Source organism: Sturnira hondurensis, unplaced genomic scaffold (genome assembly GCF_014824575.4).
Source record: "Sturnira hondurensis isolate 20B ecotype Veracruz unplaced genomic scaffold, ASM1482457v3 Scaffold0011576, whole genome shotgun sequence".
NCBI lineage: Eukaryota > Metazoa > Chordata > Mammalia > Chiroptera > Phyllostomidae > Sturnira > Sturnira hondurensis.
Genome location: NW_028084207.1, coordinates 1,440,675 through 1,512,763, shown reverse-complemented (window position 1 = coordinate 1,512,763; position 72,089 = coordinate 1,440,675). Strand labels below are relative to the sequence as shown.

The following is a 72,089-nucleotide window of genomic DNA, read 5'->3' as shown; positions in this document are numbered from 1 at the left end:
CAAGTATGAGTACCTTATGACCTTGCGTAGAGTTGTAAGTGAAAGCACTGTTTGCCTCATGGGTCATGAAAGAAGACAGACAATCAATATGATTACCTTTATGGCTTTAAAAGTACTGGGAGAACAGAATATTCTACCCAATACAGACCATGTAACTTGCTTTTATCAGCCTGCTCCATACTTTACTAGTGAAGGACAGTATCCTCCTTACTATGGAATACCTGGACTACCACCACCTATTTTCTTTCGGCCATACTACCCAATGAACATTTATATGCCAAATAGTATGAAGTAAAAAATGTGCAACAGAAACTTCGCTTTAATTAAACACCTCTTAAAAAGCAGGTTTCCAAATTCCATAAAATGTAAAATCTATTTTCATTTTTGCATTGTTACCAAATATTTCCATCAATTCTAGTTTAAACATTAGAGTAAATAATTGTCTGTGAATGTACCACTTCAAGTGACTTTCAAATGTTTATTACCTGTGATGCTTTTAAGACACAATAGGCCACTTAAAATTATTTTAAAATCTTACTACTTGTGACTTTCAAATTTGCTGTGACAAATACATTACACAGGCCTACGTCTTTCATTAAAGCATAAAAGAACGGACTCATGGTTTAAAACTGAGAGAGAAAGACAAATGCCAGCATTTGGTCAATTCCTTTGTTACATTCATTTCATTTTGTTTCTATTAAATGTTACTGTCAGTGGATTTTCAATACTTAACAGAAATGACTAATTTCAAAAACAACAGATGTAGAAGACATTAAAATCCTGGACTTGCAAGCATTTATTTTGTTTATCAGTTGAATTGGGTTAGATACAAAATCTTACTATTGTTTGAAGGAATATTGAAAAAATGATACTGGAAAACACTGGGCATTAGTAATTTACCAACAATCAAGTTAATTTGTGGATTTGAAGAATAATATCATCTGGCTGCAGAACTACTAATGTGACTAGTTATAGAGTTTTCTTGATTTTCTGCCAAATATGGTCAAAAGAATGAAACTGACCAACTGTAATATGAAAGCTTATCATCTATTAAATAGAGACTTTAAATGGCAAATAGCCAAAACAGGCAGAGTTTTTTAGTTATGGCATTTATCATTTTTATTACCTACTTGGGAAGCATCTTAATATATCTGGAGACATTCAGTATTAATAAATGAAAATATTTTAAAATAACTAAAGGAAGCACGTTTTTTTTATTTTGGCCTCCCCAAAGATAAGTTTCTAATGTACCACTCAAGTGCCTTCTATGTGAATTTTCCCATAACACCAATTTACTCAACAATTGCATATATTCATCAAGTATGTGTTCTACACATTGTGTTCTACACATGTGTAGTTCTGCAAGTATTCATCTACACATTACAGTACATCAAACATACTACTATCAAATCTACCAGTGGGAGTAAAACAGTATTTTCTTAGTATAATGAATAAAATAATCCGTGACAACTATTATCTGGTATGATAGAATGGGAACTGTCCTGAATGGATATAGATAAGGCCATCAGAAAACTTCAGCATTTTTACTTGCTTCTAATTTTTTATAAGTATCCATGTCAGTTTTCACTAATAATTCCAAGTTTTTCCATCACAACATCATCCAGCAGGCATATTATGAGAATTTGTCACTTGTAGACTGTGCTTAATCTCTCTTCTCTGTATTAGAGTATTGGGCACAAGAAGTATACCAAATATAGCATTTTCAGATAACCAATGTTTCTCAGATGTTTTATACCAGAGCACCACTGCCTAGTATATATGTTATTTTATATAAAATCAGTCACACAATGCTGAGGCTTTAAAACATATGGATTCATCTCCTTGCTTGGGACAAGATTTAATGAATGCTTTTTAAGGAGAAAATTCAGTAATCTATTGACAGAATTTATAGATAAAAATGATTGATCTTTCTGCCCTAAGTATACTCTTTAGTGTTGAATTTGTGAGAGTACCTAAAACTTGTGCCTAAAACTGGAATATATGTTGTATTAACAGAACCAAAAAATATTCCAAAAGATTTAGGAAAACTATGTAGGAATAAAAGAAGTATGATAGTGATGAGTTATGGGTAAAGGCTCAGTATTTTCCAGGGTAGCATTTAATGCTGAATAAGCACAATTCTGAAACTTTTGGAAACATCTTATCTCCCACATGCACCCTTAGCTTCCTTTCATCCTATTGCTAATTTCAACTCCTTCTCTAGACAAATTTCCCGTGGTGTTCTCCTAAAGCTTTAAATTCTGCTGGGAGGATGGCCTTCTTCCTCCTAAATTTTTATGCGTGTGTTTCCATTATAGTAATTTTTTTAAAAAGCTTACAATTGGCATGTAAGATTTACTAAAGAGAGACTCCAAACCTGTTGAATGGAAGTGGTATCACTAGTGAGGAAGCTATAGCTTTATCTCTCATGGTTTTCTTGATGTAGATACTACCACTAAGTTATGCTGTCCTTTGCTCCCAACCAAGAAGGAGGACAACATAAAGAAAAACTTTTAGATATAGAATGTGTCTTCAATTCCAAATTGAAAAATAATGATTTCTAAAATATTTTTAAAAATAAAAAGTGGCATTAGATAGCCATTGACATTTTAAATTTCTGTTTTGTTTTTTATTATTTTTTTAAATTTTATTTATTTATCTTTAGAGGGGAAGGGAAGGAAAGAAGGAGAGAAATATCAATGTATGGTTGCCTCTAGTGGGTCCCCTGCTGGGAACTGGCCTGCAACCCAGGCATGTGCCCTGACTGGGAATTGAACCGCGATCCTTTGGTTCGCAGGCCTGCGCTCAATCCACTGAGCTACATCAGCCAAGGCTAAAATTTCTGTTTTAAAAAGGTTTTTATTTTTTACAAGTGTTCATTTCCCTCCAGTAAAATTAGTCAACCCAAACACATATAGTGGATATTTGAATAAAGAGTATCGAAAATGATGTTCTTTAAGCCTTTCACGTGACCTCCTTGAACAAAGGGATTGCTACATGCATAAATTATTTTATGTTTTGGGGAGTTTTGTTAGAATATTTAGAGACACAGTATTAAATGCCTTCAAAAAGCAATGGTTGCTTAGGCAGTGAACTCTAAACAATGACTGTCTTATTGGAAATTTACCAGATTTGTTATCAGGTAAAATGCTTTCAGGTAGTGTCAGCTAGTAAAGAATGAAAATTATAACAGTTTTAAGGTTTAAAATCAGCTTTTAAAAGCACCTTAAATACATTTTTAAAGTGAAAGGCATCATCATCTAGGTATATAGTATATATACTAAAACAGAAACCATGCCATAGAGGTCATCTGCTTTAGAAATGTAGAGGGCTATGATATGCTGTCAATAATTTTACGTGAAATTCAGTACCTGTTTACTAAGTCAAGGAGAGTACCTCTGGAGAACAGATATACACATTATAATCTTGAGTATACAGTGTAATCTTGACAGTGTACAGGAAGAGGGCAGGTAATTAATTTTCCTGAAAAGCAAGTTGTTTCTGGTTGTTTATTTTTATCCTCACCCAAGGACATTGCTTATTGATTATAAAGAGAGTAAAAAGGAAGCAGAGAAACATTGATGTGAGAGAGAAAAACGTCATTCATTTGGTTTCCTCTCACATGAACTCTGACTGGAATCAAACCTGAGACCTTTGGGTTTATGGGACAAAACTCCGAACAACAGAGCCACATGGGTCAGAGCTGAAGAGCAAGTTTTTAATTCCTCCTCTTCTACCTTCTCCTTGTTTACTAAAATGATACCTCTCTGTGCTCACAGTGATAAGATGCAAGAAAGAAATGAAGTCTAGGGGCAATTTAATATGGCTTATATTATACCAAAATATAAAATGGCACTTTTCCTAGTTTAGTTTCTCATGAAGGGAGAGTCTGGAAATATCAGACTTACTGACTCAAGATAGACTTATGATCATAGATGACCCTTTCTAGAGTAAAGCTTTGAAGTATGCATTTTGGAGACTTCAACTTTAAGACCACTGATTTTTCAAGGTTTCTCTGAACCAGGATATACTAACAACACTTCAGTTCAAAGGTCATGATTCTATAGATAAACATTAACTTTTCAGTTCTTTAAGAACCTTAAAATTCTGGGCAACTAAGTGTGAAATTAGTGTGTACATGACGTACTGTATCACTCAGAGTTCAGACTGGTATAATTATAAACATTTTTTAGTAAACAGTCAGAATCATTATTAAGCATTATATGCTTTTGTATAATTCTTGGAAATTTTTAAAAGTTAGATAAGAAGTTTAATTTAGTTTCTTTTCTTATTTTATTGACTTTTTATTGTTATTCAAATACAGTTGTCTCCATTTTCAACTAGTATATTTAAAAATTATAGGTTAGATCATTTAAACTTTTTTAAAAGCCACATACCAATTTAAATTTAATACATAAAATTATATGTCAAAGTATACAAACTTACAAAAAAATTTAATTCCTACAAAATATTACATTAAGTATAAATTATTAATAGATGGTTTACCTTCACAAATTATAATGCAGTAGCACATTTATTGAAAAAATTTAGTATATTTCATGTATTTCACTCAAAAATAACGTGTTGGAAATAACTGGTTAGATTATCTGAAATTTTCAGGTCTCAATCCATTCTGACTGCATGATACTGACCTATGACTATTTTTTCAATTTGTCTTTAAGTTCCCAATTTATGAAGGACTGATGCTAAAATACAAGGTAGGATAGCAAAATCTTAATTAATCTTTTTTATTGTTGTTCATTTATAGTTGTCCTTTAACTAAAGATATTCTGCTATTTTAAAACAAATCCCATATATCTGAAAAATACATCTACTTTATATCCAACCACTGTTATTAGATTTAATTGAAAAGTAAAGTTTCACTTTGACAGTTTGTGGCTTATGTTTCATCTTACATAGTCCCTGTTTAGATTGAGTGAAATCAGTAACTTCCTTCTAGTTTGAAAAGTGTTTTAGAAGTTCTTTCTTTAGCTCTGGCTGGACTGAGCAGCCTGCAAACCAAAGATTCACTGGTTTGATTCCTGCTTGGGGCACATGCCTGGGTTGCTGGGCCAGGTCCCCAGTAGGGGGCACATGAGAGGCAACCACACATTGATGTTTCTCTCTCTTTCTCCTTCCCCTCTCTCTAAATATAAATAAATATAATTTTTTAAAAAGAAAGTTCTTTTAAAAAAGAACTTTTTATTTTTTTATAAAAATTTTATAAAAGTTCTTCTGTATAAATGAAAGTTTCAGCTTACAAAGCAAAGAATTAAGGCAATTATTCAAATAATTCCAGCCAGAAACATGTCACTAAATAATAAACAAGGAAAAGTGGACTTAAGTTATATGCCAGACCAAAAATAACTGTTGAATATGAGAAAAGTCCTACAATACCATTTTACTAGATGTGGAACAAGTTGTCCAATAAAAATAGTTAGAAGATTTGAATTCAAACCTTAGCAAATATATTAAAACCACAAGTTTTTATCTTAAAGGTGTGTTTCAAGCTTTAATTCAAATCCAATTGTTTAGCATTAAAGAAAATATCAGTGAAAGGAATTATTGTCATTGAGTGGGCAATGGAAATATAAACATCTAAATGAAGTTGCCCAGTACCCAGAAAAATTCCTGATATGATTTACTGCACTAAGTCAGGTAGACAGATGTACATATTAACTTTAAACAATTCAGCATTTTAAGAAAGCTGTGAATATAAGTATAGCCTTATAAGTGTTTTAGGTGCCTTTTTAGCCTTCTAGTTTACATCACCAGTTTTAGTCTTTTACTACAAAAATTTTGAAGCATTCTCCAGAACTTACTGTGTTTCTGTAAATAAAAGCTTTAAGAGTATTAAAAATACTCCAATAAATGATGACTGAAATGTCCAAGTTGAGTGAATTTTGTATTTTAATGTTGACTATATATTAAATCATATAGTTAATTTTTAGATGTTATTGCTCATTATAATGTATGTACTGTTTTGGAAAATGTATGTTACTGTTGACAAAAACATTAATGTTATATGAACACTTCAAGATCTTTTTGGTACTATTTTTAAATGGATGAAAATTGTGCTCTTATTATTCATTGAATAGCTCTTATCTGTTAAATTTGCTTTGTCTCATGCTTTTGTGCACTATGTGGAAAAAGCATTATAGAGATGCTATTATTAAATAAGTTTTTTATATAAAATCAGTTTGTATTTTAAAATATTTTTACCTTATATTTTATTGAAAGTTGTCCTGATTTTTCTCCCTTTGTCCTCCCTCCACCCAGTACACTCCAGTCCCTCAGACAATCCCCCACCATAATTCACGCCCATGGGTCATACGTATAAGTTCTTTGGCTACTCCATTTCCTGTGCTGCACTTTACAACCCCAGGGCTATTCTGTAACTACCTATTTGTACTTCTTAATCTCCTCACCTCTGCACCCACTCCCCCACACTCCCCTCACATCTGGCAACCTTCAAAATGTTCTCTGTATCCATGGTTCTGTCTCTGTTCTTGTTTGCTTAGTTTGGTTTTTAGAATCAAATGTTGATAGATACGTATTTTGCCACTTTACTGTTCATATTTTTTATATTCTTTTTATTAAATCAGTCCTTTTCACATCTCATATAATACTAGTTTGATGATGATGAACTCCTTTACCTTTACCTTGTCAGGGAAGCACTTTATCTGCCCTTTGATTCTAAATGATAGCTTTGCAGGGTAGAGCAATTTTGGCTATAGGTCCCTGCTTTTCATCACTTTGAATATTTCTGCTTGCAAAGTTTCTTTTGAGAAATCAGCTGACAGTTTTATGGGGACTTCCCTGTAGGTAAGTAGCTTCTTTTCTTTTGCTGCCGTTAAGATTTTCTCTGTATCTTTAACCCTTGGCATTTTAATTATGATGTGTCTTGGAGTGGGCCTCAGTGCACCTATCATAATTGGGACATTCTGTGCTTCCTGGACTTGCATGTCTATTTCCTTCACCCAATCAGGGAAGTTTCCTTTCACTATTTTTTCAAACAGATTTCTAATTTCTTGCTCTTTCTCTTCTCCTTCTGGTACCCCTATGAGGCAAATATTAGACTTCTTAAACTTGTCCCAGAGGCTGTTTATACTATCCTCATTTTTTAAATTCTTTTTTCTTCTTCTTGTTTTGCATGATTGTTTTTTGCTTCCTAATGTCCCAAATTATTGATTCGATTCTCAGCTTCATCCATTCTACTGTTGTTTCCCTGCAAATTGTTCTTTATTTCAATTGGTGTATCCTTTGTTTCTGACTGGATCTTTTTATGCTGCTGAGGCCTTCACTAAGTTCCTCAAGCATCCTTATAACCAGTATTTTGAACTCTGCATCTGATAGATTGCTTATCTCCATTTTGTTTAGTTCTTTTTTTTTTTTACTTTTGATCTGTTCTTTCATTTGGGCCATGTTTCTTTGTCTCCTCATTTTGGCAGCCTCTCTGTGTTTGTTTCTATGTATTAGGGAGAGATGTTTTGATTCTATGTCTTGGTAGTGTGGCCTAATGTAGTAGGTGTCCTATAGGGTCCAGTGGCATAGCCTCTCCTATCACCCAAGCTGGGTACTCGATGTGTGCCCTTTGTGTGGAATGAGCTCACTCTACTCTTGTAGTTGAGCCTTAGTTGCTGTTGGCAGATCAACAGGAAGGATTTTACCCAGGCCAGTCAGCTGCAAGGGTTGGCTGTGACCACTGACCACCAACCTCTGCCCTCCACTGAGGATCAGCTATGCAGGGTGGTGGTGCTCTGATGTGGTCTGTAATGTAGCTGTCCACTGGGTGTGCAGGCCCTGGGGTCTCCCAGGTGGTGCAGGCCAAGGTCAGCCCCTACCTGTGTTCTGCCCAGGGCCTCCATGCCTGAGCTATAAAGCAATCTGAGATACCTGCTACTTGTGCTGGGCTTGGAGAATCCTGGATTCACACACACACAGCAAAGCCAAGGTTTGAAGCTAGGCTAACTACTGCTAGTGCCAGGCATGGGGCTCACTGCGGCCAGCTGTTGCTTGTCTGAGAGGATTTAGGAAGTTGTGCAGCGTGAGCCAAGACCAGACATTCATACAGAGGAACAGCTTGGGTGGGCTCATAAGTTGGCTGGGGCAGTCTCTGGGGATCTCCAAGGCTGGTCATACATTGTTAGCCAGGTTGATGCAGTCTCAAAAATGGTACCAGCTTGCCAGTTCTGTGGCTTGGTGGCTCTGTGGAGGGAGAGTTTAGAAAAGGGACAGTGACCTCTGCTCGCCCCAATGCCAGACACTTCAGTTTCTCCCTGTGCACCACTGGTGCCTGTCAAGATGCTACCCTGGTGCTGGAGCTCAGAAGGAGTGAGTCTGAGTAGGTGAGTCTGTGTGTGGGTTCTTTAAGAGGAACTGCTTGTGATGCCAAGTTTCTTCAACCAACTCAGTCCCTGCTGGCTTTGCAGCCAGAAGTTGTAGGGACTTATCTTCCTGGCATTGGAACCCTGGGCTGGGGGGCCTGGTGTGGAGATGGGACTCCTCACTCCCAAGATATCCCTCCCGAATTTTTATCCACCACATGTGGGTGTGGAACCAGCCAGTTCTGTGTCTGTACCCCTCCTACCAGTCTGGATGGCTGTGGTTTCTTTAATTCCATAGTTGTGAGACTTCCGTGATGGTTCTATATTTTAATTGTAATTTTGATGTGGTTGTGTGAGGAGGCAAACAATGTCTGCCTATGTTGCCATGTTCATTTTGGAAATAAAATCCCTCTGAAACATGCAGTGTTGTGCCAATTGCAAAATGGATAAGTGCCTATTATTTCAAATACCACCAAATGAATTGTTTGCAGTGTGTTGAAACAGCACTTAGAAAGGAACAGTACCCTGAAATTTGTACGGAATCCCCACTGATAATAAGAAGGGACTGACCTTCAGTATAATATAGCTTTATATAGTTGACTTTCACCATTAATAATAGATTAACCAATGGATAACCAAAATTGCATAGCATAATTATATAAAATTATTTGTATTCATTCATTTGTCTCACACTTCATTTGATTTTACATTAGTAAAATTTACTTATCTTCTCCCTCTCAAATAAATGGTATGTACAACACATGGGATAAGAACATAATTGGTTGTGAAACAAAATGCAGAGTATCACTCAAGTGAGTCAAAACAGTCAAAATGAGAGGACATTGTGTTGAATCCTCTCTCTCTCTCTCTCTCTCTCATGCACACACAGAGAGAACACACACACACATTACCATACATTTAGCACAGCCATTTAGCATTTCTACTTAAGTCGATGTATGCTGACCACATATCCAAACAAAGATTTTAAGTGATCATTTTCTGGAATGAAAAATAGGTTAGAATACAGCACTTATTAGAAGAATAAAGAACTATGGTAAAAGTGATCAGGGAGATAAAACAGCACTAGATATGGTTTGTTTTCTACAGCTTTAACAACACTTTAGCAACTCTATAAAGGATTAGGTATATTATTATGTGAAATCTAGAGCAGTATATCAGTAAATTATGTTAAAGATGGCATATTTTCTCTCTATAATATAAATTATCAGATTACTAAAGCTTAAATATATATAATTTACAGTAAATTGTACAATTTAAGTAAATATACAGTTACAGTAAATATATACAATTACAATTTAAAAAAACCATAGTGAGCCACCAACAAAATGAAGACAGTTTTTTAATCCTATAATATGCAAAGATAAATTGTGCTTTGTCTGGTACTTTAAATTTTACCAGAAAACATAGATACTATCTATTAATATAAAAATAACCAACTTTAAATTTTTTAACAAATGTAAGCCAAAATATTCTGTTTTTGTCCCACAATGTATTCCTTGTAATTTGCCAGTGAAATCATGTGTGATATTTAAAAAGGGATCCATTGTATTCATATAATATATTTTATCAAGCAATGTAACATTATTACTAGTACAAATGAGACACATTTAGTTTGGGATCCCTGACAATGATGCCATTCAGGCGCTTGTCCTTCTCCCACATTGTTTTCAATGTTAAAACAAAGTAGAGACACATCATTGCTCTATGTACTTTCATTCTTGTCCAAGTCAGGTCTGGTCTTTACTAGAAATATCTAAAATTATCTACTTGCATGATTTCTTCAAAGGTGTAATTTAATTTTCATTTAAAAATTTAAGAATATTTTACATGTTTAAAAATTACTGTGAAGACAAAAATATGATGAGTAGTATTCTATTTCCAATCACTGCTCACATTACATGTTGTCTGCCCCAGTTCTCTTTATATTCATCTCATATCCTGTGATGAATACTAATATTCATATTCTCCATTTCTAAAATCACAATTAGTTGCCATGGAAAGAATTATGTTAAAATTATAATTTCAATTGCATGGTCAAAAAACAAATTGGACGATGAAACGAAAACTCATAGACAGAGATAGCAGTATACTGTTTACCAGAGGAAAGCAGTGGGGGGCGGGAGGTGAGATAGAAAAGGTAAAGTGAGTTAACTATATGATGATGGAAGGAGATTTGGAAATCAACTACACTCCTCCATTCTACTAGCTGAGCTATCAAAGGGACTAAGGAAGGAAATCTGACTTTAAGTGGTGGGCACAACAGTACAATATACAGACTAACATAGAAATGCACACTTGAAACATATATAATTTTATTAAGCAATGTCATCCCCATAAATTTAATAAAGGTATCTTTAGCACACTGAAGAGTAAAGCTTCTAACAGAAAAAAAAAACAAATTGGGTCTTCTTCAGAACACACATATACCTGTTAAATGAACTCCACATTGCCTTCAGCTGCATTTTAGAGACTCCTTCCCCCCACCTGCACATGTACAATGACACACAAAGGTAGCAGGCACTTAATATACATGTCATGGAGGAAAATCACCTCTATGGTTTGAAAGGGAGACTGAAAAATAATACAAATGAGAATAGTAATAGGTCGTAGTTAAAATATTTATTCAAACCACACGATCGAGGTTTGATTCCCAGTCAGGGCACATGCCTGGGTTGCAGGCCAGGCCCCAGCAGGGGACTCACTAGAGGGAACTATACATTGATATTTCTCTCCTTCTCTCCTTCTCTAAAGATAAATAAATAAATAATAATAAAAATATTTATTCAAAACTGATCATTTTTTCGTAGGAACACAAGAGAGAGGAATAAAACAATGGCTGAACTCAGAGACATTACTGAGTAATATTAAAGAAAATTATTTTAAAAAGGCAAGTTCTCTAAGAAGAGTTCTATGGCAAGAAAATTATCGTATTCTTAGAAGTTTCTGATGCCTTCATAGATGCTAAAGGAAATTAAAAGTCACCTGAACAAGTATCCTCTGGATCTCTTCTTTTATTTTTATTTTTTTAAGATTTATTTATTTATCTTTTAGAGAGGAAGGAAAGGAGAGAAGGAGAGACATATCAATGTATGGTTGCCTCTCATGAGTCCCCTGCTGGGAACTGGCCTGCAACCCAGACATGTGCCCTGATTGGGAATCGAACTGCGATCGTGTGGTTCACAGGCCCACGCTCAGTCCACTGAGCTACACCAGCCAGGGCTGGATCTCTTCTTTTAAAACTCAAAGACCACTGTCTCTGGAGTGGTGACTTCCTTAATACATACCAATACCTAAATAAAATAACTTTAAACATCTGCATTGGGGAAGCCCTCAGGGAAACTGTTATGAATGGCTTTGGCATGGATTCAAAAGATTCAAGCCCATGCCTTTCACTGCATCCAGGCACTCCCCTCCTCACATCATTCAGATCAAACACGTGTATATCCCAATGTGATTTCCCTTCCATGGGCTGTACTCTAGGTCCTTCCACAAAAATATTAATGCTCTATGGTATTATTATCTCTTGCCAAGCAAATTAATTCCTTTAAATTTTCCTATATTGTGTGAAATGTCCAGGGTGAGGTTAGTAAAAGTGATGGAATAAGGAGTTCTAAAAATTCAATTATTGTATTTCTTTGGTTTCAGTTGTTACTCCGTGTCTTTAATTTCTGATTTTATTTAAATAGGCCCTCTCCTTTTTTTCCCCCTGATGAGACTGGTTGAGTGGAATACAACTGGGCCATGAAAAAGAAGAAAAATTGAGATCCAAATGGCTGCAGATAGCTGGCACCACCAAACAGTTGCTTCCAGACCCAGGCTGGGCTTGCAGTGAAAACACAGAGCTGAGAGTGAGTGGGAGTGTCTGTGAGTGAGGGTATACACAGATGAGAGCTCACAGAGTGCTAGGAGTGCACAAGAACAGGCCTGCCTGCAGGTTCCCTGAGGAGCCAGAGTCCCTGGCTCTCTACACAGACCACCACCACTGCCCAGCCCAGCACTGCTGGCTGCACAGAGTCCGGGCTGCTGTAGCTTGGCTCAAGACCCAAGAGCTACCAGGGCTGCGTAGGAGAAAAGGCAGGGGAGGTGAGGGCTCCAGAAACAGCACCACAGGGACAGGCAGGTCAGAGGCTGAGACCTCTGGAGGGAGCAGGGTCAGCACGCACGCTGTCACCGCCTTGTGTTACACTAGATGAGGGATTGTCCCAACACCATCCAGGAAAGATTCAGAGAGAAACTTGATGTAGAGCTGTAGGAGTGCCTGTAAGCAGGTGGCCAGCCCTGACGGTTAGAGACCCTGTGACTTTTGGGGACGGGGAGCACCTGGAGAACAGGACCCCCAGGGACCAGTGCTGCAGCATGGGGGACATAGAGACCCTCTTTCAAAAGGGGAGCTGAGAGGTACCGGGGCCTTGGCAGGCACCCAGGTGCGCAGGCCAGTGCGTGCAGGCGGGATGCAGCAGCATTGCTACCCACACAACTCAGAGGCAGAGAAAACACTGAACCGGAGGAGCCCACCCAGCACACCTCCCAAGCAGAGGGCACCTCAGAGTGGAGAATTCCGGCCGAACCTCCCGTGAGAGAGCAGCGGGCTCAGGTCTGGAAGGCAGGAGCTGAATGCCCGAGATTTGCTCCAGTCAGCCAGAGCCTTTCACAGACAGGTGAACCCAACACCCACTTGCTGCATTATAGGCTCCACAGAGTGGCCAGGTCAGGCTCAGGTGTCTCCTGCTGAGTACATTTCCTCAGGGAAAAGGAGAAAAAGGCCCTGAGCCAGACACTCTGTGCTACACAGCTCGTCCTTGGGCCCTGATGTACTAAACCCAGCAGAGCAGAGAAAATGGAGACAAGCACAACAAGACACTATCTTCTCTACTGTAAAGCAGATTAACATTCATTTCTTACCCCTCGAGTTTGGCATAATAAGCCACCAGGCTTTATGACATAGTTTATTTCAAATCTCATACGTTGTTCTACCCTTCTCTTATTCCATACTACCTCCTTCCCCCCTCCTCGTATATTTGTCCTAAGCTCTACTTTCTCTCCTGCTACAACTTGTTTCTATTCTGCACTATTACAGCCAGCCGCTGCCCCCTCCAGGCTCTCAAAACCATTTGTGATTGTCATGAGTCATCTCACACTCCTTCTCCCTTTCTTAAAATACCCTTATTCTCTCTCCACCTTTATCAATCTTTGCTCACTGGTTGTGGATAAGGTGGATATTGTTGCATTTCTTCAATATTTCTACATAGTCACTATTTTTGGATTTCAAATCTCAAATTTTACCATCCCCTTCTTCTACTGCATTTTGCCTCCCTCCTGCCCTTTCTTTCTTCTTTTCTGTTTAAAGTTTAATTTTTCCCAGACGTAGCCTTGTTTCCATTCCTGACTCTTAGTTTTCCTTCTCCCTCTGTCCTGTCAAAATAACTTCTCTTTGCTCTAGACATCTCACATGCTTCTCTTTCTTTTTTCCCCCTGTTATTCCCAACCCACCTCTGGAAATCTTAGCTCATTTGTTGTTGATATTGCTGTGGTGGAACTACGTACATTTTATGGATTATGCTACTACAGTTTTCCCAGTTTTTCCCCCTTTATCACCCATCCACCCACCCCCCCCCTTAGTTCATGTCCATGGATTGTACATATAAGTTCTTTGACTTCTCCATTTCCTCTACTATTCTTCACCTCTCCCCACTTATTTTATGCCTACCAATTATGCTTCTTATTCCCTGTACCTGCCCCCCCATTCTTCCCCCTGCCCACTGAAAATGCTCCANATGGATTGTACATATAAGTTCTTTGACTTCTCCATTTCCTCTACTATTCTTCACCTCTCTCCATTTATTTTATGCCTACCAATTATGCTTCTTATTCCCTGTACCTGCCCCCCCATTCTTCCCCCTGCCCACTGAAAATGCTCCATGTGATGTCCATTTCTGTGATTCTGTTTCTGTTGTAGTTGTTTGGCTCGTTTTTGTTTTTGTTTTTTAGGTTCAGTTGTTGATAGCTGTGAGTGGGTTGTCATTCTACTGTTCATAGATTTGATCTTCTTCTTTTTCTTAGATAAGTCCCTTTAACATTTCATATAGTAAGGGCTTGGTGATGATGAACTCCTTTAACTTGACCTTATTTAGGAGGCACTTTATCTGCCCTCCCATTCTAAATGACAGCTTTGCTGGATAGAGCAATCTTGGATGTAGGTCCTTACCTTTCACGACTTCAAATACTTCTTCCCAGTCCCTTCTTGCCTGCAAGGTTTCTTTGGACAAAACAGCTGGTAGTCTTAATGGGCACTCCTTTGTAGGTGACTGTCTCCTTATCTCTTGCTGCTTCTAGGATTCTCTCCTTATCTTTAATCATGGGTAACTTAATGAGGATGTGCCTTGGTGTGTTCCTTCTTGGGTCCAACTTCTTTGGGATTCTCTGGGTTTCCCAGACTTCCTGGAAGTCTATTTCCTTTGTTGGATTGGGGAACTTTTCCTTCATTATTTGTTCAAATAGGTTTTCAACTTCTTGCTCTTGTTCTTCTCCTTCTGGCACCCCGACCATTCGGATGTTGGAGCATTTCAGGTCATCCCAGAGTTTCCTAAGACTCTCCTCATTTTTCCGAATTCTTCTCTCTTCCTTCTGTTCCCCTTGGATATTTATTTCTTCCCTTTGTTCCAAATCATTGATTTGAGTTTCCTTCCCTTCTCTGTTGGTTCCCTGTATGTTTTTCTTTATTTCACCTTGGGTAGCCTTCATGTGTGCCTTCATTTTGCGACTGAGCACAGTCAATTTTGTGAGCATCCTGATTACCAGTGTTTTGAACTCTGCATCAGACAGGCTGTCTTTCTCTTTGTTGCTTAGCTCTTTTCTGGAGTCTTGATCTGTTCTTTCATTTGGGCCATATTTGTTTGTCTCTGTGCACCTGGTATAATGTAGAGGGGGCAAGGCGACCCTCTTTGCTGCATTATGGCATTGCCTGTGGGGAGGAGTCAGAGAGGGAACAATGTGGCTAGCTTGCTCTGCTCTAGCCTCACTTTCCAACCAACTCTCTCATGTGAGATTGGGAGATTTTCCCACCATGGCAGCCCACACAGTAGTTTACAGCTAACCTTGAGTCCTTAGTTTCCCAATCAGCTAGCTCTGCCTTGCCCATGGAGCCCACCACCTTGCCACAAGTCCTCTCAGCCAGCCCTGCCTCACCCATGTGGTCCACAGCCTTCCACAGCTCCACTCGGCTGCCTGTCTCTGCCCCTCCTATGTGTCTGGGTGAATGTTTCCTTAACTCCTTGGTTGTCAGAGTTCCATGCAGTTTGATTCCATGGCGCTTCTGGTTGTTTATTGTTTTTAGATTAGTTGTCATCCTTCTTTTGGTTGTGCAAGAAAGTGAAGTGCTTCTACCTATGCCACAGGTGGCAAACACAAGGCCTGTGGGGGCCGAATCCGGCCCTCCACCTTGTTTTATGCAGCCTGGCACCTTGTTTCTACCCAGCGGCAGCGCCGACCTCTTGCTTAACTGTTAAGGAGTGGTTACAATTATACCCTTCTAAAAGTGCATTTGGTCCTTCGAAGGCAACTGTGAGGCTGATGTGGCCCCAGTGAAAATGAATTTCACATCCCTGGCCTACGCCTTCGTCTTGGCTGGAACTCCCTAGATATATGCTTTTTACCATTTCAGTTTACACTAATATTATCCTTTCCTTCTCTTACTCCATTCCACCTTTCTTACTTCCTTTTTTAGTTATGATGTAAATTTTATCTCTTCTCTCTTTACCTTGTCTCTATTCTCTACTCTTGTTGTTGCTCTTCCCTCTACCCTTTCAAACTCACTTTTCTTACAGTTAGTCATTGTATGTTCATTTTTTCTTTCTTATAATAGTCTTAGTCACTCTGCACCTTTATTAATATTGGCTCCTTGGCTGTTGATAGTGTGATGGTGGGTGGGGGTTATTGTCGTGGGTGTGGGTTAGGTTATTGTCGTGGGTGTGGGTTAGGTTATTGTCGTGGGTGTGGGTTAGGTTATTGTCGTGGGTGTGGGTTAGCTTCCTGGGCTGTGTGGTTTTGTTCCAGCAGCACCTGCACAAGTGCATGTAAGACGGGGTGGGTGGAGAGACTCTCAGTCAGCAAGCTGGAGGGAAGGACCCACCAAAAACTAACCCAGCAACAGTCAACACCCCATTGCAACCACAAAGTCCACATAAATGGCACAAAGGGAAGCCCAAGAGCATCAGGCTCAGGAGATGAAGGAGACTGCACCACTGAGTCCTTCAGGTCTCCTACCACAGAAGGTCACACCATGAAGACAGGTAAATCTAACACACAGAAACAAACAAGAAGAGACTTCAAGAAAGATATAGAGAGTGACACACTTATACTAGGGGATTTTAACATCCCACTATCTGCAATGGACTGGTCTTCCAAACAAAACATCAACAAGGATATTGTGCCAGTGAATGACACCCTATGCCAAATGGACCTAACTGATCTATACAGAACTCTCTACCCCTAAGAAGCAAATTATACATTCTTTTCAAATGTGTATGGAACGTTCTCAGGGATAGACCACATGGTAGGTCACAAAATGAGCCTCAACATATCCAAGAAAACTGAAATCATATCAAGCGTTTTCTTGGATCACCCTGTCTTACAACTAGAAATCAACCTAAAGGAGAAAACTCAAAAATAGTCAAATTCATGAAGACTGAATAAAATTATATTAAAGAATGAATGGGCTAACAATGAGATCAAGGAAGAAATAAAAAAGTTTCTGGCAGAAAATGAAATTGAACACACAACAGCCCAAAACCCATGGAACACAGCAAAGGCAGCCCTGAGAGGGAAGTTCCGAGCATACAGGCCTACCTAAAAAGATAGAAATTTTCAAATAAACAACCTAACTCTACATCTACAAGAACTAGAGGCACAACAACAAACAAAGCCCATAGTGAGTAGAAGCAAGGAGATAATCAAGATCAGAGCAGAATTAAATGACATAGAGACTAAAAGAACAATTCAAAGGATCAATAAATCCAGGAGCTAATCTTTGAAAAGATAAACAAAATTGACAAGTCTTTACCCAGACTCATCAAGAATAAAAAACAGAGAGAGAGAGAGAACCCAAATAAATAAAATCAGAAATGAAAGAGGAGAAATTACAACTGATACCACAGAAATACAAAGGATTATAAGAAATTACTTCAAACAAGTATATGCCAAGAAATTTGACAACCTGGGCCAAAAGGACAAATATCTATAAACATATAGCCTTCCAGAACTGAATCAAGAGGAAGCAGAAAGCCTGGCTAGACCAAGAAGAGCTAGTGAAATAGATCAGTAATGAAAAAAACTCCTGACATACAAAAGCCTTGGTCCGGGTGGCTTCACAGGAGAATGTTACCAAACATTTAGGGAAAGGCTAACCCCCATCCTTCTTAGACCATTCCAAAAAAATCCAAGATGACGAAAGACTCCAAAAGTCTTATGAGGCCAGTATCATTCTAATTCCAAAGCCAGATAAAGACACAACAAAGAAAGAAAACTACAGGCCAAATATCACTGGTGAACATAGATGCTAAAATCCTCAGTGAAACATTGGCAAGCCACATCCAGCAACATATTGAAAAGATCACCCAGGGTGTGGGGAAAAGGGGACTCTAGTTCACTGTTGGTGGGATTGCAGACTGGTACAACCACTATGGAAAACAGTATGGAATTTTCTCAGAAAACTAAAAATGGACATGCCTTTTGACCCAGCAATTTCACTATTAGGAGCACATCCTAAGAACCCTGAAGCACAATCCAAAAGAACCTTTGCACCCCGATGTTCATAGCAGCACAATTTACAATAGCCAAGAGTTGGAAGCAACCTAGATGCCCATCGGTCAATGAATGGATCCAAAAACTATGGTACATTTACACAATGGAATTCTATGGTGCAGAAAGGAAGAAGGAGCTCCTACCTTTTGCAACATCATGGATGGAACTGGAAAGCATTATGCTGAGCAAAATAAGCCAGGCGGTGAAAGACAAATACCATATGATCAGTGAGATCTCACTGTTAATAGGAATCTAAACAACAAAACAAACAAGCAAGCAAAATATGACCAATGACACTCAAATATGGAACGGGTTGACAGGGTCCAGAGGGGAGAGGGGAGAGGATCATAGGGGAAAAGGGGATGGACTCACATGAACAAGTATAAAAGACCCATGGACAATAACTAAGGTGGGGGGTGGAAATGGGAGGGAGGTGGGGGGCACTGGGGTGGGGACAGGGCTGGGAATATAAGACAGAAAACTGTACTTGAATAAGAATTAAATAAAAATAAAAATTATAAAAAAAGAAAGCAAAACAAACAAACACAAATAATTAAATAAAAAAATCACACACCACGATCAGGTGGGATTCATCCCAGTGATGCAAGGATGGTACCTTATTTGCAAATCAATAAATGTAATCCATCACATAAAGAAAGTGAAAGATAAAAACCACATGATCATACCAATCAATGCTGAGGAAGCATTTGATAAAGTACACCACCCACTTATGCTAAAAACACTGAGCAAAGCAGGAGCAGAGAGAGCATACCTCAACATAATAAAAGTCCCATATGAGAACCCTACAGCCAATATCATACTCAATGGGCGAAAACTAAAAGCTTTCCCATTAAGATCAGGCACAAGACAAGGCTGCCTACTTTTACCACTTCTATTCAGCATAGTACTGGAAGTTCTAGCCACAGTGATCAGACAAGAAAAAGAAATAAAAGGCATCTTAATTGGAAAGCAGGACTTAAAACTGTCATTATTTGCAAATGACATGATAGTGTACATATAAAACCCTATAGGCTCCACCAAAAAAGTACTTGACCTAATAAGTAAATTTGGCAAAACCCCAGGATACAAAGTCAATATTGAGAAATTGAATTTTTGTACACCAACAATGAAATATCAGAAACACAAACTAGAAAAAATATCCCATTTACCATAGTGACAAGATAATAAAGTACCTAGGAATAAACCTAACCAAGGAGGTAAAAGACCTGTACTCCAAAAACTACACAACACTCCACAAAGAAATTAAGGAAGATACAAATAAATGGAAGCATATACTGTGCTCATGGATTGGAAGAGTTAAAATCATTAAAATGTCCCTACTACACAAAGCAATTTATTAGATTTAATGCAATCCCTATTAAAATACCAATGACATATTTCACAGATATAGAACAAACTTTTCAAAAACTTGTAAGTTTTTAGAAAGTTCATTTATGTAACCATAAATGACCCCAAATAGCTATAGCAATTTTGACAAAGTAGGAGGGATCACAATACCTGATATCAAAGTGTACTACAAGGCCAGTGTAATCAAACAGTCTGGTATTGGCATAAGAACAGACACATAGATTAAGGGAACATAATAGAGAGCCCAGAAATAAACCCATGTCTCTATGGTCAATCAATATTTGACAAAGGGGGCAGGAGCATAATATGCAGTAGAAATACCCTCTTCAACAAATGGTGTTGGGAGATCTCGACAGGTACATGCAAAACAATGTTTTCTAGTTGGAAACTAGACCACCAACTTGTGCATGCGCCAAAATAAATTCAAGATGGATAGATGACTTAAAATATAAGTTGTGACACTATACAAGTCCTAGAGGAAAACATAGGCAGAAAAATTTCAGATATCCCACACAGCAGTATTTTCACTGATGTGTCCTGTATGGCAAGGGACATAAAGGAAAAAATAAACAAATGGTACCACATCAAATTAAAAAGCTCCTGCTCAGCTAAAGAAAACTTTGGCAAAATAGAAAGGTAACGAACTGTATGGGAAAACATATTTGCCAATGACACTTCAGACAAGGATTTGATCTATAAAATATGTAAGGAACATATACAAATGAACACCAGGAAGACAAATAATTTAATTAAAAAATCAGGAAAGGATTTGAACAGACACTTTTCCAAGGAGGACATACAGAAGGTCTAAAGAAATATGGAAGGATGCTCAACATCACTAGCCATCAGAGAGATGCAAATTCAAACCACAATGAGATACCACTTCACAGTGGTTAGAATGGCCATTATAAATGGCCATTATAAACAAAGCAACAAACAAGTGCTCAAGAAGTTGTGCAGAAAAGGGAACCCTAGCACACTGTTGGTGGGAATGCAGACTGGTGCAGCCACTGTGGAAAACATTATGGACTTTCCTCAAAAAGTTAAAAATGAAACTGCCTTTTGACCCAGCACTTCCACTGTTGGGAAATTACCCGGGAATCCCAAAACAATAAGTCAAAAAGACTCATTTACCCCCATGTTCTAGCAGCATTATTTATGATAGCCAAGATTTGGAATTAGCCTAAGTGCCCATCAGTAGATAAGTGGATAAAAAACTGTGGTATGCCCTGGCTGTTGTATCTCAGTGGATTGAGGATGGGCTGTGAACCAAAGGGTCACCAGTTCGATCCCCAATCAGGACACATGCCTGGGTTGCCATTCACGTCCCCAGTAGGGGGTATGCAAGAGGCAACCACACATTGGTATTTCTCTGCCTCTCTTTCTCCTTCCCTTCCCCTCTCTCTAAAAATAAAGAAATAAAATCTTTAAAAAGAAAAGTTAGTGATAGACCATAACCACCACCCCCAAACCTGTGGTACATCTACAGAATAGAAGACTATGCAGGGGAAAGAAAAAAGAAATTCCTACTTTTTGTCACAGCATGGATAGACCTGGAGAGTGTTATGCCAGTTGGTGAAACAGAAACACCATATGATCTCACTTATAATAGGAATCTAATGAACAAAATAAACTAAAGAGCAAAATAGAACCAGAGGCATAGAATCATGGAACAGACTGACAGCGGTAAGAGGGGAGAGTGGAGGAACTGATTGAAAGAAGGTGAAGGGATTTGTCAAACAACATATATGAAAGACCCATGGACATGGACAATGGTGAAGGGACTGATTATGGGGTGGGAGGCAGGCTGGATGGAAGGGGAGCAAAGTGGGATAATTGTAATAGGAAAAACCATAAAACATTTCTAAAAAGAAAAATGCCTAAAAGATTAAAAAATAAAAAAATATTAAAGATCCTCTTTTCAAACAAGAGTGATTTTACAGATTGCTGAGTGAATTGTTATATTTTAGGGTAAAACGCTCAATTCCTTCACTGAACTCCTGATGAGTTTTACACTTGAAATTTGTATGATTTTGTGGACCAATGTCACTCCAATACATTCAATAAAAAATAAGAGAAAAATCCCCAAAAGAATGGGTAATGTAATGTTGTAAATAAAGTAAGATGAATGGTAGAAGATAGGAAGAGAAAGGGAATAAATTCTATAAAACTCCACTCACTGAGAATCTTTAAAAGCAATTGAAATTATTGTTTTGTACATTCTGTTTCATGGAAGTCTAATGAAGTTATGACAAACATTTTATACCAGAGACTTATTAAGAAAAGTAAACATCTGGTATAAGTTAGTATAGCTTCAGCTAAATATTCTAAACCATATCATATATTGTAGTTAGTATTTTTAATGATAATCTTAGAATCCTGTGAAATTCTCACATGTCTTATGAATTATATAAGATCAGATTTTCAACAATGGTGGTGCTAAATATATTTTATAAATTATTTCTATGAGAAAAGAGGACATTTCTATGACCAAAGAGGGCATACAGAGGGCTCAGAGATACATGAAAAAATGCTCAACGTCACTAATTATCAGAGGTGCAAATTAAAACCACTGTGAGATACCATCTCACACCTGTCAGCATGTTTATTATCAGTAAATCAACAAACAACAACTGCTGATGAGGTTGTGGAGAAAAGGGAACTCTTTTGCACTATTGGTGGGAATGTAGACTGGTGCAGCCAGTATGGAATTTCCTCAAAAAATTAAAAATACAAATACCCTATGATCTCACTTATATGTGGAATCTAATGAACAAAATAAACAGATAAATAGGATAGAAAATTGGCATGGATACATGGAGCAAACTGACAGCTGTCAGAGGGGAGCAAGCAGGGGAGGACCAGATGATAGAGAGTGAAGGGTTGAGCCCAAGAGCAGACACGTGTATAACCATAGGCATAGAGAACAGTGTGGTGATAACTAGATGGATGGGAGTTGGGGTGGGTACTGGAGAGAGGTGGGCAAAGGGGGCGAAATGGGGACATCTGTAGTAGTGTCAACAATAAAAATAAAGTTATAAAAAAGGGTTATACACCATGATCAAGCGGGATTTATACAAGAGATACAGGGGTGGTTCATCATCCACAAACAATTAATGTGATTCACCACATCAACAAAACCAAGGACAAAAATCATACGATTATCTCAAAAGGCGCAGAAAAAGCATTTGATAAAATTCAACATGCATTTATAATAAAAAATTCTCAACAAAGTCGGTATAGAAGGAAGTTACCTCAACTTGATAAAGGATATAAAGAACAAGCCCACAGCTAACACCATACTAAATGATGAAAAGCTGAAAGCCTTTGCTCTAAGATTAGGAACAAGGCAAAGATGCCCCTTCTCACTGCTGTTATTGAATGTAGTATTGAAAGTCCTAACCAAAACAGTCAAACAAGGAAAAGATATAAAGGGCATTCACATTGGAATGGATGAAATAAAACTGCCACTATTTTCAGATGACATGATACTATATATAGAAAACCCTAAAGAATACATCTCAAAATTAAGAGAATAAAATAGTAAAGTAGCAGGATACAAAATTAATATACAGAAATCTATCTTGTTCATGTACACTAATAAATGAACAGTCAAAAGGAGAAATTAAGAAAACAGTCCCATTTATAATTGCATCAGAAAAATAAAATACCTAGGAATAAATTTAACCAAAGAAGTAAGAGACCTGTACTCTGAAAACTCTGAGACTGAAGACACATAGATCAGTGAAATAGAATAGAGATCCCAGGAATCAACCCTAGCTTATATGGCTAGCTAATGTACAACAAAGGAGGTGAAAATGTACAGTGGAATAATGGCAGTCCATCCACCAAGTGATGTTGGGAGAACTGGACAGATACATGCCAAAAAAAAGAGAAAGAAACTGAACCACTCTCTTACACCGTATATAAAAGTAAACTCAAAATGGTGGTTCAGAGGGAATGGGGGATAGTAAATAGTAAAGGGCTTAACATATATGGTGATGAAAGGAGATTTCACTTTGGGTGATGAGCACACAGTACAATATACAGATCATGTATCATAGAAATGTACACTCAAAAACCTATATAATCTTATTAACCAATAAATTTAATAAAAATAAAAATACGTTAAAGACTTAAATGTAAGGCCTGAATTATTTGGAAACCAGAAAGACTGCCAGTCATCTAGAATAATTCTTCCCTTTACTTTTATACTAAACGTGCCTCTAACCTATAGAAAGGAAGATGAAGAAGTGATCTTATTTATGATTATTCCTTGTCAATCTGCTATACACATTCAAAAGTACTGGATTAGGAATCAAGGAAGCCTGAATTGAATACAGACACCACTTGCTCAAAACTTGCTTGAGCACATCATATTATTTATTTGAGCTTTGTTCTTCCTTTGTTTTTAACTGGTGAAAAGAGGATAATGCCTGCCCAGTTTGCCTTAGATTACTTTAAGTATCAAATGAAGTGATATATAAGAAGCACTTTGTAAACTATGAAATTCCATCCAAATTGAGCTATATTAGGCAGCATGTGATTTATATTACTCTATATTAAAATGTTCATTTCCATTACATGAACAGGGGCAAAATACAGAATTCTGGGCTCAACTCCAAACTTACTCTCTTAGAATCTATAGAGGTGAAGAAAACCATCTGAATTCTTAACAAGGACCCTGAAATTTAAGAATTACTATATAATACTATACCATTTGCATTTCTGATGTACTCCTTTCTTTCTCCTTCAGTGGAGGTTTAACTTGAAATAATTTGCTAGAAAGTACAAAAAATGTTGTATTGTCACAAAACAACCAAAATCAAAATTAAAGATTAAATAATTTAGATTTCAACTGCAATTGTTTTATAAATGTTTTTAAATTTAAAAAACCAAAGCTTGTGGGTGGGGAGTGGGGATGGCTGGGGTGGCAGGGAGTGGTGGTGGGGGGAAATGGAGACAACTGTACTTGAACAACAATAAAAAGTGAAAAAACTAAAACCTACTGTGAGAAACAATAAAAAAAACCAAAGCTTGTTGTATGTAACACAGTGGATTGCAAAATATTTAGAGAACTAAATTGACTAATCCTGAAAAATAACTCAATTACTTGGGGAATTATTATAATTTACTACATTAACTTCAGTCATGTCAAACATTAACATATTCAGTATTTGCTGAGTTAAACTATGGCATTGGTTCTTTACATCTTAATTATCCCAGTGAAAATTCTGCTTTACAGCAATAAAAATGAATGAACTATGCTTACATGCAGTAACACAGATAAAGTACATCATGATGAGTTACAAAAGCAAATCAAAGAAGATAAAACAAATGTGACCAAAGCTTTTTTCCCTTCCACAGTTTGATGTGTGGGTTTTGGAGGGAGGGGGAAAAATAGAACCATTGCTTGTCCTCTCAGGGCTTATCAAGTGTTTTATTGCATTTTAATAAAATAAAGCCTTAGCTCAAAAAAAAAAAGAAGGTAAAGCAGTATGATTTTCTTTATACAAAGTTCAACAACATGCAACACTAATAACAATATTTAGGGATGAAAATACTATGGCAAACCAATAAAGCAAAACAGGAAAATTATAAATTTGAGACAGTATTCTCTGTAAAAAAGGGATGGGAAGGAATATGATTAGGAAAAGGGTACATAAGGGAACTTAAAGGGAATGCTACTTTTCTTTTTTAAAATTGGGTGACGGGTCACAGGTGATTGCTGTGTTCCTTTTGTTTATTCTGTACTCGTGCTTTGGAAATATTATTTTATAGTAGTATTCAGTATTTGATAAAAACAAAATTTGATGTTTTTCCTTTCTATGCTTTATTGTAATAAAACAAGTTTATGATTGAACAGATTTGAATTCCTTGATTTTATCATCAGCAGTTAGAATTGAATTTACATACACTTTAGTTCTATTACTATGTCTAAGATAATAAATTTAAGTTTAAGAAGTAAAATATCCAATAAAAATTAGAACAATTTTTGGGGTCAAAATTAGGTCAGAACTTATAAACAAACTTCATAATCTTTTAAGATACAGGATACACATATATTATTTAAGATGGAGGTAAGTAACAAATTCCCTAAGTGAACAAGAATCTCCAGATTTTTATTTTACCAAAAAACTAACCCCATCCTAAGGGACCTTCTCTTAAGAAATTCTACAATATGCAAAGATACTTTAAAAACATATTTTTAAAGGCTTGTCCTTACTGGTTACCTAATTATAACAAAAAAAATCTTTACATAAAACATGGAAATGTTTAAGCCTTAGTGGATTGATTGTTCTGGTCTACATGTGGATTTATTAAAAGAGCTGTTTTAATTCATATCAAGCTCCTAGGGAAGAACTTTTAAAAAGTATTTTTTGCCTTTATACTCAAAAAAAGTTCTCAAACAGTGAAATGCATCAGTTAGTATGCAAAGTGATGAAATAGTGAGATCTGCCAAGTTTTGTGTCCCTATAGAAATGTATGTTAGTCTCAAATACGAGAGAGAGAGAAATATGTAATATTTATACTCTTTTATTTATGGAAGTGTTTTGCAGCTAAGCTTATATTCGTAAGGCCTTGTTTCTCCAGCATCAAGGGTTTATAATTAGGTACCAGTCTGAAACCTACCGATCATCATTAAGAGAAAAACAGTAGGTTTTGGAACCATTTTGGTTCAGTGGGAAACCATCCGAAAGATAAAAAGGAAACAACACTATGTACTCATTATTTTCCGCACGAATTGAAATTTTAAACATGAGGAGAAACTTAATGCTAAACTTATAAAAGTCTTCATAAGAGAGTATTTTAGCTATTTTTCCTAAAGTAATACCTTTTAGCTGTTTGTTGGAATTTCAAAGGGTTCTTAATTGAAACGCAGTGACATGGGCGACAAAGATCCCGTTCCTTCCCATAAATCTAGAGGTGGTGTATTACAAGTTATTTTAGGTTATTTTAATGTCACATATAAAATGCCAACCGTTATCGAGTATTTCGATTAACCTCCCTGTCTATGATAGTTTAGAGAGATTTAGTAGTAATTTTTGTAGTTTACAACACTATTGTAAACAATAATAATAATCGATTGATTATGCATATGTATCTCACAGCGACTTTACCTCATAACTAACTAGATTTACTTTCGTGTCCTTACCTTCCAACGAAAAAGTTTAGGGATCGTGATTCTTTGTACAACTTGAAGTGAATTAACATCACAATGGAAAACTGCCAAACCCCTTTACCCTTAGGTCCTTGTGCCATACAATTACTATTGTTTTTTCAAAAAAAAAAAGTACTTAAAAGCCCTATACCTTTTTCCTTCATCCGTAAGATTTACTCTCTGAGAACATAACTGAGGGGCCAGAGATGGGATGAGCTCTGAGGGAAGCGGTGCGACTGCAGACTAAGAAGATTCGGTACTAGACTAACTGGGGATAACCGTCAAGCTCTCGGTTAGTGTAAGATACATGAGTGGGCGGGGCGTAACCTCTGGCCCTAGAATCCTCACGTCCCCCCGCGGCTGCAGCCCACCCCAACGGTGTCTGCGGGCTGCGGCCATTTTGGCGTTGCCCCAGCTCCGCCTCCCAGCCGGCCTGGCGCAGAAAGAGGAAGTGGGATCGGTAGCCTAGGTGCCAGGCCACCCCCAGGTCCGGACGAGGACCGAACTCTGAGTGCCCTCGCCTCAAATCCGTGTAGCTGCCCTTGGCTGTCGCTTCCCAGGAAAAATCGTAAGACCATGTCGAATATGGAGAGTATCCTTTCCCATCAGAAAAGCTACTGCTAGGGCTTAGGGAAGGGCGTGGGGAAAGGCAGGGAGGGGCTGGGGCCGTGGGAAGAACTCGGTGGGGGTGATGTTTTAAGTCTAGTTGTGGATGGGTGAGGCACCTCCACAACTGGCGCCTGTTGGAAAGCACCGGCACCTTGTCTTGTTTGTTATTGTTTTCCGATAGCGGCCGCCATCCTAGAATCGGGATTTGGCACTGCTTTGGGAAGCGTCAGAGACACGAGACTGGTTTGCGGAGATTCTTGAGCCTGGGTCCTTGAGCGTGGATCCTCCCACGTAGAGGGCTACTGTCCTCCGTCCTTTAAGCTATTTTATCCACTTCTTAGCAATATATCCGGGGGGGATGGTGCGAAACCAAAGGCGGCAGGACTTCTCCGTAGATTTGGTGCGGAGGTATAGATTTTGAAGGCGATAGCTTCTGTGGAACTTCTTTCTTTTTCTGAATGGAGGTGACTGGTAATAAGGTAAAGTGCTTAATGTCGGCCCTCCAAAGTAAATTGAGTGCTTCTGTGTTAATATTGTCACTTGTTTTAGCACATAAAGAAACTCATGTAGTTTACCTAACGCTATAAAAATTCATCAGTTGCACCTGTGCTCCCACTTAAGCAATGAAAACGGGGTTAGGAACCGAGCTGTGTGAAACCCTTCCGAATCCAAGAAGGATGAAATAGCTTTTTACAGCTGAAATACCATCACAGGTTTTCCATGTCGCTGTAATTTCTCTTTTTCCCTGGGAATTGGCATTATAGAAAATAGGGTAACTTGGTATCTTGCCATTGAATCAAACTTGGCCAAAATGACAAAATGTGAGTAATAGTGTTCTTTTGACAGCTCATTTTAAAGCTCTTTGCCTTCATTAGTTTGTGAGTCTGAAATGTAAAAGCCTTTTGATGAGAGGGTTAAATTATAGAAGCCATACTGGAAATATTGATAACATATAAATGAAGAAGAAAGTGTGAGGTGCAAAAATAGCTTGTTTTAACAGAATAGATGACTAAAAGGCCCAGTTATCACTGGAGCTTTAAGATTCTAATTTTAAACGTTAAATAATTTTTTAAAAGAAGTCTCATAAAGGAATGGCCTCTAGATTGACTCAGAATATCAGTTTGTTTTTTAGCATTTTGTTATAGTTTATTTATTTTTAATCTTTATTGTATTTTTCCACTACCATTTAGCTCCCTTATGTCCCCTTTCCCCAGCAAATACCACACTGTTACCCGTGTCCTTTTTTCCTTTTTACTCATTTCCTCTACCTCCTAGGTTTTACCTGTTAAGAAATGTGAGTTAGGGTGAGTCATACAGCCTCTGCAGGCAAAGTTTACTCGTTTGTAAACGTACTAACTGACCTGCCAACCTTACAGAGCTGATCTGAAGATAAAATGAAATGGAAGGGCATGTAAATCATAAAGTTTTGAACATTCTGTTAAGAACTAAGAAATAAAGTACTATTGCTATCTCTTTCCCAAAACTTTTCAAATGATTTGAGGTAATAGGTCTAAAATTGCTTTTTTCTACTCTAATAATTAATTTTCCTTTACCTAAGCATACCCTATGCATTTTCCAATAACAAGATACTTGGTTACTAATTTTCTTTCACTATGCCTGACCATAATTGAAATTAATGGTAGCATTATCGATAATTTAATATCTTAAAGATGAACTGTTAACTACCTTTCAGTCTGTCAAAAGAAGTGAGGAGGTTTAACTTGGCTCATACCATCTATCAATGATTACTTCTCTTGGTTTCCTCTTGTAGATTCCAGACCTTTTCCTTATAGAGGGGAAGACTGACATACTGACTCAGATCTGTTCTCCATAACTAAGTAACTTAAATTTAAGTACATTTATTTCATACCCATATATAATGCAGACATCTCATTGTGACTGTATATAAGAAGATCAAATGTGCTAACAATTGAATTAGCACGATAATTGTGACTTCTGTGTTTGGACAGTTAAAGCACATTGAATTTATCCTGGTAGATTAGATCAAATCTCACTTTAAAGAACTCTGGAATGACCAGATTTATTTGTTGTAACATGTTCATATAGGTGCTTTACAAGTAGAGCATCAATCACAATATGTGTGCAGTATTTTTTTTAAATATATTTTATCGATTATACCATTACAGTTGTTCTATTCCCCCCCTTCAATCCCTTCCACCCGCACCCTCCCTCCCCCACCATTCTGACCCCCTTAGTTTATAACCACGTGTCTCAAGTTCTTTGGATTCTATATTTCCCCCACTATTCTCGCCCTCCCCCTATCTATTTTCTACCTACCATCTATGCTATTTTCTGTGCCTTCTCCCCCCTTCTCCCCCTCCCACCCCCCTGTTTCTAACCCTCCATGTGTTCTTCATTTCTATGGTTCCACTCCTGATCTAGCTGTCCTCTTGGTTTGCTTTTGTTTTAGGTGTGGTTGTTAATAGCTGTGTGTTTGCTGTCCTTTCACTGTTAATATTTTTCATCATCTTTTTCTTATATAAGTCCCGTTAGCATTTCATATAATAAGGGCTTGGTAATGATGAACTCCTTGAACTTGACCTTCTCTGAGAAGCACTTTATCTGTCCTTCCATTCTAAATGAAAGTTTTGCTGGATAAAGCATTCTTGGCTGTAGGTCTTTGGATTTCATGACTTGGAATACTTCTTTCCAGCCCCTTCTTGCCTGGAAGGTCTCTTTTGAGAAATCCGCTGACAGTCTGATGGGTACTCCTTTGTAGGTGACTGTCCCCTTATCCCTTGATGCTTCTAGGATTCTCTCCTTCATTTTGGTCTTGGCTAATGTAATTATGATGTGCCTTGGTGTGTTCCTTCTTGGGTCCAACTTCTTTGGCACTCTCTGAGCTTCCTGGATTTCCTGGAAGTCTATTTCCTTTGCCAGACTGGGGAAGTTCTCCTTTATTATTTGTTCAAATATGTTTTCCACTCGTGGCTGTTTCTTTCCCCCTTCTGGTACCCCTATAATTCGGATGTTGGAACGTTTAAAGATGTCCTGGAGGTTCCTAAGCCTCTCCTCATTTTTTTGAATTCTCATTTCTTCATTCCTTTCTGGTGGGATGTTTTGTTCTTCCTTCTGGTCCATTCCATTGATTTGAGTCCCAGTTTCCTTTCCATGACTATTGGTTTCCTGTGCATCTCCCTTCATTTCAATTAGTTTAGCCTTCATATGTTCCTCGAATTTGTGACTATGTTCCTCTAATTTGTGACTATAATCTACCAGTTCTGTGAGCATCCTGATAAATAGTGTCCTGAATTGTGCTTCTGAGAGGCTGGCAATTTCTTAGTCGCTGAGAGTTATTTGCTCTTGGACTTTGAGTTCTTCTTGTGCCATCTTTCGGGTTGTTCGTGCCTGTTCCATAGCAGGATCAGAGCCCTAAAGTGTTCACTAGAACAGGGCAACTAAGTCGCTGGGTTGTGACGCTGTATGTGGGTGCGGGGTCAAAGAGGGACTATGGCGTCCTGTCCGCCGCCTGCCGCCACAGCCCTCACCGGTGCCGCAGTTGCTGCCGTCACCTGGCCCACGCGTTTCCTCCCACTGCTCGCGAGTGTGCCACTGCCGTCAGCCCTCGCCCCCTGGGGCCTGCGTGGTCTGTCTCACTGCGCGAATATGTGCCCGCGGTCTGCCCCGCACCCCAACTGGTTCCCGTCTGCCTGCGCGCCTGGGTCGGGGGGGGGGGGCGCTGTCCTGCCCGACCCTGCTCGCTGCTGGCTCCGCCCCTCTTACCGTCCCCGACTTCCGTATAATTCAATTTTCTGTCCTTTGGTTGTGTCTTTGTTTCTCCAAACCTTTGTTTTATTCAAACTTGGTTGTGGGAGAAGGCACAGTGTTTCCACCTATGCCTCCATCTTGGTGGAAGTCTCATGTGTGCAGTATTAACACATTGTGTTTCAGGAGTAATGTTTGATTAACTATGAGAATTAAACAATTGAAGAAGAACAATTAAGGGATACTTTCCTACTCCCATACTCCATGTCCCCTTTTTGTGATTCTCTATGTTTTTACCCCTCTTCTGGTATTTCGTTGTATTGTTGGATCAAGCATGCTTCGTTTCCAGGAAACTTTCCTTGTCATTTTTCTAATTTAATCCACCATCCCCAGCAAACTAGAACTCTGAGAGCACCAGTTCCTACCAGTCCTACTCCATGCTCCTTTTCTCACATCTTCCCTTCCATTTTAGCCTTTTTTTACTTTTATAATCATGTACTTATTTATCACTTCCATTGGACTGAATTTCTGGAGGATGGGGTCCTTATTTAGTCTTTGAATCCTCATTTCCTTGCAGAACACTTGGTCACTGGTGGACACAAAGTGGGTAAGGACCTTCTGTTAGGAATTAATTAACATATATTGAGTCTCTTCTATGGGCTGAGCAATGTACCCAGGCTGTCGATACAGAGGGTTATAAGACCCATTTCCAACTCTGAGCAACTTTTGATACAGCCGAGCCAGAACACTCTTGTGTGGGGATAAATAGCAGTGTGACATTGCCCATATTAACTTAGATGAATAGTAGAACAGCAATTCTTGATCCCGTCTGTGGATTTACTAAACTCCCTGAAGTTGTATGCAAAATTTTGTTAGTATGTGCCTGTTTCCTGGGGAAAATATCCATAGCTGGCATCTTAGTTTCTCTGAGGGAAAGGGATTCTAACCTGGAAAAGGGTTGAGAGGTAGTGAAGTAGGTACTGCATGTGTTCTCAGAGTATAGAAAGGGGTGTGAACTGGACTGGTATGTATCATTGTCTCCTTTTGTAATCTCCCAAGAAGATAAGACTAACTGTGTTTCAGGCAGATTGTGAGCTACCTTGAAAATGCCTGTTTACCATTATGAATGGCTTTCTATCCTAAAGCAGAACTAATGACATAACAAAGTCTCTGAGGCTTTGCTCATGTTCACAAGTGTATTGGGATTTGTTTGACCAAGATATTAATAACATTTTATATTTTACCTGACAATAGTTATATAATTTGTGGCATGGCTAGCTAGTAGAATGTTGTCTCTTACAAAAAGTACTGCAAGGAAGGCTTGCTTTGTAGTTCTTCATTTAATGCCATTTGAGTACCAATTCTGCAGTTACTCCTCAATCATCCATCTCCAGGCTTCAGATTTCACATCTGTAAAATGAGGAAAGTGAAGTGATTTCTAGGGTTCCTTTTAATTCCGATGATCTCCCTGTGTTTCTGTGATCACCACCTCTATCTGCTAGAAACACAGGAATGACTACCATGCTGGTAGCTGCAAAAGGGGAAAGTTGGATGCATAATAGCATTTCTCATCAAATGTATGGGGGGGCAGGAATTTATTTATAAAACCTTGTGTATTTATTCTTACATGTTGAAACTGCAGTCACCACAGTACTCACCATGTGATGCAGTACACCTATCGAGATGCTTTTTCCACTGCTCATAACAGTTTTTAAATTTGTTAATTTTCATGCCTTTTAGTGCTTCTCACATTTTTCTGTTTCACCTCTACCACATAGGCAAAACTTTTCCCTTTGGGACTTTTTTCACTGGGGGAAACAAAAAAGTCACTTGGAGGGAGATCAGGTGAATAGGGTGGGTGGGGCATGGGGGTCCTGCTATTTTTTTGGTCAAAAATTGCTGGCACTCAGCATGGTGTCGGCAGGTGTGCTCATAAATTACATCATGAAATGGGCAAATGAGTTGAATCTTCAAAAAAATTCCCTGAAGCTGCCTGTAGTCTCCCACAACAATGCCAGCTGGTACACAGATCCAGATGGGTTCCTAGAACACGCACCCAGTGGGGGAAGCCTGGACTACAAGGGGCCTGCCCTCCAGAACACAATTCCAGGTTTTTTTTGGGGGGTCCCCCCTCATATACATAAACAATCTATGGTGTAGCTACCACTGCTTTATTCTGGGGCAGGCAGGTCCTAGTGGAACATTTTTATTTCCTTCCTCTTACCTCCTTTTCTTTTTTCATCTTCTACTTCCGTATGCTGAAAGGATTGCATAATCTTACGTTTGATACTTGGAATCCTGGAACTCTGTGCCCTGCTGTGTATGAATAACTTCCTTTCCCTTGGTGTTGCTCCACCCACTTCAGGGAGGCAGGCAGGCAGGCAGGCAGGACTTGAGATTCCTACTATGAATTTCTTCTAGTAAACTAATAATTTTTTTGAGGAAACGGAAATCTTAAAGCAAGGCTTCTTTCTATAAACATGATGAATGATTCTTATTTATGTCAAATTTAAAGCAATAATCTATTAACATATTGCTGGTTTCCATCCTTTGTCTCTCAGTAGTGTGATTGCAAATAAATGAAACCAAATAGAATGTTTCTTTTTAATTTAATCTTTATTGTATTTTTCCATTACCATGTAGTCCCCTTATACACATAGAATGTTTTAAAGAGACAGTGGGACTTTTTAGTTCCTTACTCACTACATTGCTCAGTTAAGATAGGCGAGTTAGCAAAGTCATCAGGTGGTAATGATGATTTATTGAATACCTGCTATGTGCCTAAGTCTCTGATGGGGATTTTGCATATATTATTTCAAATTCTCAACACTGTAAGATAGGTGGTAGTACCCTCATTTTATAGAAGAGGAAATTAAAGCTAAGAAAAGCACAGGGCTTGTAACATACACTTGCAGGGGTGTCCAACCTTTTGGCATCTCTGGGCCGCACATTAAGTACATTGCAGTACGTCATCACAAAAAAAAATCTCATCGTGTTTTAACTAAATTTCCAATTTTGTGTTGGGCCTCATTTGCAGCCGTGCTGGGCTGCATGTGGCCTGTCAGCCGTGGATTAGACAGCCCTGAAAGGATCTGGCCTAGGCTCCAACATCTGTGTGTTCACTTTTGCACAGACTCCACAACTTACTGGGCAATTCAGTTGTGTTTGGAGTTCAGGGTACATGTAGAGCTACTTTTTCAGCATATTGGCATTTCACTTGAAATTTTGCTTTATAAAAGTGTGGAAAACCATGAATCTCCACAATCAGTTTAGGGAAAGCCTAGCTTAGATTCTCATGAAGACAAGTCTGGATCATAGATATTTCTTAATAAAAGGTACACCTTGATGTGATATTTTAAATTTTAATTTTGTAGAATTGGAAGGTGAGGAGTTAAGACTTTCTGGAAATTTGAAATAATCAAAATGTTCAGGTGGTTTATTTGGTTTCTTTTTATATTCCTGTCAATTCCAAGGACGAAGCGAGTAAGTTTTTTTGCGTGGATTTTGATAGGAAGAGGGAAGCCTGTTGCCATTAATGGAGGTGTTTGAGACCAGTTTCTCAGAGTCAGTGTTATTGTTTACGTTAGCCAGAGCAAGTGTGGTGGCATGTGGTAGATCTCACAGGGGTTAAGAGGAAGGTGGAAGGGAGGGACAAAAGAAGGGTACACTAGGCAAAAGAACTGTATATGAACAGAGTGAGGTAACTGCTGGAGGCTAACATCACTCTCATACACAGGGTGCTGGAGCCTGGGGTAATTCAGCTCCTAAATTTAGGGCCTTGTGTATCATTCTCTATATATTAATAAATATCACTGTTCAGTTTTGCTAAACTTTTGGTCCATTAATAATAAAGTGTTTCAGCCATTGTCTTTTCTGTGGACAAAGCAAAGCAAATGGTGTCTTAACAGCAACCACTTTGCCAGATTGACTTTATATTAGTCAGTGAAGGAGATGATTCTGCCAGTGTTATTTTTCCAGATAGAAAAATACCCTGGGGATTTAGAGCCGACTAAAATATTTAAACTATCACACAATATATGAAGTCTGGTTCACAGCTCAATTTAGTAGTTGAATTGATTCCATTATTTTCCACATCAGCCATCAATTCCCCCACCTCAGTGTAGAGGAAATTCACCTATTGTAGTATACACAAAGGGTCATAATTCAAATAGCAGATGTCTGAATTTAAGACTCTCATGCCATGTATGTCAAAAGCACCCCAAAGTGAGAGACAATGTGTTAGACTCAGGGATGTTTTGATTGTTGGTCTGGGGCAAAAGACTTGTTATTAGAAAACCATGGGTATTACAAGTTGTCTGGGCTACATAGACACATGGACATGTCTGACAATGGTGACAGTCTAACATGTGTAGTCCTCTTCGGTGTATTCATGGGATCGTACTCGCTTCTATGTAAACTGTACTAAAACTGGTAGTAATCTTGTCTCTCTGCCATATTCTTTTGTAAGGTTGAGGTCACAGAATTCACCTCCTTATTCATTTCTGACCATAGAACTATTGTATAACTTGAAATAGGAACTGGTAAAAATCCACATGCCCTTAATGTACATCTAGCCTCATGACACTTAGTATTTCCTTAATTGAAAAGAACTTGGTGACAGAGAGGGAGGGAGGGAGGGAAGGCAAGGAAAAGGGACAGGGAATGAGAATGAATATATATGCACATGCATTTTCTACTTTCATGGAACTAAATTGTTACTCTGAATTTATTATAACAAGTATAATAATAGGGCTGCAGTTTTCAGAACTGCTAGTAATTATGATATAATCAATAATCTCATGCTTTGTTTCACTAATTATTATTGCATTGTATGAAGGATTTTAATAGTTAAAATATTCCTTCTGGCAACTAAAAGTCAGTTTCATTTTAAATTACTCGAATTCTTTTAAAATTTATAAGTATTCAAGAGTATAAAGGTTTAGACTATTTACTAAACCCCATACGTTTTGAGAGAGAAAATATTCCTGATAGGAAGATACATGTAAAATATTTGTGCAAGAAAGTAACTGTTTACATGGAGCTCTTTTCCAGAAAGGAACATTTAAAAGTAGTCTTATTACTTTTAAGGTGTGAACATTTTAAACAGTCACCATTCCATACAATGGGTAATTGAGAAAATTGCCGTGCACAGGGAAATGGGCTTTAATTTGAGTTGCCATTTGTTTTAATATTCAAATCAGAATTTATACTTTGTGAAATTTTAGAATGACAATAAGGCACACATGCCATATATTGCATTATACCTTGGTGGCTTCAGGAATCATCACATAATCACACACAGTATTTCTACACTGAAATGTATGATAAGGTTTGTTAGTTGAGATAAGGTTTGGTCATCAAATTTTCCTAGTCACGTCATGTTTTGCTACTAAATTATTATGTAAAACTTTCAGTTTTCACAACTTTCTGAATTTTGTGATTGTGGATAACTGATCATGGAAGTATATAAACGGATAGAAAGGGAGGAAGTAACAGAAGAAGGAGCAACAGAAGCATTTCAATATCTATCTATCTATTTATAAGACTGTGTGTGTGTGTGTGTATGGATAGAGGGACCCCCCCAAAAACAGGAATTACCATCCGGCGGGGAGGCCTCTTGTAGTACAGGCTTCCCCTGCTAGGTAGTTATGTAGGAACCCATCTGGTGTATTGGTACACTGACTGGCATTGTTGTGAAAGGTTGTGTTCAGCTTTAGTGAAATTTTTTTGAAGCCTCTTTCAGTGCAGTTGCCCACTTCATGATGGGTGATTTATGAGCACACCTGCCCACACCATGCTGAGGGTCTGGCAGTTTTTGACCCCAAATGGCATGACCCCTGTGCCCTACCCTCTCTATTCACCTGATCTCGCCCTGAGTGGCATTTTTTGGTTTCCCCCAGATGAAAAAAGTCCTCAAAGGGAAACATTTTGCCAGTGTAGAAGAGGTGAAACAAAAAAGAGGCAGAAGCACTAAAAGTTTTTATCAAAATTGACAAGTTCAAAAACTATTTTGAGCAGTGGAAAAAACATCTCAATAGGTGTGTTACATCAAATAGAGAGTACTTTGAAGGTGACTGAACTTTAAATATGTAAGAATGAATACATTTTATAAATAAATTATGGTTTTTGGGGTCCCCCCTCTTATGTATCATGAGAATCAAAGTAGAGATCTCTTATCATAAGATCATAAGAGATCTCCATGATTTCTTATGTTGCTATGATTATAAGAGAAACATTACAATATTCCAACTATTCCTGTGGAAGGGTATTTAAAATACTTAAATACTGATTTAAGTATTTTCTAAACCTAGATATTCATGAAAATCACCTGGTGACCTTTTAAGAAGTACAGATTTCTGAGATACATGCCAGATCTATGAACTTGAACATTACAGAGGTTGGGTCCAGAACTCTGTATTTTGTAAGAGCTTTATTGGTAACTGTTATATTGCTGGTTTGGGGGTGAGATTTCAAGATCAAATCAAAATGGGAAAACTAAAATGGGACAGTGTAAAGCCTAGGGGTGTCCGACATTTTTTTTTGTCTCTGGACCACACATTAAATACACAAATACTAACAAAACTGAGCAAAAGAAGAGGTTTTAAGTAAATTTACGATTTTGTGTTGGGCTGCATTCATAGCCATCCTGAGCCTCATGCAGTCCACAGCTGCAGGCTACACACCCCTGTGAGGATAAAAGCTAGGGATGCTCATAAGCCTCCTGGAATTCACAGGGCAGCCCTACAACAAAGTATTATCTGGCCCAAAATATCAATAGTGCTTAGCTTGAAAACCCCTATTTATAAAAGGACCTATAACTTTCATCTAGCTGAAATCGATAAGAGTTACTTATAAATGTAAAGTATATTTTACATTAAAACTACTGAGAAATTCATACATATATACTTACTTTCTTAACAATTCTAGGCATATCTGTCATTGATGACAAATACTCAGGGTAGCAAAGTTGTCCCTCTTATTGTCTACAAATAAGGTGTTAAATTAGAACCATGAAGCCATTGAAAGATGAACAAGGTAGTTTAATTTATGACTTAGCTTTCATAAATAAAACTTAATTCTTGTTTTCTGATAGTGATAAAATCAGTACAAAAGTCAGTCCTTTATATTGCTGTAAGTGTACCTTTCCAAAAATTTAAATGAACCCCATATCTCTTTTATAGATATCCTAAAGAAATATAGAATCAAGGTTAAAGAGTAAGTAGATTTTACTTACTCTTTCTAACTAGTGATTTATTCATGACACAAACCACTTGCTTTGTCATATTTGTGTGGGTACACTTTATGTTTGTTTTCATGTCATGAAAGTGAAATATTTGTGGTTTTGCTCATTGGGGTCTATTTAACAGGGCACTTTTTCTTCCCATTGTTGTTTTTTCTTATTTAAATTTTTAACACCTCTTCGTTTACCAAAGAATGTTTATGTACAACCCATAGACACAGACAACAATGCAGGGATTGGCTTAGGGCCAGGTGAGGAAGGGGAAGAGGGAAAAAGTGGGAACAGCCTTTGCAGGTCTGGCTCAGTGGATTGAGCGCTGGCTTGTGAATCAAAGGGTCACCAGTTTGATTTCCAGTCAGGGTACATGCCTGGGTTGCAGGTCAAGTCTCCAGTAGGGGGCACTCGAGAGGCAACCACACATTGGTGTGCCTCTCCTTCTCTTTCTTCCACCCTTCCCCTCTGTCTAAAAATAAGTAAATAAAATCTCTTTTAAAAAATTGGGCAGCCCTGGCTGGCGTAGCTCAGTGGATTGAGCGCCGGCCTGCAAACCAGATGATCGCGGTTCGATTCCCAGTCAGGGCACATGCCTGGGTTGCAGGCTGGTTCCTTGCAGGCTAACTACAAGGAACGCACAAAAGGCAACCATACATTGATGTTTCTCTCCCCCTCTCCTTACCCTCTAAAGATAAATAAATAAATAAAAAGCTAAAAAAAATTGGGGACAACTGCTTAAAGAAGAATAAAAATATTTTAAAAAGAAATAAAATTTTTAATCTTAAATATTTATAGACTTAAAATTGCAAAAATAGTACAGAGTTATTCTCTTTACCAAGCTTCTATTCCTAACATCTTATAAAACCATAGTATAATTATCAAGAAAAGGAAATCATAACTACAGTGTCATTAACTATACTACAGCTCTTACTTAGATTTCACCACTTTTTCCACTAATGTCCCTTTTCTGTTCCACGTTCTAATGCAAGATGCCACATTGCATTTAGCCAGCCTTACTCTTGTCCACTCTGTGCCAGTTCTTCAGTCTTTTGCTTTTTATGAACTTTAGAAGAGTACACTGGTCCCTTATGTTATAGGATGTGTCTTAGTTCTGGATTATCCGACATTTTTTCTTAAGGAGACAGCTTTTGTTTTTGGCAACAACACCATAGAACTGATGCTGTACCCTTTGCAGTTCATCATTTAAGAAGGTACATGATGTTGAAATGTCTTCCTTCTGCTGATGTTATCCCATGTAAAGTGTTGTCTGTCAGGTTTCCCTACTATAAAGTGGCTCCTTTTAATAAATATTTTCTTGTTTTAATTTAACGAAGTTTTTAATAAAAAACCAAATGTGGAATAAACATTTTGTCCTGTTTTCTCAAATACTTTGTGAATAGTTGCTTAAGTAGCAGAATCTTATCTGCTTAAGTTTTATAAATTTAACAAGTTGTTTTTAATAGTTAAATTGGGAAATGACTTTTTTGAATAGCCTTGACATATTTTTCCAGAACACCTATTTAACTTGAAGTTTGCTGCCAAAGAGCTTAATAGGAATGCCAAGAAATGCGATAAAGAAGAAAAGGCTGAAAAGGCCAAGATTAAAAAGGTATGCTATTTTTAATATTACTATCTTCTTTTAAATTCATGAGCACAATTAATCATAGAAATGTAGATGTTTCACTTTATTTTACATTGAACAAGGATTACTGGCTTTAGCATTCTAAACCAAATATATATTTAAGTAAAGTATTTATTACCTGCCATAGTTAATAATGGTTTCTTTTGTTATTACTAATTCCAAGCATTAAAGGATCTTTAATCTTCCATGAAAGGATACACATTGTCAAATTTCTGTCTCTCTTTTTTTAAAGATTTTATTTATTTGATTTTAGAGAGAGGAGAAGGGAGGTAGAAAGAAAGGGAGAGAAATATCAGTGTGTGGTTGCTTCTTGTGCGCCCCCTACAGGGGACCTCGCCCGCAACCCAGGCATGTGCCCTGACTGGGGATCAAACCTGTGATCCTTTGGTTCAAAGGCCAGTGCTCAATCCACTGAGCCACACAAGCCAGGGCCAAATTTCTGTCACTTCTGTACCTTCTCCATTTTGCTTATTTTGGAGTTCCGTCTGAGCTATTTAATATTTACTTCTAAATTAACTTTTAACTTTAGCCCTGGCCAAAACTATGATAGCAGGAAAGCATGGATCTATTCTTAGGATTTATGTTAGTTCTATCCATTTCAAGTAGTACATTTAAATAAAGACATTATTAAAGTGAAGATGCTTGTCTGTGTAAATATCTAAAGTCATTTTATGTACTCTCTGTAGAGTTTGTGCCAGCCACCCAGAAAGCCGTGGTTAGTGGCACTTTCATCCTACTAGCCTCTAAAATGATGATGTAGTGATATATATGACTTAAAAAGATGTGTTTTTTAAATTATGTGAGAAAACAGTATGCTTTATGCATTTACTTTGTAATAAACTTAGATGGTAATAAATGGGTGTATATATTTGGAATACTATACACTAAACTAAAGGTTCACAGTGGTAATAATGGCTCAGTGATAGGGTTATAAGAAATTTTAAAATTAGAGAATTATAAATTCTCATTTTATACCTTAAAAAGTAATTGTAAAAGCTCTTAAATATTATTAAAATAGGTTACGTTGGGGTTGTTTTCCTTTTTGAAATATTTTTTGTTCCATTCTTTTGCTGATACTTAACTCTTACTCTTTGTCTTTACCACTATTTATTTTTGTTTTGTTTAAAACAGGCTATTCAGAAAGGCAATACAGAAGTTGCAAGGATACATGCTGAAAATGCAATCCGCCAGAAGAACCAGGCAATTAATTTCTTGAGAATGAGTGCTAGGGTGGATGCAGTGGCAGCCAGAGTTCAAAGTGCAGTAACAATGGGCAAGGTAAGGCTTAGTATCTATAAAGGAACTCTTGATTTCAGTTTAATGAGAATATTAGGACTTGTCAGAAATCCAAATCCATTGCAAGGTGCTGTAGGAACCAGCAAAGGCCTTTATGGGCAAGAGAGACATAGTCAGAGTACTTGGTGAGGAAAATGATTCTGGCAGTGACTTTTAAACTAAGTCCTAGGTGTTATCTTCCGGTGGAGTCAAAGACCAGGAATATATACTGGTAAGGAAAGGTAGGCAAAATTTTAAAGTTGATCTGTAAGTAGTACTCATGTGTTTAAGAGACTGCCTAAATTTTGAGATTACTTTTATAGCATACTCAGTCTTTTTTGTACGCTCCCAATAGGTAACCAAGTCCATGGCTGGTGTGGTTAAGTCTATGGATGCTACATTGAGGAGTATGAACCTTGAGAAGGTAAAAAAAAAATTACTTGATGTTCATATATTATTTTTTTAGTGGCAGTTTTTCTCATGATCATATTTCTTTTTACAGATTTCTGCCCTGATGGATAAATTTGAACACCAGTTTGAAACGCTGGATGTCCAAACACAACAAATGGAAGACACAATGAGTAGCACTACAACCCTAACAACACCACAAGTAAGGATCGTTTCTTTACTTACAATAACTTTTTTCAGATGACTTAACTTAAAAATACAATGATGGCTTTTTGAGCCAAATCACCTCTAAAAGATATGAAGTAAACATGGTGTATCCCGAAACACAAGTAGGAAGTTATGCTCTGCCCCTGAATTCCTGAGGATATGTTGGATGGTGCCATATTCCCTATTTTATTTTGAAATTCTAAGAATTATCCTAGGTCCCATGTCTAGAGAGTTTGGAACTTGGTTCTGCCTGGGTGCCAGTGTTCCTTCCTGTTGAAAGTATTGTACTAGAGGTTCCCTGAGGCCAGTGGGCACTAGGCATTGTCCTCATCCTCAGCTAATTTCATCTCATTGCAAGTATTTTTCCGCTTCCTTCATACTCTTTAGGTTGTGTTATTTATGCACAAGTTACAGGTGAACAAATAGTACATTAAAAGATCAATTATTTTCCAGAAAATTAGGTTGTTTTTCTAAACCCACAACTTAGAGATGTGCTGTGGAGAAAATTAAAATTTGAAAATAATTTGCATGTGACACAATCCAGAAACAAAGTTTTGTGACATTTAAATATTCACACAGAAGAGCTCTCTCACTGTCACTCTTGTATTTGATTCTAGTATCTGTCACATGGTTAATCAAATGAACAAAGAACTGGCTGCTACTTCTTTGGTTGTTAATATGGAGAAAACACAATTTACAATGTAGGTTAGGAGGAAATTAGCAACTGTCCATCAATATTTTAATGCAGATGACTCTTTTCACAAAAAGGTGAATAATGAGATGACAAGCTTAGATTTAGATTTTAGAGTAAAGAAAGAAAGCATTCATGTGTATATCTTATAGTGAATGTACAGGGTCTGGCAGAAGTAAGGTTGAGTGTGGTTCGTAGCTTAATAATATGGGTGTAATAATTTATAGTTTTAATTTGAACATTTCACCTAAAATGTTAGATGGTGTGCTAGAGTGTGATATTCTTATCTTATAGAGCTACATGCCTGTGAGCTTGTAATAAAAGATTTTGTAATAAAATGGGCGTAATTTGTGTCGGACCCTGTATATTTAGCCATTACTCATATACCTTCTCTGGAGCCTTGATCCACAAAATGTGGTCAGGAGTCAGGAAGGGCATCTATATCATCTGGACATTCATTAGGAGTGCAGAAACTCAGACCCCATCCACAGACATTGAATCAGAATCATTTTAACAAGATTCCCAGGTGATTTTTATGTACCTAGTCTGTGAAGCAGTATCTTGAAGTTGCTGGTTCTTAGTCAGGCTCCTTAGGTTCATCCCCAGGTGATCAGTAAAATTTAGGAAACACAAATGAATTGGAAAAATGACTTGAAGTCAGTACACTTGGACACCTAATCCCTACTCTACCACTAATTAACTTTGGGACCTTAAGAGATTTATTACCCTGGGCCTAAGTATATGTAGCTGTAAAATGTAGGGGTTGGGTCCAATCATATGTAAATGCCCTTTAGCTCTGAAAAAAATCTTGAAGTTCATTGACACATTTGCAGAGTGCTGCCTGTTCAGGTATTTGTGGTAGATGCTGGGGTTGGTGAAATATATACGAAACATTTTTCATACAAATTCAACTAAAACTTTCAACAGAAATGGTGAGGGATCTGGTTGAATACATGTGGTTGCCAAAATTTTCATACCCTACTAATGAGCAGTTACAATGTAAATTGGCGTATCCACTATGGAAAATCAGTTTGGTAATATCTACTGTGTGCTTTTAACATAGCAGCCAGAGTGGTCCTGTTAAACATGTCAGATCATGCCACTTTTCTCTTCAGAATCCTCTGGTGATTCCATACCTCCCTCAGAATAAAAGCCAAATTCTTTACAATGGCCTGTAATGTCCTGTGCTACAGGGGTGTCCAACCCTTTGGCATCTGGGCCACACTAGAAAAAGAAGAGCTGTCTTGGGCCACACATTAAATATACAAACACTAACGTAAACTGATAAGCAAAAACCAAGATTTTAAGTAAATTTAGGATTTTGTATTGGGCTGCATTCATAGCCATCCTGGGCCGTGAATTGGACACCCTTGCACGGGATCTGCCTCTCCCTGCTTCTCTGACCTTGTGTCCTGTCGCTGCTTAGCACTCTGCTCAGGGACTTGGTCTACTGGTTAATTCTCAAGCACACCAGGTACATTTCTGCCTCAAAGCTGTTCCTCTTGCAGTTTCCTTTGCCTGAATGTTCTTCCTTCATCTAGTAGGTATCTTCATTGCCTCCTCCTCACCCCCTGCAGTTCTTTGATCAGGTGTCATTTTCTCAGTGCAGTCTTCCTGATCATCCGTCTGAAAAGTACAGCAACAGCACACCCACTATTCCCTGTACTCCCTACATCCCTGCTTACTTTTTCTTCATAGTGCTTATCACTTTCTAATACACCATATAATTTAAAAATATTTTTATTTGCCTCCCCCCTTCACAAGCACTCACTAGAATATGTGACCTTAAAGAAGGCAGGCATTTCTACCATTTGTGTTCATTGATACATCCCTAGCACTTAAAGTGATATATCTGGCATAAAGTAGGTACTTACTGAATATTTGTTGAATAAATCAGAGTGTGTGAAAATGCATATAACTTGTAGTCTAGTACTTCTACTTCCAAATTTATATACAAAGAAGTGCCTGTATGTTTACAAAGATACATGAAAATGTTTATCACACCCTTGTCTATAATCAGGACAAATTAGGGGGAAGATCTAAATGTCTAGAAATGGATAAATAAAATTGAGGGTATTTCTATATGGTATTATATAGGAGTGAACATGAATGAACTAGATCTCAACATAATTAGATCTTACAAGGATGAATAAGAAAAGCAAGTTGCGTAATAGTATACTACTATTAAGTAAAATTTAAAAACAAATAATGCTATTTTAGGTATAAAGACAAAAATGTAAATGTACACAGTATTCAATCTGTTATTTTCTGAACTTTTCCTGCATTTTTAAAAATATTTTAAAGTGAATGAAAGAGAAACTAAGGCCCAACAGCAGGATTAGTGAGTTGCTTCAAATCCTACACCTTGTTAAAGGTAGAGCTGGGACAACATCTTAGAACTCCCACCAGTGTATCCAAAATATTTTTTAACAGCTAATTTAAAAATACCACTTGTTTTGATTAATCAGACTCTATTTCCTGAGAATTCTTGTACTATAGTGAATAAATATCTCAAAAGATTTCTGTTGTATTTATCTCTAAATATTTTTAAAGATTAATCCTTAATATCAAATTACTCTCAACTAGCAGAAGAGTTCTGATTACTATAAGATTCAAATCTATTACACTTTAAATACAAGCAAAGTTGGTTAGAAAATAACTTTCTAAATTGGTTCACTTTGTGAAAGAGAATGACCTTACCCAGATTTCAAATTATATGTGAATATCACGGTTAATATGTTTAACATAACCTCATAGTTTAAGGATTTTATTTAACATTCTTCAGAAATAAATCTTTTTGAAATAATTCGGCTCCCTCTGGTGGTAAAAAATACTTTTTAAAAAAGTTTTCTTTTAAAAATTGTAGACCATATATCCCTCCTTTAAAAGCAATATCACAAACAGAAACCACCCAAAAAACAATTGTCATTAATATATACATTCTCATATTGTTATTCTAGAACCAAGTGGATATGCTGCTTCAAGAAATGGCAGATGAAGCTGGGTAAGCATTTATTCAGTGTTTTTAGATAATCTTGATTTAATATCTGGAGGTCCTAAAATTATGTAATGTGGATAAAAATATTTGTCTTTACCACCCTTTGGTTCACAGGCCGGCGCTCAATCCACCGAGCCACACCACTCAGGGCTATATTCTTTTTATAAAAAGAATCTTTGAAAAAAATTCTGCTATAATCAGGCCACTAAATGTTAAGCTCAGTTTGAGTCCTGTGAACAGAATGACCTGTGCAAAATGTCTAAGGACTTTAAAAGATGATAGTGTTGCATTATTGAAAATGGTCATATGTATATTTTTAAGTAAATAATGTACTGCTATTAGAAATGGGGTATCTGATAATTGGCTGTTTATTTCAGACCCTTCATGTCAGGAGGGAATGACTTGATCATGATAGTAACAGTGCTACAGAAGTTGTGTTATACCAGTATCTCTAGTATATCATTTAGTTTGAGAGACTATCGTAGGTAAATAATAAAAATATTTTTTTCAAAAATAAAGATTAAAACTAGGTGATACTAAAGTTTGATGCTTTATCCTGAAAGGTAAAGTAATAGATTGGAATAGGGTTTATGTACCTTATTCTTTTGTGCTGGAAAGAGAAGAATCGGAGACACCTAGAAAATAGCATTGATGAATATTATTCTAGTGTCTAAGCTAATTCCTGATTATAATAAACAGTTAAGTTTATCAGCTATTTAGATAACTAATGTGTCAACAGTGAATTAAAACCCAGGTTAATAAGTCCAGTTTGCAATATTTGAGAACAGGGCTAGCAGTTAGGTTGTACATTGTTTTTCCTTGTTAGTATCCTGGTACAGCCCACATACCAACAGGGAAGATATCAAGAAAGGTGATTTTTACTAAGTATTTAAGAGACCAAGGCTTCATCTTGATCTCAGAGGACTCCATCTTAGTGATGTGTGGCTAAGGACTTATTTCTGTTCCCACCGAAGACTAAGAAGATTGGGCTTGAGCCCTGGCTGGTGCGGCTCAGTGGATTGAGTGCTGGCCTGCGAACCAAAGGTTCCCTGGTTCAATTCCCAGTCAGGGCACATGCCTGGGTTTTGGGCCTCATCCCCAGTGAGGGGCACTCAAGAGGCAACCACACATTCTTGTTGTTCTCCCTCTATTTCTCCCTCCTTTCCCCTCCTTATAAATAAATAAATAAACTCTTTAAAAACAAAGAAGATTGGGCTTGAAAGTACAGCAAAGGAGGTCTTATAAAATGAATATTGCCATATTACAGCTTTGCTAACCCTCAGTGGAAATCAAGTTCAGTAGATAACTTTTTGAGAAGATTTAGAGCAGGATTTGTCAATCTTGACACTGTTGGCATTTTGTACTGTTGGATTTTGTAATCCTGGGGGCTGTCCTATGCACTGTAAGAAGTCCAGCAGCATCTCTGTCATCTACCGATAAGACACTAGTAGCTGCCCGCCCCACTGTGACAGTCAGACATGCATGCAGACATTGCCACCTGTTCTGAGGGCGAGGACATGGTTGGGGGCCAAAATTGAGAGAAATTAGGTATGTCGATAATGGATGATGATAGGAGCGGTAGAAACTGATAGAAGCTCTGGTGTAGAGATACTGATGCCCATCCTTAAAAATGTTTCTGTCTGAATTCTGTTTGAGTTTGTGATTCCATCAACAAAATTTTAGTATAGCATACCTTTAACTTTTCTGTAACAATCCATCTCTAGACTCTCCTAATGACTATTTAAAGGTATTGTATTCTCTGTGGTGTTTTCCAACTGAAGTCCACATGCACTGGTCTACAGGTGGAGAGGTTACTTTCTATGTCGTACAATGTAGATGATGGTCACAGGCCTTGGAGGCAGTAAGTCCTGTGCTCAAATCCTATTTCTCACTATGGCGGATCTTGGGCAAGTGAACTTAATTTTTCTAAACTTAAGCTGTACCCGTAGATGCCAGTAATGATTCCTGCTAAGGGTAGCTTAGGAGCTAGACTCACTGAACATGAAGTAGCTTAAATGTTGGATATAGATTCTGAGGCTACATTTATCTAACATGTTCTATCTTTTGGGGGACATATTAGTTTTTCTCTATGGTATGACTCATATAGTAACCACCAGTAAATTGAATACATTGTATGATTTTTATTGTGCTCTTTTGTTCAGATGACCAGATCATTTTCCTTTTATTAACTTTTGTTTGTATTTATAACATTTAACTAGTTTTATTTTTATTTAAGTGAAAGTAAAATGCTAGGTGGAATATTTAAATGTGCAATAAGACTATTTTATTGCTTTTATAATTGCATAAGATGGAAAGTACCTATATTAACATTTGTTTATGCTAATCATTTTAAAATTGTAGCCTTGACCTCAACATGGAACTACCACAGGGTCAGACGGGATCTGTTGGCACTAGTGTTGCTTCCACGGAACAGGTAGTCAAATTTTATCTTGATTGCTATGAACCTGATGTCTGAATTAAGTATGTATTGTGTATATATTATATTTCTTTATAAGTAATATAAATATATACCATTTCTTTTTTATAAAGAGATTTTCTGCTATAATATGACATCATAAATTAGGAAACTGTGGTTAGTCTTTACTCCTCAATGATGGACATTTTCTATTTGCATGTACATTTAAAAATTTTTTTAATCAAAATTTATTTATTTTTATTAAATACTTTTGAGTTTTATTGTTGTTCAACTACAGTTTTCTGCATTTTCCCTCCACCTCTCCCCACCACTCCAGCCTTCCGCACCACTCCAGCCTTCCCCACCACTCCAGCCTTCCCCACCTACCTCCCGTTTTCACCCACCCCTTGTTTTTGTCTATGTGTCCTTTATAGTTCCTGTAAATCTTTCACCCTTTTCTTCCCATTATTCCTTCCCCTCTCCCCTCAGGTTACTGTCAGTTTGTTCTTAATTTCAAGGTCTTTGGTTATATTTTGCTTGCTTGTTTGTTTTGTTGATTAGGTTCCAGTTAAAGGTGAGATCATATGGTATTTGTCTTTCACCACCTGGCTTATTTCACTCAGCATAATGTTCTCCAGTTCCATCCACACTGTTGCAAAGGGTAGGAGCTCCTTTTTCTTTCTGCTGCATAGTATTCCATTATGTAAATGTACCATATTTTTTGATCCATTCATTTACTGATGGGCACTTAGGTTGCTTCTAGCACTTAGCTACTGTAAATTGTGCTGCTATGAACATTGGGGTGCATAGGTTCTTTTGAATTGGTGTTTCAGGGTTCTTAGGATATAATCCTAGCAATGGAATTGCCAGGTCAAAAGGCAGATCCATTTTTAGTTTTCTGAGAAAATTCCATACTGTTTTCCACAGTGGTTGCACCAGTCTGCAATCCCACCAACATTGCACTAGAATTCCCTTTTCTCCACAACTTCTCCAAAACTTGTTTGTTGCTTTGTTTATGATAGCCATTCTGACCAGTGTGAAGTGGTATCTCACTGTGGTTTTAATTTGCATCTCTCTGGTGGCTAGTGATGCTGAGCATCTTTTCATATGTCTCTGGGCTCTCTGTAAGTCGTCCTTAGAGAAGTGTCTGTTCAAGTCCATTGCCCATTTTTTAATTGGGTTGCTTGTCTTCTTAGAGTGGAGTCATGTGAGTTCTCTATATATTTTGGAGATTAAACCCTTGTCTTAGGTATCATTGGCAAATATGTTTTCCCATATAGTTGGTTCTCTTTTCATTTTAATGCTGCTTTATTTAGCTGTGCAGAAGCTTTTTACTTTGATGAGATCCCATTTGTTTATTCTTTTATGTCCCTTGCTCTAGGGGACATAATCAGTGAAAATATTGCTATATGGAATATCTGAGATTTTCCTGCTTATGTTCTCCTGAAGGACTATTAATGGTGTCACAACTTATATTTAAATCTGTCCACCTTGAATTTATTTTTGTATATGGTGTAAGTGGGTGATCCAGGTTCATGTTTTTGCATGTAGCTGTCCAGTTCTCCCAACACCATTTGTTGAAGAGGCCATTTTTGCTCCATTTTATGCTGCTGTCCCCTCTGTCAAATATTAATTGACCATAGAGACTTTGGTTTATTTCTGGGCTCTCTGTTTTGTTCCATTGGTCCACATGCCTGTTGTTACCAGGTCGTTTTGATTACAGTGACCTTGTAATATAGTTTGATATCAGGTATTGTGATCCTTCCTACTTTGTTCTTCTTTCTCAAAATTGCTGCAGCTATTTGGGGTCATTTATGGTTCCATGTAAGTTTTTGAAATGTTTGTTCTCTATCTGTGAAATATATTATTGGTACTTTAATAGGTATTGCAATGAATCTATAAATTGCTTTGGGTAGTATGGCCATTTTGATAATGTTAAATTCTTCCAATCTGTGAACATGGTATATGTTTCCACTTGTTTGTGTCTTCCTTAATTTCTTTCTTTAGTGTTGTGTACTTTTCTGCATGCAGGTCTTTTACCTCCTTGGTTAGGTTTATTGCTAGGAATTTTATTTTTCTTGTTGCTATGTCAAATGGAATTTTTCCCTGATTTCTTTTTCTGATATTTCATTGTTGGTATACAAAAATGCCTTTGATTTCTGAATATTGACTTAGTATCCCACTGTTTTGCCAAATTCACTTATTAGGTCAAGTAGTTTTTTGGTGGAGTCTATAAGATTTTGTATGTACACTATCATGTCATCTACAAACAATGACAGTTTTGTTTCCTCGTTTCCAATTTGGATGCCTTTTCTTTCCTTTTCTTGTCTGATTGCTGTGGCTAGGACTTTCAATTCCAGTGTTGAATAGAAGTGGTGAAAGTGGACAAGCTTTTTTTGTTCCTGATCTTAGTGGGAAAGGCTTTAGTTTTTGCCCATTGACTATGATTTTGGCTGTAGGTCTCTCATATATGGCCTTTATTAGGTTGAGGAATGCTCCCTCTATTCACACTTTGCTGAGTACCTTTATAATAAATGGGTGTTGTATCTTATCAAAAGCTCTTTCCACATCTATTGATATGACCATGTGGTTTTTGTCTTTGCTTTTCTTTATGTGGTGTATTACATTTACTGATTTGTGGATACTGAACCATCGTTGCATCCCTGGGATGAATCCCACTTGTTCATGGTGTATGATCTTTTTGATGAATTGTTGGATGCGATTTGCCAATATTTTGTTGAGGATTTTAGCATCTATGTTCATCATCAACATTGGCCTGAAGTTTTCTTTCTTTGTTGTGTCTCTATCTGGTTTTGGAATTAGGATGTTGCTGGCTTCATAAAAAGAGTTTGGGAGTCTTCCATCATTTTGGATTTTTTGGAATAGTCTGTGAAGGATAGGGGTTAGCTCTTCCTTAAATGCTTTGTAGAATTCTCCTGTGAAACCATCCTGTCCAGGGCTTTTGTGTGTCGGGAGTTTTTTGATTACTGGTTCAATTTCACCAGCTGTTACTGGTCTGTTCAGGTTTTCTGCTTCTTTACTGAGTTTTGGAAGATTATATTTTTGTAGAAATGTGTTTATTTCACCTAGGTTTTCAAATTTCTTGGCATACAGTTCTTCATAGTAATTCCTTACAATCCCTTCTGTTTCTGTGGTGTCAGTTGTAATCTCTCTCCTTTCATTTCTGATTGTGTTTATTTGGGTCCTCTGTCTTTTTTTCTTGATGAGCCTGCTTAAAGGCTTGTTGATTTTATCTTTTCAAAGAACCACCTCCTGGATTCATTGATCCTTAGAATTGTGCTTTTAGTCTCTATGTCATTTAATTCTGCTCTGATCTTGGTTATTTCCCTCCTTCTACTAGCTCTGGGCTGTGTGTGTTGTTGTTCCTCAAGTTCTTTTAGGTGTAGGGTTAGATTGTTTGTTTGAAATGTTTCTGTCTTTTTTAGATAGGCCTGTATTGCTATGAACTTCCCTCTCAGAACTGCCTTCACGGTGTCCCATAAGCTTTGGGTTGTTGTGAGTTCATTTTTGGTTTTTTCCAGAAACTTTTTTATTTCTTCCATAATTTCATTCCTGACCCATTCGTTGTTTAATAGCATGCTTTTCAATCTTTATGATTTTGAGTGTTTTGGGTCTTTTCCCTTGGGGCTGGTTTCCAGTTTCCCTTGTGGTCGGAGAAAATGTTTGGTATGATTTCAATTTTCTTGAATTTGTTGAGGTTTGTATTGTGTCCTGTCATATGGTTCATCTTTGAATATGTTCCATGTGCATTTGAAAAGAATGTGTATTTTGCTTGTTTGGAATGAAAGGCTCTATATATATCAGTTAAGTCCATTTGGTCTAGGGTGTTACTCAATCCCACAATATTTTTGTTGATATTTTATTTGCAAGATCTACCAATTCTTGACAGTAGGGTGTTAAAATCCCCTAGTATAAGTGTGTTGCTGTCTATATGTTTCTTGAAGTCTTCCAAGATTTTCTTTATGTATTTGGGTGCTTCTATGTTGGGTGCATATATATTTATGATGTTAATGTCTTCTTGGTAGATTTTTCCCTTGAGTATTATGAAGTGACCTTCTGGGTCTCTCTTTATGACCCTTTTTCTTTTGAAGTCTATTTTGTCTGTTTGAGTATTGCTACCCTGGCTTTTTTTCCCTGTGCATTTGCTTGGAATATTTTTTCCATCTCTTTACTTTCAGTCTGTGTTGCATGCACATGTCATTTAGAGATTGAATTTGCCCCCTTTCATAGCTTCTGCTTTATTTAGTTCTCCATTTATTCGGAAATGTTTAAAAAAAGTGAATTCTTAGTGTTGGTTTTTGTGTGAATTTTTGAGACTAATTTAATCTTATTTAAAATGTGAGCTATTTAAAATATTAGTGCTTTATATATGTCACAGCCTCCTGACTTTTAAAGTTTTATTTCTTCAGGATGAACTCTCACAGAGACTTGCTCGTCTACGTGATCAAGTATAATTTAAAGAACTGGTGCTTTTGTTTACTTCACCTGCTTCTGTTTCATGTGTGTATATAGATAAGTTGCCCTCCAGTTACACTATGAACACTAGATGTTACAGAATGCTTGAACACTGTTTATATAGAAGGCTTTCTTTTGCCTTGCTGCACTTTCCAGTACTTTAAGAAATTCCAGAGAGTTCCCACCTTGGCAGATTTTAGAGTTTGTATATTATGTTGAACCAAGCTGGCATTAGTTTGTTGTACATGAAGCATCTTCTTTAAAAATTGCATAAAAATGTAGCAGCCAAGTACTACAGAAGTAATTATAAATGAAAGGTTTTGGTTTCTCTTTAAGTCAAAGTTGTTTTAAGTCTGTACTCACATGTGATGCATAAAAGTTAAAGCAGGGAAAGCATGTTTACTTAACATGCTTACATAGCCAAAAACACCTCATTTAGTGTCATACAGTGGACAATGTTATTGTTTGTGTTTTATGTTTTGTGTGTGTTTTTGCTGTTTTAGCATGAATCCATTAACTTTTACTTTGGATTAACTTTTAAATTTAGATGATCATCAGTGGAATTTTTACCCAGTAATTTAATGACTATTATTTGAATTCCTGAAGTTAAAAAAAAATTCATTGATAATTTTTCAATGTCACTAGAAAAGCTGTACAACATTAAATGAAAAAAATCATGCTTTGCTTAGTTTTAACATTTTTTCTTTGCTAACTATCACTGTTCAGACTTGGTGAAATTTAACCTTTCATACTGTCAAATAAAATTGGAACACATTTCAAATGATTCTTCTATTTCTACTGTGCTCTTAGTATACGGTATTTTAAAAGATTAATTTACATGGTCTTAATGTCATTTACAGTTGCCATAAGCTTGTTGATTGTTTTCTGAGAATCTTAGCCTATATTTTTAGAGCAGCCAACAAAACATAACAAAGAAAACAAAACTTAATTAACTCATGTTATAACTACCATGAGTCCTGGTTAAATGTGTTTGTCCTTTTATCTCAAACAAAAACTGTTTTAATAACTGGAAGAAATAACCTTAAAATAAATGTTAGGATAAAACGTTTTGCCTAGCCATGTGAATCACTTCCAGACCAATGGAAGTTGGTATACTACACAAGGAAGGGAGCGCGGAAAGGTTCTGAGGTCCACAAGAGACTAGAGTCTGCAGGGTCAGGCCAGACGGTGGAAGGCTAGAATCCTTGGGGAAAAGTGTTTGATGGCCAAGTGTACTACGTTCCATCTTCCCACAAATATCTCTATTTTACCTACCTAATATGAACAAATGCTTGCAATTTTCTGCTGTAGCAGTCTCAAATGTGGAGAAGTGACCAAGTAATATTTTAGCTAGTGCACTAATAACTTACCCAGGTAGGGTGTTTTTCATTACTTCCTGCATGATTGATCCATGAAGGAATTTTAATATTTCACTCAGTTCTTTTTTTTGCAAGTTATTTAAAATGCATCTCATTTAGTTCTATTGAAGAGCAGAGCTGTTTAGAAAATCTTAACCATTGTTAAATTATGAGGGCATTCAAAGTGCAATTATGGAGACTTTTTTGCTAAGTATTTCCCATTCATATATGTTTTGTACAGTAAAGGAGAGTGCATAAATGAAGGTTGTTTTCACTGGTTAATGAAATGAGAACGTACTCTTTTGCTACAGTTACACCTACTTCACTTTGTTGGTACTTGACTATATGGTATGACCTCAATGTGGTAATCTTCCATTTTGGTTGTAACTGATGCTTTGTCCTTTTTACTTAAAGGGTAAATTTGTTTATTTTGGAACATCCTGGGGAAGCATAGAAGAAATTATTACTGACTAAATACCAATGAAACATTAATCTTATTTTCCATTGATGGGAACTTATTTTGAATTCAATAAAAAATGTTAATTGTGAATATGGCTTCCTTAAAATTAGAAGTATACATGGTTCTGACCTAAAAATAACTGTTTAGCCCTGGCTGGTATAGCTCAGTGGATTGAGCACGAGCCTGCGAACCACACAATTGCAGTTCGATTCCCAGTCAGGGCACATGCCTGGGTGGCAGGCCAGTTCCCAGCAGGGGATGCACGAGAGGCAACCATACATTGATACTCTCTCCTTTCCTTCCTCTCTAAAGATAAATAAATAAAATCTTAAAAAAAAAACTGTTCATAGTTTTGTTTAACAGCCAAATCAGATTTGTTTTAAAAAAAATACTGCTCTTTGATAGATACCACACTTTACTTTTGGATTTATGTATTATCTCATAAATATATTAAAAACTTATTTTTTACAATTTGTTCTTAGGCCAGGAGCCCCACAGCCTGTGTACTCTTACCTTGTTAGTATAAATTGCTTTTCTAGTTTGATAACTGATTGGATAATTGGAAAGTAACCTATGCCAGATTATGCTCTCTTGAAAGGTAGTCACCATAGCACCTTTCATTTACCTTTAGTTTTAGTTCCTTATCAATCTAGTTAAGTATTTGACTATACCATCAGATAGAATACATAAGATCAAATGCTCAGAAACATTTTACTGCACTTTTACCCTGTAGACAATGTAGCTGTCATTTAAAGAGGCCTTAAAAAGTGCCCCTGACAAAGATATCCCCGATCCTGTACCCTGATGCCTAAAATGTTTTACCTTCCTGTAAACCAATTCGTGTAAGTATTATGGGTTGAATTACTTATCTTGTTAATTTATTACCAGTCACTGCTACAGAGGGGAAATAGGAACAGGAGATAAAACAGGTAAATTTTAAGAGATGATTTTGCTTTATAGTTTACAAAGTTATGGAAATGGAACCTCTGGACAGACTATCTGAAGAGAGCTAAGGGTACTATATCACTTAAGAAAATAAGAATATAATGATGGATAGGCTGCCAAAGACAAACTTAGCCTAATTTTGTATAGATTTACTGAAGTTAATAGATAAACAACTTCAAGAAAAAGTGTTGGCTCTAGTGTAAATGGTAGAGGGGGGAAAAAAAGCAAACTATGGATCCAATCTACAGACATTGATCTGGGTAGCTAGGCCTAGCTCTGATAATATTAACTTGTAAGTTGGATAATTCTCTTATCACATTCTGGGTCTTGATTTCCTTTTTATAAATCCTTTCAAAGTATAATAGGCTCTCATTTACAGTCATCGATATTTTCTGCTGCCTTAAGCCAAATGACATATAACAAAACCTATTTTACTACATACCAGAGATTTTCAACCCGTGTCCTGCAAGAATTTTTAAGACATGCAGTATCTGACTTTAGTCAGGGACAGTGGCCTCTTTTCCCTTAACTGGTCTAGTAAGATGACAACAGCCAACAAACAATAGTCAGCCAGTGTTGAATGAATCAAAATTACACCAATTTTCGTGAGATTGGCAAAAATACATTTTTTTGGTGTGCTGCAGAATTTTAGTAATTACATTATATGTTCCATGAGATGAAAGTTCGAAAATCGCTGCTAAAGCCTATTGATATAAACAGGAGTTAAGTTCTTATGGTATTTCATCAATATAATTGGGTTGGCCAAAAAGTTTGTTTTGTTTTTTCAGTATGATGGCTCCAGTAGCACTTAGTTGTCTTTAACTTAATTAAAAAACAATTTTGTTAGATTGTACTGTGACAGCTGTCATATCAGCATGCATTTGGAAAACACTTATCAAAATGGCTAAATTTTTGTGTAGCCACTTTAATACTGAAGATGGAAGAATATATGCAACATTTTCAACTTATGCTTTATTATATCAAGAGAGATGAAGATGCAACTGAAATGCAAAAAAAATTTTTCCCCGTGTATGGAGAAGGTGCTGTGTCAAAAGTGGTTTGTGAAGTTTATTGGTACTATTGACATTTTGGCCAAATAATTCTTTGCTATGGGGCTGTCTTACGCATTGGGAGACATTTAGCAGTGCCGCTGGCTTCTACTCACTAGAAGCCTGTAGCAGGAGATAGCTGACATATTCAAAATACCCAAATCAATAAAGTTGTTGGTGAAAATGAAAACTGTATGTTATTTTACACACACACACAAAAAAAACCATAGGTACTTTTTGGCCAACCCAATATAATGAAATGGTGTTGAACAAAATGACATTATTCAAGGACCTGCTGTATACTGGTTTTGTAAATTGAAGTGAGTTGCTGTGATATGGGTACATTCTCTCCGTTCTGTTTTCTACCATTCCCCCACAAAGAATCTCAAATGCCTTTTTAAGGTGTATGGATCTTAGAATCTTTTGTCTCAGAAGACCTGAGGAACATCTACTTCATCCCACCACCTGTTTTACAGAAGAGGAGACCAAATAGATGAAACAATATTTAACACGTAGGTGTATGTGTTAAGGAGTGGTTCTGGGTACTTTGATATACTATGGTTTATTTAATCTTCAAAAGATTCTTGTGAGTTGGTGGATTATTGTTAACCCAATTTTTAGAGAAAAGGAAACATGATTGCGTGAGTAAATTGCCAAGATTTAGACAGTTACTAAAAATCAGAGCTAGGATTTTGTTACAGAGGTGTCTCACTTCAAATCCAGTTGTCACGACACTACTATACCTGGATTCTAGCTGGAATTTCAAGACAAGTCTTGTTATACCTCATCCACATTTTAGCTCTTCTATATAATTTTTTTTTATTTTATTGCTGAGACAGATGGTGAAAAATACTAATTGGTTCTCTTTTTAAAAGATTTTATTTATTTATTTTTAGAGAGAGGGAAAGGGAGGGAGAAAGGGAGAAAAACATCAAAAAAACACAAAAGGTTGTGTCTCGAGCGCCCCCTGCTGGGTATATGGCCCACGATGGAGACATGTGCTCTGACTGGGAATGAAATTGGTGACTGCTTCCCAGTCTGGTGCTCAATCCAGACTGGTGCGCATCACTGAACTATACCAGCTAGGGCCTAATCAATTGTTGACTAGGGGTAGTTCATCTCGAGACAAGCAGGTGTTTAGTAAAATGTTTCTAGACGAGCTTTGTTGCTTTTTTCCTGAGCCACCTGAGCTAGAAAAGCATTACTTTCTTCCAATTTGGAAATCATAGCTAATAAGTTAAATGGAATTAATTTGTTACAAAGTGGTATACATACTCAAGCTTTTTATTTCCACACTGAAAAATATCTCCAAGCAAAAAGATAAGCTGGTAAAAATTATTAGATGGAAATTTCAAAAATAAAGTCTATCCAGCCAACTCATTATATTCTTGTAAATATACTACTTCCCTACTGTAGTGGCAGGTACAGAGTTTTTGAAAATGCCTACTACAAAGAAACAACTGATGTGCCTGTGGTACTTAATAAGTATATATTAGGCAATGACTCATGAATTACTTTGCCAGGTAGCTAAAAGCCTTTCCACCTTCACTTAGAAAAACCCATTAGAACAGTAAAGGAAAATTTATGCCTAGTAAAATAACTTATGTCTTTTGTTTTATGTTGTTCTCAACATCAGAAAGGGAAGGGGAAGAAGTCTTTATTTCATATGTTGCATGATCATTATAATGAAGGTGGGTCCCATGTTCCAAATGAAAGGTCATAAAATGTACTGTTGAAATAAACCTCAGCTCATAGAATAAGATTCTTAAACTTGATAATGCCAGAATTGACATGTTTAGCTTTTACTTTATAAAAATGCCATGAAATTATTTGGATGAAAAAGTTTGGAACACAGTGTTAGCACACAGTGATTTTATGTCACTTTCATAAAGAGATTAGGGTGTTGAAGTAATATAATAATTAACAACGTCTTTCTATATGGACTTTTGATCATTTCTTCTTTACATTCAATCAAACATTAAGTGCTGTAGAGGTTAAATGAATGAGATGATGGGAGAGTGATAGTACCAAGCATTAAAACATCAGTGGTCTTTTGGAGGGGAACCATAAACTGCTAAAGTTCATACAGTGGTTCTCAAAGTGTAATGCTCAAACCAGCAGCATCAGCATCTCCTGTAAATTTGTTAGAAATGCAAATTGTTGGTCCCATCCCAGACCTAAAGAATGGGTGGAAGAGGCAATCTTGTGTCTTAACAAGTCTACAGGTGGTTCTGATGCATGCTCTAGTGTGAGAACAATTGACTTAATAGGGTTTAATTTATCAAATACTTCCTATCCTGCATAGTAGCTTATCATTATAACTTTTTAAGCACTCATTACATGCCAGATACCCATTCATTACAAGGCTTACCTAATTTAATTCTCAGAATAAACCCACATGGTAGTAGTATTTTCTGTACTTTTTAAAAAAAGATTTTATTTATTTATTTATCTTTAGAGGGGAAGGAGAGAGGGAGACAAACATCAATGTATGGTTGCCTTTTGTGCGTCCCATGCTGGGAGTTGGCCTGCAGGGAACCAGCCTGCAACCTAGGCATGTGCCCTGAATGGGAATCGAACCGCGACCTCTAGTTCACAGGCCCGAGCTCAATCCACTGAGCTACACCAGCCAGGGCTATTTTCTGTACTTTTAAGATGAAAAACTATGGCAGGAAGAATAAGTAACCCAAGCTAGTAGGTGATGTAGTCAATAGTAGATCTCAGGCCTTCTGACTCCAGGTCCATAAGTTTTGACCCTGGCTCTACATTAATATCACTGGGGGTGGGGAGCTTTAAAAAATCCCCAAAGTCAAGGTGACACCCCAGAACAATTATCTCTGAATTTCTGGAGGTTGGACACTTTGGTAACTTTTAAAAGCTCTGTGTATTACACACACACACACACACACACACACACGCATGAGGTCCATCTGGAAAATGTTCAGCCATTGTTAATATAATGAGAATGGTTTTCATGGCATCAGTGTAACCCGACAGCAAAGAGGGTGGACTGGAATGCTTGTGTGAATAATGACAACTTCACTGTACTAGTCAGTGGGGGTGGTAGACGCCTTTGAGTGAGTATGTGTACTCTGTGGCTGTCATACTCAAAACGACTGATCAAGTCAACCAGCGAATCTGCATCCAATTTTGTGTTAAGCTTGAACATTCCTCCATGGAAACTATTCAGGTGGTTCATAAGGCTCCAGCTATGGGCAACTGGTACTGGCAGCTTTATTGCGATAAGATGCTCATGTGCGCATCACTGTCTCCTGCAGAGTTTTTTGGTGAAACATCGAATCACCTAGGTGACTCAGCCTCTCTATAGCCCAGATTTGGTGCTCTGTGACTTCTGGCTTTTCCTAAAACTAAAATTACCTTTGAAAGGGAAGAGATTTCAGACATTGATGAGATTCAGGAAAATACGACAGGGAAGCTGATGGCAATTGGGAGAACTGTGCGAAGTCCCAGGGTGTTTGTTTCTGGTGTCTTGTATCTTCAGTAAATGTCTCATTTCATATTACATGGCTGGATACTCTCTGAACATGCTCTCTATACACACACACACACACATATTGAGTATACTTGAGTGGCATTGGATAGTAAAGTTTATATAGGTTTCAACTGTACAATTCTATAATACATCTGTATAATGTGTTCACCACCCAAAGTCTAGCCTTCCATCAACATTTATCCCCCCTTTACCCTCTTCTACCTTTCCCCTTCCACCTTTCCCTCTGGTCATCACCATACTGTTGTCTGTGTCTGTGAGTTTTTTTTCTCTGCTTAATCTCTTCATCTATTTCACCCAGCCCCTGTACGCCCCTTCTGACAGTTGTCAGTCTGTTCTCTATATCTACGTGGTTATTTCTGCTTTGTTAATTTATATTGTTCATTAGGTTTCACATGTAAGTGAAATGATATGGTATGTGTCTTTCTCTGTGTGACTTATTTCAGTTAGCATAATACTTTACAGGTTCATCTGTGCTGTTGACAAAAGATGAGATTTCCTTCTTTTTTATGGTTGAGTAATAGTACATTGTGTAAAGGTCCCACCACTTTTGATGTGCAGCCAAGACTGAGAGAGACATTTGTTCTGGACCCTGAGTGCACATTAAAATCTCTTGGAAAGCTTACAGATTGAATCTCGATTTTACCAGTTGCATCTAATTCTAGGAGCTGAGGCTGTTTAAAGGTTTTTACCTAGCTGATGGAGATGGGAACCCCTTTTGTAGACTGCTTTACGGTCTCCTTGAGTTTTGAAGAGTAAGACTTACGGAATGAGTCTTGATCAGTGCTAGGGTTGGAAATGCTAGGAGACAACAAAGACACACTGTATTCACATTTTCCTAAAGAGGTTCCCTGCCCAAAGCAGGTTTGTAACCCACCCACAGCTTCTTTAATTCTGGGAACTTCTTTTCTTGTCCTTATCTCCTGTTCCCAAAAGCAAATCCCCATCTGTGTTCTGATAAGAGAGGCACTACATGACATCATTGTTAGGTGCAAGGCTCTGAAACCAGACTGGCACTTGCCACGTAGGAGACCATGGGCAGGTCATTGCAGCTCTTTGTGACTCAGTAGTTTCATCTGTAAAATGTGAATACCCCATGTTTTGCCATGTATAATGCATACTTTTTTAGCCAACATTTTGAGGGAAAAATAAGGTTGCACATCATACATGGGTATAATGATTACATACCATGGGGATAATAATCTCATGTATAATGTGCAGAAAAACATGACTGTGCATTATACTTGGCAAGATATGGTAATTGTATTACCTACTATGAAAGTCTTCTATTGTCATTGAGAGGATTAAGAGAGGTGGTTTACGTTACATGCTTAACACACTGACAAATAGTAAGTGATTATTGTTAGCCTTTGAGCCTCAGTTTTTTCATGTGTCAGCTGAGGACGAACAGGCCCACTCCTCCTATCTCAGAAAGCTATTGTCATGATCAAAACACAGTGTATATGTGGAACTCACTTCATAACCCAAACTAGACCATAGAGCTTATACAAGGTCATGAGAAGCTGTCGCTTTCCTTAAGGTTTATAGAGTAAGGGTCCTTGTCAGAGGGGTTAAAGAAATTGAATCTTGGGCCTGGAAAGGCTTTTAGAAAACATTAGTCCACCACCTTCATTGTTCAGATGATAAAAATGGAAATTAGGGAATAAAAAGACTTGGGCAAGTCACCAGAAATTAGTGGCAGGGCTAACAGGAAACTCCAGCATTTCTGATTCTGGGTCCGAGGGCTTTTGTCTCCATATCACACTCTGTACATCTTTCTGCCCCTATCTTCCTTCTTCCCTTACTTCCTACACCCTCTTCACGTCCTGAACTGCAAACAGGCTGAACTGCCATGCACCATTAAGCAGCATTACTGCTCTTTTTTAGAGACCATAGAATTAACGTGGTCAAATAGGATTCGCCCTCACAGCCTGTGCACAGCACAGTCTGTGTAAGTCAGGAATCTAGAAACTCCTCTGAACTGAGGAGTGCATGTGAGGTATTTCTAACAGTCTGTGCCTTTGGACTTGACTCAGCTAGTACACACTGGCCTCACCTCTCCAACACACTGAAGGAAAACTGCTCGGATCAGAACTTCTCTCCCCTCCCTTACCTAGCTTACAGATGCGACATGGTACTTTGTATTTTGGTCAGAGTAGATGAGAGTTTTATCAATTCACTGTTGGAGGTTGGTTGAGAGGGGGGGTGGTGTGTTGAGCCCTAAATTGAAGGCCCACCTTTTGCCAGGCAAAGTAGAGGAATTGGCTGCAAATGCAGGGTTATGTGTGGTTAACTGAAAAGTCACACTCATGATAAGTTACCTCCCAGACTTTTAAGGTATGGGGTGCTTGAAATCCCACCATTGTCTATTGTCACTACCCTATTTTATACATGAAATTGCATGTGGAAGAGCACCTAGCACCTACCTAGCAATCATTTGAAAAGAGCTAAAATCAAACCCAGCAGCATTCCCATCCTCCTTTTCTGCCACACATTATAGAAATAATTTACAAAGCCTATCAGCATTTCATTTAAAAATCATCACAAGTAAACTTAATTTGCCTCCCAACACTGTTACACCTTAGTTCCAGTATTTTAGAAGACAAACTGATACGACCTGAAAGTTGATAAAATCTATGACAGTTACACTAAATTTTCTTTCGAGAATTTAATAAGCAGAATCACTTTGAACACCCCAAAAGACCTGTCCTCTCAACTTCTCCAGGCATACTTACTTTCCATGGTGAAATGTTACTCTTACCAAATTTCTATTGATTTCAGCAGCAGGTACCCAGATTTATTAAGGCCAAAAAGGCCAAATTCAATAAGGAAGAGGGCGTTACAGGATGCCGTTTACAATCCTATTTCATAGTTAGAGCATATCCATTCATAGCCCCCAGATTTCATGTGTGCCCTTTAATTTTTCAGAGCTTAAATACCAAACAACAATTCTAAATACCTTTGCTTCAAAATGGTCACTTGGCAGGAATGAGATAACCATGTGCCCACATGTTGATAGCATGGAATCAGTGGTATGCTGAAGCTGTCCAGGACTGACTCATAACAGCTTACTGTTAAATTTTCAGGAAAGTTGTGAGCTGCTTGACTTCAAGTAGCTTGAAACTGACCACAATTGGAGCACATCCTCCAAGACAAATCAGTGCTTTCTCATTTTACTTGTCTTCAGAGAGCCAGTTGTCAAAATGTTATTGGCTTCATTCTGCAGGATTTCTAGGCATCAGCCACTTCTGCTGCAGAGAAACTCAGGAGGGCTGGCCTCTGCATTGCTGCCTGTAGAAACAATTCTTCAGCATTGAGGAGTTTTCATAACTGTCCAGCCACATCCAGTCATCTTTGTAGGATGATGTCTTGACCAAAAGAGCTCATAGTTTCTTAGCAGCATCCATTATGGTAATTAGTAAGCCTTAAAAAAGAAACAAAAGCAAGTTAAAACACAACTTTATTATAACGGGGGGAAAAAAGAAAACCTTAAAGAGAAATTCAGGGATGAACTTACCATTCTTCACAAATTGTGACAAATCTGTTCCTTCAGAAAACGTCTTAAAAGTGTGACTCAAGTCCTGGGAATAGACTCATGGGAGAAAACTACAAGCAATATCAGGTACAGGTTCTTCTAACCCCATCCCTTCCCACCCCTGAAAATTTATCACCTGATCGAGGAGATAGATAATAATTTCACAGTAGCCCAAATAAATGTAAAAGTACACTTGTTAAAAGAATAAAAAATATATTGGCTTCTACTACTGCATGAAATTAAAATGACCATTTTTCTTATTGGCACATTCAGCAAACATTTCTAAAACAGCCTTTTTTCTATTTCTCCTCCCAACAAAGCTTGTATGACATTAAGAACTCCAGTTTTTATATTATTAATGAAAGCATGGAATTTTTCTTGATAGTTTATTTTTTTCTTTTTTTAATTTATTTAATTATTTTTCAAGTACAGTTTTCTATCGATTACTGCCATCCCATCCCACCCCCATGCTCCCCCCTCCCTCCCATTTCCACTCTTCTCAGTTACCTGCAAAAAAAGAAACTCGAGCACCAACTTACACCATACACCAAAATAAATTCAAGGTGGATAAAAGACTTAAATATAAGCCACGACACCATTAAAGTCCTAGAGGAGAACATTGGCAGGAAAATATTGGATATTTCACACAGCAACATTTTTACTGATATGTCCCCTAGAGCAAGAAATATAAAGGAAAGAATAAACAAATGGGATCTCATCAAAAATAAAAAGCTTCTGTGTGGCTAAAGAAAACAGCATTAAAATAAAAAGACAACCAACTGTATGGGAAAACATATTTGCCAATGATACCTCAGACAAAGGTTTAATCTCCAAAATATACAAAGAACTCACACGACTTCACTCTAAGAAGACAACTAACCCAATTAAAAAATGGGGAAAGGACTTGATAGTTTATTTTCTTTCCACACTTTAAAAATGTTTTTCCACTGTCTTCCTGCTTGAAGTGTTTCTGATGAAAAAAAGTGCTGCCATCTTTATCTTTGTTCCTCTGCATATGATGCCTTTTTTCCCTCTTTGGCTGATTTTGATTTTCTCTTTATCACTCTTTTGTTTCAGCAATTTGAGTAAGATATGCTTTGGTACAGTTTAGTTTGTGTTTCTTGTGCTTAGGGTTTGTTGAACTTTTTGGATCTGTGGGTTTATACTCTTCAACAAGGATAGAAACTTTTCAGCCATTATTTCCTTTTTAGAAGATTTCATTTAATTTTAGACAGAGGAAGAGAGAGAGAGGAAACCTGTGAGAGAAACATCAGTTGGTTGCCTCTCACATGCCCCCTAGTGGGGACCTGGCCTGCAACCAGGCATTTGCCCTGACTGGGAATTGAAAAGTGATCCTTTCGTTTGCCCTCAGTCCACTGAACCACACTTGCCAGGGCTCAGTCATTATTTCTTTAAATGTTTTTCTGCCTCCCCTCTTTTGAGTACTTCAACTACACATACATATATTAGATCTCTTGAACTTGTTCAGGAGCTCACTGATGTTGTTTCCATTCAGTTAAATTCTTGTTTCTGTTTGTGTTTAATTTTGTATAGCTTGTATTGCTATGCCTTCAAGTTCACTAACTTTTCCTCTGAGATGTGTAATTTTGTAATTTGCTGTTAATCACTGCCAATGGATTTTAAAATCAAACATTATAATTTTCACTTTAGAAGTTTAACTTTTTAAAATCTTTTGTTTCCACTTAGCTTTTCAAACATATGGAATATAATTGCAATAGCTGTTTTAATATCCTTTCCTGCTAATTTTAACATCTGTGTCAGTTCTGAATCACTTTTCGTTGATTGACATTTTTTGTTATGGCATGCATTTCCTTCCTTATTTTCATGCCTGCTAGTTTTTGTTTGGATATCAAAGGTGCATTTTATATTTTTGGATAGTGTATATTTTTGGAATGGTATTTATATATCATTGGGTTTTATTTTGAGTGACAGTGAAGTTACTTGGAAAGAGGTTGATAATTCCTGGTATTCACTGTAAGATTTGTCAGGCAGGACAAGAGCATTTACTCTGGAGTCTAGACTCGAGCCTCATTATTCCCTACCGCTGAGGCACGTGCTTTCTGAGTACTGGTTTGCCTGTAAATTATGAGGTTTTCTAATATGACTGGTAGGAATAGGCACAAATTCTAGCCCTAGGTGAGTATATTCTTTGTGATCCTATTAAATAGTTGTTCCTCTAGTAGTTTCTTTCCATTAATTCAGTGATGAGTATGAGCTAAATACCATCTGCAACTCTTCAAGGTTCCTTCTCTGTAGCTCTCTCCTCTCTGGTATTTCCTATTGTGAACCCTAGCCAACTAGGCCTCCCTTTTCTTGTCTTCTTTTGTTTCCTTCTGTTCCCTTTCCTTGCTCTGTGCCTTGGAAAATCTCTGGAGACAGTAACCTGGGGCAATTGTAAGGCTCATCTCATTTATTTTTTATTTCTCAGAAATCATTGTCTTTTATTGCCTGATATCCACTATCTTAGAAACCGTTATCTTTTTATTTTTCTTTCTTTGTTGTTTAAAGTAGGTGGATAAATCTGGTCTGTGTTCCTCTATTTTAAACAGATGTGAAAGTTGAGGGAACTGAAGGTGATCTGATATTCAAGATAGTTGCTTTTAAGATATTCCCCTCCATGGTTGTCTTCAGGGTGTATGTGAACTTGAAGGCCACTTAGGATGAAACTGAATGCAGAAGTCTGAGGAGACTGGCTGTGATGCCTGGAGGGTGCAGCTCAAAAAATGTCATGATTAACTTTTTAAAAACAGAAAAAGAAAAAAGTCACCATTAATTTTCTGTCCCATCACCTGTTCCTTCTTTTTTAAAAAATTTTTATTGATCCATTTGTAGAGAGAGGAGAAGGGAGGGAGAAAGAGAGGGAGAGAAACTTCAATGCGTGGTTGCCCCTCATGCACCCAAACTGGGGACCTGGCCCACAACCCCGGCATGTGCCCCACTGGGGATGGAACCTGCGACCCTTTGGTTTGTAGGCCAGCACTCAATCCACTGAGCCACACCAGCCAGGACCTTTTCCTTCTTTGTAGAGTCATACATGTTCATTTTTCTCTGGAAAAATATTCCTTTCTCACTTCCAGTCTATGTGAGTCCTGTAGGACTGACACCACTCTGCGATAAGTAGGGTTGTCATTTCACTCGGGTTTGACCAATCAGAATCACTGACTCCTAAACCATAGACATTGGTTTAGGACTGGGCAAGTTGGACTAAGAATTAACTGCAGAATATTTGCTGGAACAATTTTAAAAGAAGTCATTTATTTCCACTGCACTTCAAGCTGCTTACATGTAGGAATAGAGCTGCTAAATGCCACCCCCTTCCCATCACCTAGTCACACACACAAAGAAAAATAGAGACCAATTCCTGGTGTTATTTTGAACCCCTGAATCTTCCTAGTTTTCAGTTATGAATAAATTTCCGTTATTGCTAATCCCAGTTGTAGCTGGATTTCTGCCAAATGCAAATAGAAAGTTTTGAGTCAGATATAATTGTCATCGAGATCACAGTAAGTGAGGTAAGTGATTTCACAAATAATTAAAATACAAACTATGAAGTGTTCAGTCTTAAGGGTACAAGTAGCATGATTTCAGAGAAGGGATAAATTGTAATAAAATACAAAATTACCATGTATTGTGTAACTATACTGTGTTGTGTATTCATTGTCTCTTTCAATTCCCATAAGATGCTGATCGAATGGGTATTTATTCCTATTTAACTGAAGAAACTGAACCTCAGAGAGATTAGGTAATTCTCCCAAGATGAAACAGCTAGAAAATGGCAGTGGCAAGGCTATAAACTCTGCCTCGCTTCAGGTTTTTTTTAGCACTTCATTATGTTTCAGTTGTGGCTTTGAAGAATCTGAGAAGCTGAGAAGGCTGTGTGAAGAAAACGGACCTTACTGCGAACCAAAGGGTTGCCGGTTTGATTCCCAGTCAGGGCACATGCCTGGGTTGCAGGCCAGGCTGCCAGTAGGGGACACGTGAGAGGCAACCACACACTGATGTTTCTCTCCCTCTCTTTCTCTCTCCCTCCCTCTCTCTAAAAAATAAACACATAAAGTCATAAAAAGAAGAAAACAGAAAATGGGCCTTGGAAGATTGTTGATGGAAGAAAGGGGGTGAGTATTTCAGGCAGCAAGAAGGGCAAGAGCAAAGGGACAGAATGGGTTTGGGGGCAGTTGGCTTTACAGGGGGAGAAGTAGGAAAGGAGTGAGAAGTCTGCCTGGTGCTCTAATTAGAACCAAGGTCTTGAACTGCCTGATGGCATATACTCTAGTCCCTCTTTGGCCAATGAATTTTCTGTTCATTTATCCTTGCCATTCTAGCCTATCCCGAGCAGCTTTGTTTCTTGATCAGCCGATCCTGCTTTTGTTCTGATTGTAATCCAGGTATAGGCACAGGAGAAAGCTTCAGAGAGAGGCAGGGCCCACACTGTTGATTGGTGAAGGAGCTAACACACAAAGCAGATGCAACCTTTGGCTAACTTCTTTACATACCTCAAACTTGGGCTTTTTAAAAAAGATTTTACTTATTTATCTTTAGAGGGGAAGGGAAGGAGAGAAGGAGAGAAGTATCAAAGGGTTGCCTCTCGTGCGTCTCCTGCTGGGAACTGGCCTGCAACCCAGGCATGTGCCCTAACTGGGAATCGAACCGGGATCCTGTTGTTCGCAGGCCCGTGCTCAATCCACTGAGCTACACCAGCCAGGGCCTGGGCTTTTACTTGGCATTATCCAACATATGTTTATCATATTTCTAACGGCCATCATATCAATGTTTATGTTAAAGAATTCAGATAAGAAAGCATCAATTGTTTAGGAATTACATGGTTCTTTCTATACCAGGCACTGATCATTTCACAAATAATTCTCATTTAATTCTCACAATGACTTTATGAGATAAGGATATTTAGCTATTATTCCCATTTTTGTAGACAAGGACACTAGGGCATGGAGGTTTTCTCAACATTAAACAGCTAGTAAAGTGTGGATCTGAGATTGGTACCAAGGCAATCTCGGCTTCACAAACCACATGTTTAAGTACTGTACTGCAGAAGGTGCTGGAGAAGCAAACCCCATAAGAACACATGCACCCAGGCTGTGATTTTATTTTTTCTCTTTGGCTTGCAGCCATGCTCAGAAATCACTGAGAGAGCCTCCCAACATGACTAGGCCCTACTTGGCAGTTTCCCTACCACAATCCCATTTATCCTAATCCAGACAGTACTGAGCCTTGGAGACTTTGGAGATTTTAGGAGCCATGCTTAATATCTAGATAGTCTGCCCTTTTATTTTCCTTTCCGGTAAGTTGCACTTATGGTATGTCTGAGGCAGTGATGCCGGCCCTTGGCATGTCACTGCATTGTGCAAACATATCGGGCGTCTGCCAGGATTGTTTGGTTTTCTACCCTAACTAACATCAGAATTTACACTGTGCATCTCCTTAACATGGAATAAAAACATGAAAGTGATTGAAAAGGCAGTGGTGTACGTTGGAGTTGAAGCATTTATTCTTTGTTGTTGATCCAAGTAGAAATCTGCATTCTTTATTTTTTTCATATGGTTCTTAATTGCTTCATTTCAGTAAATTCTTAATACCAACGTGGCTAACTTTCAAATTGGTTTTCAAAATCCAGAGTGCTAACCAAAAATGGCAAATTTAATGTTATGTGATTATACCTACAATTAAAAGTGAAATAAAATCATTAAAAGGAAAAATATATAAAATTAAGGTTTCCAGAATAATGGTTCTGATACCTTTACTTAATCAACCCCTTTCCTTGCTACAGAACATTGTTCTAGCATATGGGATGGGGGATGAAAGAAACTGAAAAAGAGAAAGAGGGTCAGCTGTTCAGGACATCATACTATGGGGAGCATTTTAAATGAGGGTAAATTGAGACAGGGTGAAGCCTTTCATATTCACACAATTCTTATGATAATATTACTTCCTTCCCTGACCTAATCATTCTACTACTTCTATTTAGGTCACTCAAAAATGATCTTTGCTACAATTAGCAACATTTGAATAGGGACTATACATAAGATACTAGAATTGTGTCAGTGTTAAATGTCCTGAATTTGATGATTGTTATTGTTACATATGATGCTGTATTTGTTCTTTGGAAGTACACACTGAGATATTTAGGGGTGGGGAATTATGATTTTTTCAACTTACTTCCAAATGGTTCAGTAGAAAAACCAAAAAGAGGAAAACAAATTTTTAAAAACACTTTTTTAATTTGAAAGACAAAAGTCAGTATTTTTTTCTTCAGCTGAAGCAGTTGGCTGTAGCAACAGCTCACATTTTCCTGTCCCAGGGCCATTTAACTGAAAACTGAAAAGACTGGGGCAAAAGATTGTATTGTTCAAAAGGAGGTGTGTTCGCATTTTAAACTCAAGATAAAATTTTTTGACTTGAGACCTATGGAAAATTAATCCTAAAATCGGGGTGAAAATTCTGTGAATATATTGTTCTGTAAACTCAAATTTTGTGGAGAAAATAATTCAAATGATGGCTTTTCTAAATATCTCAAGCAAATGAACAAATGCAGTTTTCTCTTTAAGCTAATTCACAATGCATTTTAACTACTTTCTAGTATAAATACAATGCCAGATGTTGCCAGACACAAACTGTCAAAATATGGTTTGTCTGTTTCAGTGAACTCAGTGAGTCAAAACTTATTTGTTTAATGTTTCTTTTTTGTTTAAGAGACCTTATTACATTCACCCTCACACAGAATGCACTGACTGTTGTTTGAACCACATCCAATGAGGGGACATTGAAAATCTCAGACGTGGATAGAGAGAGTATATATTTAAGTTGGGAACATATTCCAAATATAATATTACTTGAAATTCAGTTGGACATCTTACAAATGTATATTACCTTAGTTCTTTGCAAAGAACCTTGGGAGTGAGGAAAAGTTACAGATTTATAAAATGCTTTTGGCAGCAAACAGAAAGCATGAAGTATGTTGACCAATGTTCAGACACACTGTTTAGTCCACAATATGGTAATAATGTGGTGTTCATTAAATTGTTCTCAGAGTTTGTTTTTGCTTTAAATATGAACTCAGTCTTTTTCCCTTTGATCATATTAATGTATGGTTCTCAGATGCACAAATTGAACTATTTTTCGTCAGGCTGGTGAAATAAAACAAATGAGAGAAAAAGAAAGAGAAAAAGAAACAACTTGGAAGAGTTCTTCCATTATTCTTGGGCCTCTCTGGGTAGCCAAGAACTAGATGTTCCAGGAACTTCAAGACAGCTGGTAACTATATTGAACATTAGAGAGTTTGCCACACTTATGGTGTGTTAATTGAATTCCCTTTGACAGTGAGCAGCAGACATGGTAAGTGACCTAAATGAAACTGAAGAATGGGCTCCTGTAAATCAATTATCATCTCAGTGTTGGTGAGCAAAAACACATCTTGCAGGTCTGTGAGGAAAGGGAGCTGGGTAGACAGACAGCACAAATGGAAGCTGGAAGGACTACACACAGCTCCTAAGGTGACCTCTGCTACCCAACATGAAAGCCAAACAAGAGGCAAACAGGAGCTGAAAGAATTAGTAAATCACAGAGCTGGGTTATGCAGCACTGATATAGGATGCTTCCAAATGTTTGATAAATGTTGGGTAGTAGATTAAAGTGAGACACAGTGAGATAGAAGGACAGTCATTAAGCCCACCTAGCATGGAGGCCAACATCTGCTTATTTAATTTCATTGATGCATTACTAATGGAGGAAAGAAAATGATCTTAAAATAGCATGCGGTCTGTACTCCTTTATGTCTACATAATCGATCATTTAAAAATTCCTTTTTGCTGGCTATTTCCTCTGTGATTTACTTATCACCACCTCTTGACCTCACATCCAAAACAAAATTTTAAAGGAAGGAAAAGATTGTTCTGTTACTTCTGTCTCACTGCAATGTGATTCCAACATGCCAAAAGAAAAACCATATAACAAGCCCCAGATGCTATTAATAGGACAATTGAACACCTGTTTAAAGTATAGATCATGTTGAAGGAATTTAAGATTGTGCTTTAAATGACAAAAGTGAGGAAACCCAAGGTGCAGGCTGATTTTCTTCCTCCTCTGGTGTTTGGAGAATAAAATGTACAAAGGAAATAATATGAAAACAGGTGAAAGTGAAAAAGGAAAGTGCCAAACAGGAAAAGAAAAACCTTCATTTTTATAAAAAATTGTATTTTTTAGTCATTTTCGGCTACCCAATTTTATCTACTGAAAGTCACAGGCAATTCTCTTCCTGGACATTGTTGCTATTTCTACACTACTGAGAGATACTTTTGTACACATGCTGTACGTGCTATCTCTCCAGGACTTCAAAATGATCGAGAAATGGATGACGATTAAACCATATTCATGGTTGTACATTATGTTGAACATAAAAAAGTTATTGAAAGCCCTGGCTGGTGTGGCTCAGTGGATTGAGGGCTGGCCTGCGAACCAGAGGGTTGCAAATTCAATTCCTGGCCAGGGCACATGCCTGAGTTGTGGGCCAGGTTCCCAGTAGGGGGCACATGGTAGGCAACCACACATTGGTGTTTCTCTCCCTCTCTCTCTCCCTCCCTTCCCTTCTGTCTAGAAAAAAATAAATATATTTTTTAAAGAGTTTACTGAAAGATTAGTTTGCTCATATTGTTTTCTGAAAATAGAAAACACAGCATAGTTTTATTAAGAAAACAAAAGGGAAGGGCCATTGACAGAGGATGAAAAAGTTCCTGAAAGGGAAAGGCAGCAAGCAGAGAAATGAAACAACTTTGAAGTTCTATCCAAGTCCTTTAGAGTTAATTTGTTTGAGAGGAAAAACCTGGTGTCATCTGCGCTGTTGC

The 72,089-nt window shown here is 37.5% G+C and overlaps 2 protein-coding genes across 2 annotated transcripts in view; both read left to right on the top strand.

Annotated features, from left to right (window-relative positions):
• Positions 1 to 295, top strand: part of TENT5D (terminal nucleotidyltransferase 5D) — a 1,176-nt gene extending 881 nt beyond the window's left edge. Inside the window, exon 1 of the mRNA XM_037060294.1 lies at positions 1 to 295. This exon is cut by the window's left edge and continues 881 nt beyond it. Coding sequence (XP_036916189.1) covers positions 1 to 295 — 295 coding nt within the window.
• Positions 296 to 27,027: 26,732 nt separating this feature from the next.
• LOC118996759 (charged multivesicular body protein 1b-2) lies at positions 27,028 to 54,266 on the top strand. The gene is made up of 8 exons (XM_037060317.1): positions 27,028 to 27,268; positions 39,757 to 39,854; positions 41,019 to 41,165; positions 41,518 to 41,586; positions 41,665 to 41,772; positions 45,429 to 45,472; positions 47,828 to 47,900; positions 52,313 to 54,266. Exons 1-8 carry the CDS (start codon positions 27,253 to 27,255, stop codon positions 52,355 to 52,357), a joined length of 600 nt encoding a protein of 199 aa, XP_036916212.1. The 5' UTR covers positions 27,028 to 27,252; the 3' UTR covers positions 52,358 to 54,266.
• The last annotated feature ends 17,823 nt before the right edge of the window (positions 54,267 to 72,089 follow it).

What these genes read in the sequence shown, in the direction of transcription:
- LOC118996759 (XM_037060317.1), top strand. An exon ending in AAAAGGCCAAGATTAAAAAG is followed by an intron (nt 39,855 to 41,018) that starts GTATGCTATTTT and finishes TGTTTAAAACAG; the next exon opens with GCTATTCAGAAAGGCAATAC. An exon ending in GTGCAGTAACAATGGGCAAG is followed by an intron (nt 41,166 to 41,517) that starts GTAAGGCTTAGT and finishes CGCTCCCAATAG; the next exon opens with GTAACCAAGTCCATGGCTGG.